The sequence below is a fragment of the Sceloporus undulatus genome, chromosome 2, assembly GCF_019175285.1.
Source record: "Sceloporus undulatus isolate JIND9_A2432 ecotype Alabama chromosome 2, SceUnd_v1.1, whole genome shotgun sequence".
NCBI lineage: Eukaryota > Metazoa > Chordata > Lepidosauria > Squamata > Phrynosomatidae > Sceloporus > Sceloporus undulatus.
Genome location: NC_056523.1, coordinates 280,986,283 through 281,058,371, shown reverse-complemented (window position 1 = coordinate 281,058,371; position 72,089 = coordinate 280,986,283). Strand labels below are relative to the sequence as shown.

Genomic DNA, 72,089 nt, shown 5'->3' with positions numbered 1-72,089 from the left:
TAAAGAGATGTTTAGATGTAATTGTCCACTATTACCAGGGACAAAATGTGGAACAAATTCTAGACCAAACTGTAGCACAACTGCAGGACAAAACTCAGCCCAAAATGTAGGACATATAAGAAAAATGGAGGACCTTAAATGTCCTACATTTTGGGTTGAGTTTTGTCCTGCAGTTGTCCTACAGTTTGGTCTTGAATTTGTCCTACATTTTGTCCCTGGTAATAGTGGACAATTATGGCAACCCTATTACGCATGGATTTATACTCTGAACAGCAGAAGTAAGAATCATGCAAGTCTCTAGATGCTGATGAACTGCACCTCCCAGTAGTGTTGTCACTAATGGGTGTGGGCCGGGTGACACCCCAGAAGAAGGATGACACCTGGTTGGGTCCCCCTACCACTGTACCCCTCCTGGATTTGCCACAGAGGCCTCCTCATGAGTAAACCTCCACCATCATGATGAATGAGAGGGCTAAGTGTGGCTCTCCTGGCTTTGCTGTGGCACCAGAGGCTTCCTCACAAGGAGATCTTTGCCTCCATGAAAAAGGAGAGGCCAAACACATCCTTTTGGACACTGCCACCATCCCCTAGCAGCCCCCCACACACACACACACCAGGTGATGCTAGGGGTGGGGATGCTACTGCCTCGCAGCAGCCCTAGCCAACATAGCCAATGGTGAAGAATGCTGGGAGTTATAGTTCAATGTCATCTGGAGGCCTGAATAATTCACACCACTACCATAGAAGAAATAAACACATGGAACATCATACTAACAACAAACATGGAAGTGGAGAAACTCATTTCTACAATAAAAAATGCCCATTCTAAAGCAACAGCAAACAGGGTAAAGCAATGCAGCAGGCTGAAATACCAAAATTATATTACTTTTCCACATTTGGCCTTTTTTTTTAAGAAGAAGAAGAAGAAGAAGAAGAAGAAGAAGAAGAAGAAGAAGAGGAATAAAATAAAATAATTTCTTTAAAAGTATTTTTTAAAAGCTAAACAAATACGATAGCATAACAATTATAGCATGCCAGTGAAAGTTAAGTCTACTCACTTTACTGAGCTTCATAATTATATTCATAAATGGAGTGTGGGAACAGCAGAAAATAGCTCTTGAGTTCTACAAGTTGTTGATGAAATTTTGAAAGTTCTGTTTGTTTTTCAAAAGACAATACAATGTTTTAAACATTTAAAAGGGAGTGTTTCTGTTATTCTCAAGATATCTGCATATCTTTCTTTTCTATTCTCTAGTTACAATTTATTACCAACTTTCTTGTCAGTAATATGTTTAAAATTCATTTCCCAGCAGTGTCATTAAAATTTTCAAAAATGATTTTCCCACTTCCTTCTCGATCATCTTCTTTGAGTATCTTTAGCAGATTTTTTTTTAATGGCAAAACCTAAAGCTCTCATTGCCATCTTTTGGGAAAAGGCAGAAATGCAACATTTCATATTCAGCACATAAAAATAACTGTTCTTTTTCATATACATTACAGTTATGTAAAGTTGTATTGGAACAGTGAGAGACACGTAAAATAGAAAAGTTAGTATAGTATAATCTAAACAGATCCTATAGAATCTTTAAAAAGTCATTTTAGGTGTACATATCTAAATTGCAGCAACATGTGATTAACCCAACATATTCTAATACAAAATCCATTTATTTCTGGTAGTTCAGGTGATTTGCCATTATAGCAACAGAAGCACATTTGGTACAATGAATATTTCTAACCCACAATAGGAATTTTCAGCTATTAAAGCAAATAACTCAAAAGAAGTACAAGATAAAAAAAAAAAACAGCCTCAAGGGGATAATACTTTTGCAAGCTTTTTCATGAATATCCTTGAGGACTGAAAGTGGCATGTAGATTAAAACAAACAAAGTAGGTTGAAAAATGAAACAATACCCCCCTCCCCAAAAGAGTAAAAACAGAGGTTATTCTACACCAGCTATGGTCAGATTCTCTCCAGTTGTTACATAGCCCCAGTTTCAGAGTCTTGAATGTGAGCCAGACTATTGTACCACCTTCAACTCTGAGATTTGTTATCGGTTATTTATTAAATGTGTGTAGTGTTAAGATTGTGTGTGTATGCATCTTCAATTTACCTGTTGATTTATGGCAACACCATGAATTTCATAGGGTTTTCCTAGGCAGAGGTGCTTTTGTCAGTTCCTTCTTCTGAATTGCAGACTATAGTATCTGATATTCATTGGCCATTTCCCATCGTTGGCCCTGCTTAGCTTCCACAATCAAATGGATTTGAGAGCCAATGACCCTAAGACAAATGCCTCTGGGATTTTTTGGAAAACTTTTGTTCGCAGAGGGGTTTGTCTTTGTCTTCCTCTCTGAGGTTGATAGTATGTGACTTGCCCAAACTCACCCAGTGGGTTTCCATGGCCAAGTGGGGATTTCAACCCTGGTCTCAGCATCCTAGTCCAACACTCAAACCATTACACCACACTGTGTATCTATAATTCCATATCTTCAAACATTAAAATAATTTGCATGATTAAACAGTTCTAGAGACTTTCAAAGCAGTAATAAAAAGATAATTCCTTAAGCTGTTCTACAAATAAACATTCTAAACAGAATGTCAACAGTTCTGACTTCTGCAGGATACTGGAGAATGAGAGAGAGAGCAGGTTGGCAACTGGAAAGATGTCTTACCTATACTATATCTTTTTTGACAAAAACCTCAAATTAAACATACTGGGGATTGTATTTAATGAAGGACACTGTAAGTAAGGCACAGTACAGACCTCCATTAAGCAGCGTACCAGCACCAATTCTAGGGTTAGGGAGCGCGTGGCAACTGTACGCTTCCTAACCCTAGTTCATGTGGACAGCGCTGTCCACATGGGGCGTGTGATGATATCACGCACATGCCATGTCCAAACGGCATGGTGCATGCGTGACATTTCCGTGCCACCCCAGACTGCTTACTGCAGCCTGGCTGTGGCACAGGAAGGAGCTTCAAAATGGAGCTCCTTTTCACTGTGCGTATTGTTCCCGCGGCAACTAAATGGCCGCGGGAACAATGCCAAGGAGAAAGGGGCCTGCCGGCCCCTTTCTCCCATGGCACTGGCTGTCGGGGTGTCCGAGGCTATGAAGCCCCAAGGACACCCCTTTTCCAAGCCAGGGAGAAGCGACATTTTGCCGTGGCCTGGAAAAACTCCAAAGGGGTGGTCTGTACCACACCTAAGATATGCATAAACTTATAATCTGAAGAGAACTCCACATAGTATTCTTATGATGTTTCTGCCAAGTATAGTAGGTTCAATGGTATTTGCAGCCTATTAGAAATGCTGGTTTACTTTTCTTAGAGTCTCTACTAGCATGTCTATAAATAAAAACACTTGTTATTTTTGTACTTTGGAGATTGAAATCTGATCTGAACATTATGCATCTTCGGTGTATTTGAATTGTTCATTTTATATTGAAAGTCAACAAGAAAAAAAATTAAGTTATATGGACTTCCTTAAAAATATTCTAATTCTTGAATTATCTGAAAATCTTTTGGCAGGACTAGTGGCTCTGATCCTTACACCTAAACAAACACAGGTCAGTTGCCTTAAGATGAGAGCTAGAGACCACCAATACATCTTGCTCAGTACTACCTCTGCTGACTGGCAGTGACTCTCTAAAAATTGAAAGCAGTCCTAAAAATGCCAGGGAATGAACCTAAGCTCTTCTGAATCAAAAGGGCACCCTCATTCTAAAGTTATCAGTGACCTCACTAATAACCATTTTTCACCTGCTTATGCTGCTGACCTGGAGTCAGCCAACAGCACACTCTAAACACAAAATAGAAAAATATGATATTTGTTCAGTTATCTCCGCAGGTGCAAGATTCCTCATGTGTCATTTCACTGGAGCATTTACGGGAAATACTAAGTTGCTGTCTACCTATTTATTTGTCTAAATAGGACTTCTCCATTCTGGGATCATATTCAGAGTTAGCTGTGTCAGGCATGCAGCAAAATAAAACAAAATCCAAAATTCACAAAATCCAATGCCTTTATAGGCCAAACAAAATGCACAAAATACATCAAGGAAGCTTTCAAAGCCTTATGACGTCCTAAGGAAGAAGCCGCTCTAGACAGCTTCTTCTTGCTGGTGTATCATTGCCATGTGGTTTGGTTGCTGCGGCAACAATAGGCAGCAAAGAGAGGTGGCGTTTCCCCACCCATGTGCACCAGGCCAAAGTTTCGAATTTTGTCTAGATTCAATCTTGCTAGGGCAAAAGGAGAGTAGTCCCAAACAATAAGAACCAGCTGTTAAGAGCTGGCAGCCTGAGTTGAAAAAGCCCATTTTAGACATCAATGGTAAAATGATTTGGATTACTTAATCCAAATTCAAACATGTTAGCCTAGTCTGTTTAGCAACACAGGAGTTTATCACATGGGAGGAATTTCTCTTAATTTTGAATGAAAAGAAAGTGGGGCCAGAACTCATTCACGTGAATTCGCTAGTTCAGCGAATTTACTTGAATTCGAATTGCGTTCATACTGACTTCCCATTGCCCGACATTGTGTGTGATCACCTCTCACGCAATAACGTGAAACCCATGATTGCGCTCGGACTGACTTCCATTGCCCAAAATGGTGTGTGATAGTCTATCACGCAATAACGTTAAAGCCCATGATTGCGTTGGGATTGCCATTGGATTATACTTCCAATTTCCCTTGTCTGATAAACTCTACAGAGAAGAATGTTTTTCAGCCTAGCTTTATTTGTATATATAGAATGAAACCACCAGATGGCATCCTTTTCTTAAAAAATGAAATTGTCTAATGTTCATGTGTATTGAAAAGATTAGTTGTATCCATTCCCTTTCTTTCTTTCTTTCTTTCTTTCTTGTAAATTCATTTGATTTCTCTGTGGAAGAAACAAAATATTTTCAGTACTAGCCCTAGCATAGCACATTTTAGGTATTTTCATTTTCACAGTAAACAGCTGTAAAATATGAACTGCAATACAATGAATTATAAGAACATAATAGCTATATAGCACCTAAGCAGAGAGAGGACCCCAGAGACCATCTGGAGGCTGTAGGGAATTGCAGTTGCTGCTTCTGCTGCTGCCTTTGACATTTGCTTCACCAATGGGACTCTGCTCTTTGTAGGACTAAGGTCTTCTCACTCAGCAGGTATTGCCCATCATCCACCACAGCTGCCTTGCCTGCTTGGAACATAAAAGCAGGACTTTTGCAGGAGCAGGTCTGCTGCTGGACAGCTTGCTGCTAAAGGTGTGACACCAAAGGGGGGGGGGGGGTTGCCTCTTTAGGAGTATGAGCAGGCCTGTTCTTCTGCCCAAAAAGGCAAGGGTTTGTTACCTGCTTTTACCATCAGCCTGTCTTTATATTATATTGGTTGTTTTTAATAGCTACTGCTTTGTCTGCCAGAGAAAGAAGGAGATGCACAGATTTATGGAGCAGCCACTGAAGTGATACAGGGCAGACAGAGATACGTAGGGAAGAGATAATCACAATGTGATGGGGGTGGATAACAGGATATTCATTGCTGCCATACTGTCTCCCAGGTGAAATAACCTGAATAGCCTCGGTGACAGTCCCCATGGATTGAAAATACTACCACTGAATGCCAGGTTGGTGAATGGAAAAGCAACTGCTATTCAGGATTTGATTCTGGATGAGTGTGCCAATCCAACCTGTATTATAGACCTGGCTGCATAAGACCGGGAGAGGTTACTCTCTCTCAGCTCTGCCCACCAGGCCTTTCTGTGTACCAGGTAATCTTGGAGGTGATGTTTGAGTCACTGCAGCTAGTAATAGTGCTAGGGGACTACAACATCCATACTGAGACTGCAATTGGGAATGACTCGGGACTTCATGGCCTCCATGACAACCATGAGTCTGTCCCAAGGGGTACCTGGCCCTATTCATGCTGTTGGACACACTAGACTTTGTTTGCTGTGCTGGCTGGCTGATGGTGATCTTGGTGTGGAGGTACTCTCCACAGTTCCATTATCATGGTCAAATCATTAGCTAGATTCATTGGAGCTCAGAACCCTTGCAAAGGAGGAGGACCGATTAGGAGACTGATGAATCCAGATGGATTCCTGATGGCTCATGGGGATTTTTATATCACCTCAGCAGGCAATCATGGCGAAGCTCTGAATAACCTATGGAATGGGGTAATGGCCAGGGTGGTGCACATAAAATTCCTGAGCGTCCCCTCTTATGAAATGGAGCCAAACTAGTCACCTGGCTTTTCAGGGAGCTGGTGGTGATGAATGAGTGAGACAGAGACTGAAGCAACATTGGCAGAAGACTCCCGAGTCTGACTGAATATGGGCTAAAACCTATCTGAAGGCCTACTCCACAGCAGTGCTGGCAGCAAATAAATTATTATTTGCTGCTGCCATTACATCTGCAAGAAGCTGTCCAGCTGAGCTATCCCATTCAACAGGCTGCTGCAAAGAATTTGCATGGCAGTTTGCAGATAAAGGCACTCTGATCCTCTCCAGCTTCCATGCTGTGGTTGATATAATCCCAGTGGGTGTTATATTGGCTCCCATTTGTCCAGTCTTAATTGATACTTTTCCATTGGTGCAACCTGATAATGTGGACAGGATCCTTGGAGAGTGGACAGCCACTGAGTGTGTATTAGACCTTTGCCCTGACTGGAAGAAACAGATTATCTACTTACATTTCAATCTGGTTTCAGGCCTGGATGTGGAACTTAGGCCCCATACAGACAGGCCAAAATAAAGCTGCTTTGGGTCACTTTGAAGGTATGCTGTTTAAATGATGCATGTGTCCTAAGAGGCCAGAAGCTGCACCAAAGCTGCGCTCCAGTCTTTAGGACTGGAGCATGGCTTTAGGGTGGATTCCGGACTCTTAGGACGCATGTATCTGGGTAATGCGTCCCTGATTTTTCTGGACCTATTTGTTGCTTTCAGTACCATCAGCCATGGGCTTCTGGACCACCTTGCTGTAATTGAACTTGGAGACATGGTTTTACAGTGGCTCCTTTCCTGGAAGGGCAAACTCTGAAGATGGTGCTTTAGGACCCCAACCTCCTAGCCGCTGGCCTGTGGGGTCCCTCAAGGTTGTTTCATCCCCCTTGTTATTTAACATAAACATTAAACAGCTGGGAGAGGTCATCCAGAGTTTAGGGGTGTGGTGCCATCAATATGCGGATGACAATATATGGATGACACCCAACTCTACTATTCTTTTCCATCCCAATCCAAGGAGGCTGTGCTTGTCCTAAACCAGTTTCTGTCATCAGAAATGGACTGGATGGGGAGAAACACATTGAAATTTGATCCAGACAAGACAGAGGTGTTCTTGGTCAGTCATAAGGCATAGCAGGGAATAGGGAATCAGCCTGTGCTGGATGAGGTTACACTCCCCCTGAAGACACAGGTTCACAGTCTGGGTGTACTTCTAGACTCGGTTGTGAACCTGGAGGCCCAAGTTTCCACAGTGGCCAGGAGTGCTTTTGCATATTTAAACCTTGCATGCCACCTGTACATGTTCCCTGAAACATGAGATCTGACCTTCGTGGCATATGTCTTAGTTACATCCCGTTTGGAGTACTGTAATGCACTCTACTTGGGGCTGTCTTTGAAGTGGTCAGAAACTTCAGCTGGTCCTGGGTTCTGAGCTCATCAGAAAAAGCCCTTCTCTCAGATCCACCACTAAAACTCCAGACGACCATGGTTTGAATCCCCCTCAACTATGGCAACCCACTAACTGGGCTTGGCACGTCACATTTTCTGAGCGTTAGTGAAAGGTACTGGCAAACCTCCACTGAATAAATCTTGCCAAGAGCACCCTATAATAGGGTAGGGTTGCCATTAAGCTGGATTAAACATGAAGACATATAACAACAAAACTAGAAGGAACCAAGTTACACAGTGCTTAAGAAAAGGAGACTTAGGAATCCCCACTGTTATGGAAAACAAAGAAAGGCATTTAGAGAAGCCACCTTCCCTCAGTTTACTAACTCTAACATGGAGAAGATTATACTAATCTACTTTCAGGCCTCACGATTAAGGTGAAGTGCTTTCAGAGCATGATGAAAACATTTTTAAAATGTCTTTAGTGTCTTTCACACTTTTTAACAATGAACTGACCAGGATGAGGACCAAGAACAGCACTTGGATATGTCCATAAGGAACTATATTATTTAAAAAAAGTTCTTCCAAATGCACAAAACTGCTTAAAAGAGATAGGAGATGGTATGGATCTATCTTGGGGGGGGGGGGACTAATGGTTCACCCCCACCTTTGTATCACCCAAGAGGTACAACATGTATATCCATTTTCTCCAAGCTTGGTCAAAAATAACATGAAATCACTGAAAGCTGTTTAGTGGCATAATTCTTTTATTATCAATATCTGATAAAATAATATACAACCTTCTTTGAAGACAGTAGCATATATATTTAGTAAAGTTTCATCAGTCAACAGTACAGTGTGTTACATCTTTAACAATGCCTTTCAACCCCATTTTACAGCATAATCTATGACTCAGTTAAGAGAACAATGGTTGAATTGTCTTAACTTTAAGAACTTTGCCTGAAATACATTGTGAGTTGGCTTTTAAACCACTAAAAAGAGTTAAAACCTGAAACCATAGAGGGTTTCTAGACCATTTACAATTAAACCAAAGTAAATGCCTCTTACTGTGTAATATTAAACTGAAAACAGATAATACATCACAATAAATAGGGAATATGGTCAAAATCTTTAATAAAATCTTTCAGAAACACTTATGGTCTTATTATATAAAAATAATTAAGATAGTATGATTATATAACACCCTACTCTGGCACTGTACTTTAATAACCAATGTTATTGGTCTGCCAGATTGGTCTGCCAGAGGGCGGTATACAAATAAATATTATTATTATTATTATTATAATCCAAAGCTGAAGTATAATTTAGATCTAAGGCCCGATTTAAATGGGCCTTTGCGCCGCCCCGGTCACGTGCTAGGGGTTGGCCGAGGATGTAGTGTCCTTACTGGCCTCACCCCTAGCATGTGACAGGGGTGTAAAAATGGCGGTGCCCTGTACACATGGGTGCCGCCATTTTGACGCGACGGATGCATAGCATCCGCACATCCTGGTGCCTTTGTGATGCCGCATGTGCGCCATTGGCACCTTGTGGCATCACAAAGACACCACAAGAAGAACCCGCTTTTTGCAGGTTCTTTTTGTTCCACGACGGAGCCGCGCGGTTTGTCTGCTGCGCCTCCCTTGCGGAGCAAACCAGGGCAGTGGGAGAATGCCCTTTTTGGGCGGTCTGTATCTCGCCTAAGTTAACACTGATGAAGGCTGAAATACATAGTAGACTTGCTAGGAATCATGGTCAGTCTCACTGAACTGAGTGAGATTTGCACCTCACTATGATTAGGAATAAGGCTGTGAAAATCCTATCTGACTACAGTTCTCAAGAACTACAGTTATTGATTTCAGTAGATAATGTGGCATTATGAACCTTAAATTCAGAATGAAATAGAACAGAAGCATTCTTCTTAAAATAACAGATATATGTATATGTATATTTTTAAAGTTGTTTAATAAAATATATTTTAAAAATAACCAATGTAGCTTTTATTTATACAGGTTGAGTATCCCTTATTCATAAATCTAAAATCCAAAATACTCCAAAACTGTCCCCATGGGTGATATAGTGACACCTTTGCTTTCTGACTGTTCAGTGTACACAAACCTTGTTTCATGCACAAAATTATTAAAATATTATGTCTAAAATTACCTTCAAACTATGTGCATAAAGCATATAGGAAACATAAATGAGTTTTGTGTTTAGTCTTGGGTTCCATCCACATATCACATTATGTATATTCACATGTTCCAAAATCCAAAATCCAAAACACTTGTGGTCCCAAGCATTTTGAGTAAGATATACCCAACCTGTACATACTAACTCAAGAGCTCAACAGAATTATTCCATAGTGAAAATTCAGCTCAGTTTTTCTATCTAAGTAATCTTTGGCAGTCACAATAACTACTTATCTGAATTCTTCTCATAGTGGGCAGTCTACAAAGTGCAGTATCTAAGGCTTTTGGAAAAGAACTTTTAAGCTATGCATGGAGAGAGAAGTAGTAAGGGAGGTTCAGTGCAGGAAGTGCCTCAGCAGTACTCCCTGTCAACAAAATAACTTTTTAGTAGTTCAATGCAAAATGTCAAAATACCTGCATCCAAAACAAACAAGGCACTAGCAGGTCACAAGGGCCAGTACAAAACTGGTTGGAAATCTAAGTTAAGAAAGTTAATCACGTTAACCAGGTTAGCCTTAATTGTGCTTAATATTGCTGTTGACACAATGGTTAACTGCAGTTAGCAGGAGGAAGGGCAAGGGTAGAAAGTAGAAAGTGCATAATCTGGCAATCCACTACAAATACAGTGGACCCTTGGTAACTGCTGGGATTTGGTTTCAAATAATACCAAAACCTGTGGATGTTCAAGCCTCAGTAAATACAATGGATATTAAAACAATGTCCCTATATAAATAAAAAATCAAGGTTTGCTTTTTGGAATATATATATATATTTAGTATTTTCAAGCTGTAGATGCTTGAATCCATAGATAAAAAATCCATGAATACAGAGGGCCAACTGTATCTTGAACATAATTTAGACATGACCCTCAATTATCTCTACACTTGCTCATTGTTTTTCTATTTCTATTTCTAATATTTATCCTAAAATTCTACTATTTTCAAGCTTACATTCTTGAGTATCCATTTTGTGCTAAATTGTGCTAAATTTATGTTTCCAAAGCTAAATGCTAATGAAATGGTCTCTAGTTTGGTGCAAGATTCACAAAGATAATTAAAGCTAAAAGACATTTCTAACCCTCATGTTTGAATGGCCATTCACTACCATCTTTCTGCTTAATGTTCTTTTCCAGTGTACAACAGGAAATAGGTCCTCTTAACCTTTGAAGAAGAGAATACATCCAACTAACCACCTTCGAGACTACTCAGGGCTAAAGTGCTGCATATAGTGGGGTCAAACTCTCTATGAACTTTATCACTCAGGGGAAATCGGGCAAAATTGGGGGTTTAAACAGCAATTATCCCAAGCAAAATGCGGTATCACAATTAAGATTTTCACACGACATCACTATTAAACAGGCAATAGTCAGGCAAAAAACAGACAATAAACAGCAACAAATCATTCACATGGAAATCCTGAAAATGATTTGTTGCTGTTTATTGCCTAAGTATTGCCTGTTTAATACTGATGTATGTGAAACTCTTAATTGCGACATCGCATTTTGCATGAGATAATCGCTGTTTAAACCTCCGATTCTCCCCGTGTGATAAGGTCCTATGTGCAATGCACTCTTTGATTTAGAGGGAATACTATGTATTGACAGAAGGATGAAAAACAAATTTGCAAGATGAGACAGAGTTCTAAAGCTGTTATGGATCTCACAAGAAAGGGCCACTTTCCATACCTTTCTTACGGAATACTTAATAATCAAATTAGTTTCCATTTCACAATTATAAGACACAAAAAACAGTCTTCGCATAGGAAACTAGTAATATTCCAGAGGGTTACACAGAGTTTATTATATGTATAATCAAAAAGAAAAGACAAGTGAAAAGGGGTTTTGTTAAGTTGCTTGAAGGTCAGTACTACACAAATTGGGGAAAATAAGGAAAAACAGCTTTAGGAGTTTGCAAAACTTTTACCTAAAGTTCTGCTCACATGTGTAATCTGCAAAGATCCAAAGACACACAAACTGACCCAAAGGTGTGGTTTTTGCTAAATGCCTCCCCAAAAGCATTAAATTCTTCTTCTTCCATTAACCATTTTACTTGATGCATCTAACCATTTGTAGCTAACAAAAGCTGTGCTTTTTCTCCAGCTGCTGTACTAAAGAAATCATTGATCTTGGGCATGTGTACTATATATAAAATTATCAGACCGGAAGCCTTAACAGTTACACACACTCACACTTAAACAATGGTCACATTTACAGAGCAAGCAATATTCTTCAAATATTTACTGCTATTTCACTTGTTTTGGAAACAAAAGCCAAATGCAACACAATTGAAGAAAAGTAACAATATATAATACAACCTTAATATTTGGTAATAACTACAGGTTACATTCACCCATTCAATAAAAATAAATTATTGAATACTTAAGCCTAGTGCATCCATTGAGACAGAGGAATGTTCTGAATCTCCCAACCCACACCCACAATTAAAGACCAGCCATTTAATCTATGCTTTCGACTCAAATACCTAATTCAAGATCTCATCATAAAATTTGACACAAGTGCAAAACAAGTGCATATCATATGCTTCAGAATGCTTTAATATACAAAACAACATGAGAATATCTGTGAGACAGCACTCAATATATGTGCAAACCTGCCTGAAAAAGAAAAAAGAAAGAAAGAAAATAAGTAGCTTTGGCACAGCTACTAGCTTATATTGGCATTTTATTTTAATTTTAAAAATAGAAATGAAGTAGATAAAAATAAGTTTATGGCTTAACAGCCAATTTTTTCATTAAAGAAACTAACATACATTATTGGGTTTGACAACTGAACATTAAATATGTTATCCTATGAAGTTGTTCTAGAATTTGTGGCACGAAGTGCTATGCTTGCGACTGATCTCATTGCACATGCTGAAACTTTGTGACAAATCCCAGCGTTAGAAATGTAGTTTGAAGCCAAATGATAAAGTCGTTCAGGACCAAATGTGTTGAAATGCCCCGGAAGGACTTTCTCCACAAGGCCCGTATTCACTAATTCTATCAGTCGCTGGCAGGATGAAACATAGTCATTTATCCTGCTGTAAGGAAGCCAGTCAATCATTGAGCCATCATATACAACGTCTCCACTGAACAGTATCTTCCGTTCTCTGTCATGCAAACAAATACTTCCTCTTGAATGCCCAGGCATGTGCATGACAGTGAGCTGTCTATCACCAAGGCTGATCACATCCCCTAGAAACAAACATAAATAGAACAGTATGATAAAAGTGAACGTTGAAGTGAATGCAACACAGAATTTGCCCCATTGCATTTGCCTTGTGACTCTATGGCAGACCTCTTTGTTAGAAACACAAATGGAAGCTGAAAAGGCACAAATACCCTTCTTTCTATAGGACCAGCACAATCCCAATAGTCTCCTCCTAAACAAACTTTGCAAAGGGATGTTCATACAAAGATTATTAAATCATGAGTATAAACATTTAAGTTGGTTCAGCTCTTAGCGAAGGAAGAGCAGAGTTACTTTACAGATAGGAATCATTAATTGGTCAAGTGCTTTCCCATCCACTTCAGTCAGGTAAATAACCATATGGAACAGGCAGCTCCAGCTTATGGGAAGACTCACAACACAATCCTTTACATATCTTTGTTGTTGCTGCTGTGTTCCTTCAAGTCTTTTCTGACTTATGGTGACCCTAAGGTGAACCTATCCGGAGGATTTCTTGGCAACTTTTTTTCAGAGGGGGTTTGCCGTTGCTATCCTGTGGGGTTGAGAGTGTGACTTGCCCAAGGTCATCTAGTGCGCTTTTTATTTGGCCCCTGGTCTCCAGAATCATAATCCAATACTCAAACCACTACACATGCTGGCTCTCCTTCCATATCTACTTGTGACTAAACCCCACTGACTTCAGCCTTACATATTTTTATGATTTTAAGATCCTACCCAACACACTCCACCTTCCTTAAGAAACACTGCAACATTGTTTTCACATTTCCTTCTGTCATTAAATTCTTTTTGCCACATCAGACAGGCATTGCAAATTATTTGTTAAATGACAAGCTAGTATTCATCTCTAAACTTATAACTGTTACACTTAGCACAAGATGATTTTCTTTAGAGAATATTACAAATCAAAAATGGATGTGGGGATCTGACACAGACCAATTAAAAAAAAACCAAAGGAATAAATAGAAATATACCACTCTTCCTTATTCTATGTGAAAAAGTTAATACACAAGAACATGTGCTGGCCATGCGTAAGGTCTGGTGTCTTATTTTGTTCTCAGAAATGTGAGACTACAGTATATTACTTTTGCAATAACGTTTCTTAAATGAGAGATATCATTTTAGTTCCAGTTTAACTAAATAAAACAAGGAAGCAATTTTTGCATTTAGTATCTCAGCAGAACATGCTGGTAAATACCAGTATTTCAAAATTATGTCAAAGGAATATGAGAAAAGATGAAGCTTTAGAACAGAGATGGAAATTTAAAACTCATGGGAATTGCATATATGGTCAGCAAATTTCAAATTATCTCTGAATGGTGATGGGAGATAAGTGAGATGACAGAAACCTTTATTAAGGCTACTATTAATCATATAAAGATGGGGGGGGGAATCTGAGTACAGTATTTCCTGCATACTCTTTGTCACCTTTAAAAGCAGAGGGTAGAAATAAAGTGACAATTTTCTAAGTGGAGGTATGTATGTAAACAGCAAGGTGTTGAAGGAACAGTCTTTGGACCATTATTTTATTCAAAAATTATTAGTACGAAACAGTGACTATTAGCATATTAGAAGACACTTATTATTTAGGATGAAAAAATCCAAAAGTTAATTCTGAAATAATCTTTTTGAGCTGGTGTTAAGATAAGATGTTAAAATGTCCTGTTACCTGGGATTGTAGAGGTGAAGAGAAGCACAGCCTGACCTCTGCTGTTGCTCTATACATTAAGGGGCCATGGAATTGTAATTCAGAAGACCATCATATCAAGAGACGTCACCAGCCCAAGAAGGACCAGCTGCAAGGAGATACCTTCCCCATTCCCTGCCAGAAAGAATATCTGGCTTCAGCTGCTAGTTACCCCGCAACTGGACAGCCATGAAGTGACAATGATGTGGCCTCTACTATTAGATGAGAAGCTAAGGAAAGATGTAACTGACCATCCTTAGGAAGCACATCATGGGGAAAAGGAAACCAACCCAGGTCCATCCAACAGCTGTTAAGGTGCATGATCTCTGGACTTTTTCTTCTGTCTACATGTTTTTCTTGCTCTTCCATTGTGTCATCAGGTTATGGGTCTGGAGGCAAGGACATCTCTACAGTACAGAGAAAACTTGTACGCAATCATTATTGCAAGCACCCAAGTTATCAAAAACCTTCCCCTTAGAGGCTCCAGTTAAAAATGGTTTACATTAAGGTATTTGAGGGTCCACATAATTTATCCCTGTGTGTATGTGTGTACATGATTCTAACTTAAGTAATATGTTTTGAGCAGGCATCGGCAACCTACGGTCCGCGGGCCGGATCCAGCCTTCGGCGGGACCGTGGGAGCGGCCCCAGGCCGGCCCTGCCACCGATTGCCGCTGCCAGCCACCCTCCTTCCCCGCCCTGTGAGAAGTCTTCGGCCTTCCCAGGGGGCGGGGGGAACCTTTGGGGCCGCCGGCAAACCCACCAATCAGCGACGTTTGCCGCCGGGCCCTCCTTCCCCCGCCTGTGAGAAGGCTTCCACCTTCCCAGAGGGCGGGGAGAGGCTTGGGGGCCGTGGACCCTGGCGAGAAGGAGGCGGGGGTCCCCTTGTCCTTCCCCAAGCCCGCGGTTGCTGCACAGCCCGCGGGCCTGGCGAGAGGGAGGCGGGGGTCCCCCTCGTCCTTTTCCCCAAGCCCGCGATTGCTGCACGCGCGGGCCTGACAAGAGGGGGGAGGCGGGGTCCCCCTCGTCCCTCTCCCAGCCCACGGTTGCTGCACAGCCGCGGGCCTGGGGGAAGAAGAGGAGGGGGTCCCCTCGTCCTCCCCCAAGCCACGGTTGCTGCACAGCCGCGGGCTGGGAGAAGGAGGCAGGCGTCCCCTTTGTCCCTCCCCCCAAGCCCACGGTTGCTCCACAGCTGCGGGCCTGGGGAGAAGGAGGCGGGGGTCCGCAGGGAAGAGGAGGAGGAAGAGGAGCGAGGAGGAGGGAGGAAGGAAGGAAGAGGGAGATGGGGAAGGAAGGAAGGAAGGAAGGAGGAGGAAGGAAAGGAGAGGAGGAAGGAAGGCAGGAAGGAAGGAAGGAAGCGAAGGAAGGAAGGAAGAGGAGGGGGAGGGAGGGAGGGAGGGGAGGGAGGGAGGGGAGGGAGGGAGGAGGAAGAGAGAGGAGGGAAGGGGGAGGAAGGAAGGAGGAGGAGGAGGAAGAAGACTCTTTCTGAAGGTGAGACAGTGTGCTTTCCACAAGTGCATTTCTGTGTTTTTTCCGTGCTTTTAATGCAAAAAGTTCTGTCTTTAACAATCAGAGTGGTGGTTGGTGGTGGTGGTGGTGATGATGATGTGATGGCTGTGATGATGTGATATGAGTCAGTTGAGAGGCATGCAGGCACTGTTTCTGAAGCCGAGGAGAGTGTCACCTTTCCAAAGTGTGTTTTGGGTGCTTTTTAAGCTAACAAGTCTCCCTTGCTTTGACAATGATAGTGTGGTGGTGATGATGATGATGATGATATGACTCAGCTTCAGAGGCATGCAAGCACTGTTCAGAAGCGAGAGAGTGTCACCTTCCAAGTGTTTTTTGGTGCTTTTAATGCTAACAAGTCTCCCTTGCTTTGACGTGATATTGTGGTGGTGGTGGTGGTGGTGTGTGTGTGATGATGATGATGATGATGATGATGATGATGATATGACTCAGCTTCAGAGGCTGCAAGCACTGTTTCTGATGCCAGAGAGTGTTGACTTTCCAAAGTGCCTTTTCTGTGTGTTTTTGGTTCTTTAATGGTGATAGATATCGCAAGCCTAGTCTGAGGCATGGCCAATGTAAATTGCTGTGATTTTTACAAACCCATGTGCAGTGAAGAAAAACCAAGATCCTTGACCAAGTACACACTTCTGAGAAGTACACTTTGTGCAAAGAACGGTTGAAACCACCTTGACATGTTCAATATGCATAGCCATGTTAAATGCAAGCGTTTAAACCAAGGGTTTGGTTATGGAAACATAGCCTCTGAAATATGCAAGGCCATGTTAGTAGTAAAGCCATGTGAATGCAAAAATGTGTGTGTGTGTGTTGTGTTTGGAATGCAGGTTGGGGTGTTTGGCCAGAAAGGGAGACGAGGAGGAGAGGGTGGGGCAAACGCCTCCTCCTACCCGCGGGGCTTCAGTGGAAGCTTGCCTCCGCGCTGTGCGCTCTGCCCCGGAGGGTGGAAGCTCCACCCCCGACTTGCAGCCCCCGCTCCCAGAGGTGGAAGCTCCACACCCCGGCTTCGGCCTCCCGACTTGTCTGAGGGACAGCAACCCGGCCCCCGGCTCAAAAAGGTTGCCACCCTGTTTTAGAGTGTACATTTTATTATTTTCCATTAAAAATGTCTTAAATTGTATACAGTGATTTAATGTGAGATACCCAGAGACAGAATATTAATGTTTTAATAAAATAAATAAAAATTATCATCATTATCAGGAGAGCCAGTGCAAGTTAGGCCCCAAATGAGACATACTAAACTTTAAAAGTAAATAAATTATGTTCACATGGTTATATGAACTGGTCATAGGCATCCAGGGATTTTGGGGTCAGGAAAGAAATGTAATTGAAAAATGTCAGCTCAGGACTGCAGTAGTACAAAAGGCAAACTGTACGTCATAAAGGAGAATGAAAAATAAAAACAGCAAGTAGCATAATCTTTTTATTAGATTAAATGCTCTGGACATAGGACTGCTGTATCTCAAAGACAGGATATTGCAATACTGGCGACAGTGCAAAAGGAGATTTAATGGCCATACAAGCAGGAAAAAATGGTCATTCTTTCTTACAAAGCAAAAATGAAAGAAAAAAAAGATGAGAAAAGAAGAACAGATATGTAGTTACTTTAAAATAATTAATTTCCACAGGTCACTACGGAAGTCAGCTCAGATCAGGAGAATAATTATTATGCAGCTGCTGCTGTCATATTCAAATTCTATAACTACAGGCAAATTATTATGCAAAAAGGGATGGTTTTCCACTCCAAATTGCAACTGTATTTTTTGCTCACACAATAGAATATGTAATGGGAAGCTGAACACTGGACTGCTAAGTAAAAAATAATGACAAAACAAAGATAGTGTGGGAAATGGACCTTTGCATTTAAGGCACCAAATTCTATAACATTTCATCTGGTGAATCAATGGGATGGCTGTGGGTGTGGGGGCAGGGAGTTTAATCCATTCCTTCCTGGCTATCATTTTGAAGGAAACCCATCCTCTGAAGCCAGAATTTTTGGGGGGTGGGGAGGGGAGGGTATAACAAAAATTCCAGCAGAGCAGTGCTTGAACATTTTGCCTCATGTCTGTGGCACAATAAGGGATAATTCATTGTTTAAAAAGGAAGAAGGTGAGCAGGAGAAGAAAGACTAGGAGCGCCTTTCACACTACCCAATTCTAGCATTATGATTCCACTTTTAGTCCTACAGATCCTGGGATTTGCAGTTTATGGAGGGACATTTAGAATCCTCACCTTTAGTGGCTCATCAAAGCCCAGGATTCCACAGCATGCTGCCATAACAGTTAAACTGGAAACATAGGGTGTGTCTACACTGCAGAAATAAAGCAGTTTGACACCACCTTAACAACCATGACTTAATGCTATTCTGGGATTTATAAGTTTGTGAGATATGTAGCCTTTCCTGTCAGAGAGCTCTGGTGCCCCACCAAACTACAAATCTCAGAATTCCATAGCATTGAGCCATGGAAGTTAAAGTGGTGTCAAACTGCTTTATTTCTGCAGGGTGACAAGAGCCACTGGTGAGATACAGACTGCCCAAAAAGGGTGGTCTGCCGCTGCCTCCATTTCTGCCGACGGGAAGCCTCAGCCTCCAAACAGTGAGGCTTCCCAGAGGCGGAAAAAGAAGCCGCAAAAAGCGGCTTCTTTTTGCGGCGCGCAAGTGACGCCACAGTGTGCCATTGGCTACCCCCCTTCTCCTCACACCAGAGCAGACCCACACCTTGAAACAGCACAGAGTTCCCCTTTCCCGCCCCCAGGCAGGTAAAAGAGAGAGTGAGAGAGACAGAAAGAAAAGAAATCCAGCACAGAGTTCTCCTTTCCCACCCCCAGGCAGGTAAAAGAGAGAGTGAGAGAGATAGAATGAGAAGAAATCCAAGAATCCAACACTTCCTTCAAAGCACCTAGCTGAACTATAGCTCCCAAATCGGAAAACACTCCTACCCACAGGCAGTGCTACCAAAGTTCGCATCAACCACCGCTGCCAAACATGTGGTGATCCCTGGGAGTCCAGCAGCCACCCAGCCGCCCTGTGCTTGGCACTTATTCCCAGGGAGTCCCTTAAACTTTCCCCTAGAGTCTCCTAGGTCTCCATTCCCGCTCCCTGCTGAGCTGAATGAGACCCCTTGAGATCCTGTATTCTTCGCTGCCACCACCCAGTGAATCTCAATGAACTACGTCTCCCTAAGCACACACTGGGACTTGCTAGGGATTTCTAGTTTCCTTCCTTGCTAACTTAAAGCAGTCAGTAACCCAGCTAAGGCACGTGTACAGGAGCAGAGAGAGACAGCAGATACTTTTAAAGAAAGATATTTATTTTAAAGAAATAGAATAGGATAGGAAGATATCATTCATGCAAAGCCTCCTTGCCTTGCAGGTACAGAAAGCATAGTTACAAAGTATTCATTTCAGGCAAGCTATTAGATAAACATAACAAAACCTAAACTCACTAGCTAACACATTTCCTAGCTACCCACACAGGGATGGGATGTGCAGTCCTTGTTGAGTTCTCGGATGCAAGGAGCTGGCCCTCATAACCTAGCTCCACTTGCATTACTTCTGCCTGCCTCAGGGCAGGCACACAGCTGCTCCCACAGCAGCATGCCAAGATGGAGAACAAAGAAAGCATAGGGCCCCCCCCCCCCCCGCAAGATGAGGAAGAGGAGAGACAAAGGACCACATGCCTTTTAAAGGCTTTTCATGGAATGTTCTTGAATCCTACTCTATGATGTAGCTGCTCTTTAGCATGTGATGTCAGCTCTCATTAGCATGTACCTCCCCCCAGATTAACCCTTTGTGGTTCAGAAGTCCCCAAATGACTGGAGGGCCCAGTCATTACAGGCACACTCGCAACGTCACCTGGGCGCCGCAACATGCGGACGCTAGGTGTCCGTTACATTAAAATGGCGGCACCCATGTGAACAGGGTGCCGCCATTTTGTACGTACTCCATACATACTAGGGTTGCAGGCGTCTAAAAGAGACGCCCCCCAGGCAACCCTAGTACGTACGGAGTATGTACTTGGGTGCCCGTCTGTTCAGGGCCATAGTGCTAGAATTGTGTATTATTAAGGGGCCAAAGTAAAAATTTAAAAAGACAATGGAGGACATGGTCAGAATTTGAACAAAATCATTCTAACCTAACCATAAGGCAGGTTAACTCCATGAACACGCATACAGAGATTAGGCTGCCTCACCAACAATCCCCAGGATGTTAAAAAAGCATGGTTCTCTGAGGTATGGCCACCAACATGTAAATCTTAAGAAGAGTAAAAGCTGGTGGAAGAGTCATCCCTGGATGCATTTTGAAAGAAGCCTTTAAGTGGTTTTCAGAAAGTTCCCTAAATGTTTTTCTTTGCTTATGTAAGGCTTACCTGAAACATGGTTGTTTCATTTCCAATGTGCATAGTTATTTTGAATAAAAAGTTTGCAAAAATATGTTGAAATTCCCTTCATCTTTGTGGAAGAACCTATCCCTATTCCTTCCATGCTGTTTCTACCTCTGATACCAAATTTTCTGTTACAGATGAAATGTCCAGGAACACATTTACTTCGGTATTATTGTAATATTTATTTGTTTCCCCTTTTCTCTGAAAACTGGGACGTCAAATGAAGTGTAACTGTAAAGTTCAATTTTGACAACAGGAGTCTCTTAAGGAAATATACCACAGAAAAATAAACCAGATTGCTATAAAATATAAAAGGCACAAAAGCACACAGATCCAATTGTCCAGTAATATAACAGAATTTGGAATGAAGCTATTTTTCCCTACAATTAACTAATCTATTAGATTTCTTTATATTACTCTCTTTCCATACTGCAAGCACCATGCATAACAAAGTAATTGCTATGGGATTAACTGAAAGGATGGGAGTTAAAAGATAAAAAGCAGGATTTGTGCCACTTTCCACCAATCCAATTAGATTTCAGATCTGCTTAATTCCGCAAATCTAGTCAATCAAGTAAACTGCTGACAGAAAATCTCAGTGACTAAGCACTCATTTTTAGAAACAGAGGCTTTGTGAAATATAGCTACTAGCTGCCTGACCTTAATATTACTACCTTTCTGATGGCTTATCTGGATCATCTCCACTATCATCTTTTTGCTTCAAAGTGAGGGCTGCAAACTCACAAGCATTTTCATGAGGCTCTGTTTCTCAACTTCACGTTAAAATATATTTTGTACAAGTCAAGCTAATTATAAGCAGCACACTGCCTTTTAACTTCTTCAATCATTTTATTTTATGGCTTTATATCTCTTCCATCTTTCCTGTTTTTTCATGTTGCTAGCTTAGCCTCTGTGATTAACAATGAAATACACATTGAGTCTCCCTTAACTGAAATATTTGGAACCAAAAGTGTTTTGGGTTTTTTTTTGGGGGGGGGGGGGGTTGAATATTTGCATATACAAAAGGAGATATCTTGGAGATGGGACTAAACATGAAATTCGTTTATTTTGCATATATTTTATACACATATATAGTCTGAACATAATTGTATACATAATATTTTATTTTTTTTAAAAAATAATTTATTTAAATATTTTAAATTAAATATTAAATTATTTATTTTTAAATAATTAATTAAAAATATCAGAGCCTTGATTTTCTGCATAAAACAAAGTTTGTGTACACTGAACTATCAGCCAGCAAAGGTGTAACTATCTTTAAAAACCCATGTGAACAATTTTGGAGTATTTGGGATTTTTGGATTTTGGAATTCTGGATAAGAGACACTCAACTTGTATCAATGGTCTTGTCTGCATTGGCCAGGATACTCTGGGGGCAGTCCTGAAGCTGACCCAACCCTCCCGCGTTATAAAGGCTGTCCATCCTGACACCAAGCGGCTGTCCGCACACATGTCCCGCTGAGCCTGCTAGCGCATCTGCCACTGCCACAGGTTACTTTGCTCTGGCGTCAGTGACGATCACACAGCTGGATGCCTTATTCGGACGTCAGTGAGCAACACACAACAGAAGTGTTGGACAGCTCAATGGAATCTGAGGACAGCTAACAACAACAAATTTCTGTCTCTATACTACCTATACAGTAGGCTCAAATATTGTGTCATAGCGACCCAGTCTGCACAGGCCAAATAAAGCAGCCACCTCCCTCCTCTAAGCAGGTAGACCAGAAGACACATGATTCAAATCCCTGTTCTGGTACAAACACACTGGGTGACATCCAGTCCACTCAGCCCCAGAACCAGGGTATACCTCCTCATAAAGGAGTTGCTATTTCCTCTGTTTTGATCCTAGCCTAACGTTATGTTTAATTACCTAACAGTAAACCAGTGCTCCCTATTTTTGATTTTATTTATTTATTTATTTATTTAGGTATTTATATTTTTAATCAGACAGTTTTCTGCCCTCAGGCTTACAATCTAAAAGACACGAAACAAAAGGAGAAGGGAATGGTTGAGGGAAAGGGGATGAGGTCCAGTGGTTCTTTTCTCCCTCTGAGGCCTGGACCAAGGCAGATGGATTGGAGGGAGGGCTCTTCCAATGATACAAGGGCCAACTCTGCTTTAAAGCAAACCACCATCTTGGGGCTAAAACTAGTGTTTGGCAAATATGATATGAAGAATGGAAAGATATCCAATGGTATATGAGTCACCAGCGGTTCACTCCTGCTTGAGTGAAGCACTGTCTGGTCGCGACATGCACACTCCAGCTGCCTTGGGAGCAGGTGGTGCAGTTAGTGGGGCTTCAATATGGCTTCGAAAAAGGCAGCTTCAAGTCACTTTTTCCTGCCTGTCTGTTTCGCCCCTATATTTATTCAGAAGTAATCCAAATTAATTTCTGTAGATCGTACTTCAAAGTATGCACACCAAGAATTGAACACTCATGTCTTAAGGAAATGAACTTGTCCTCCCGGGAGAGACAATGACCACATCAAACTAATTTGGGGGAAAGCTCTTCCGAGGCTTCACAATAACGGAAATTCTGTGCTCCATCTTCAAATGTGAATACACAGCTAATGATCTCATATCTTCCTGTGAAATCTTAATCAAATGTTCTTCTCTCTAGATGTGCTCTTCCTGTAAGCAAAGAGGCAAAGTGGCAATTGATGCCATTCCTGGCAGGCTGCTCACCTCTGGGAATGCCACCTAGCCATGGGGGGGGGGGAGATGTCTCAGAATCCTATTTCAGCTACCCAGATCAGAAAATACTAACAAAAATTGTTCAATTCATTCCTCTTTAAGAAAGAAGCAAAAATCATCCTTCTTCCTCCTGAAGAAGAAAAATGTCAGAGTTTAATAGACAAAAAAAATTTACACCTGGTAATCCATACCTTGTTTTCATACTCTTTCAAAGAGTATGTTTTATGTTTAATATTTAATTATAGGTCCAAAACACACTGCTGAAATAATGCAGTTTGAGACCACTTTAACTGCCCTGGCTAAGAGCTAGGGAGTCCTAAGAATTGTAGTTTATTGTGGCCTCAGAACTCTCTGACAGAGAAGGCTAAATGCCTCACAAGGCTACAGTTCCCAGAATTCCCTAGCACTGAGCCAGGGAATTCCCTAGCACTGAGCCCTAGCACAGGGCAGTTAAAGCAGTCTCACACGGGATTATTTCTGCAGGGTATTTTGGACCATAGTACTGTAAAGACTGCTGAAGGTTCAGTACAAAGGTATGGACTTCCCAGGAGGACCGATCAGCAGAGCATGCTTAGAAGCTTCCACACAACTGGGAGCTCCACTTTGTTTGCTATTTAAATAAATACGTTATATGATATAAAAAGAAACCAAAGTGTGTATGCATGTATGCATAAATTAATAATTGCACTGGAATATTTTTCATTCTATTTTTAACAGAGTTATTTTTATGTTTTAACTACCTTTTGTTTGTATTTCAGTTTTATTGTTATATGTCTTAAGTAACATTTTTGCCAAAAAGGCAAAAATAAATAAATAAAAAGTGCACCCAAACCGACTTGGAAATCCATCTCAGAGTACGCATGCAAAGGTCTTTGGAGGAGCCCACATGCCCAGGGATACTGGAGGCAGGGTCTGCACCTGCTTAGGGCTTCAGAACACTAATTGAGAACAAGCCTATATACACAATTACTACAAATGAACTACCAAAGCTATCCTAGGGGACACATGGATACCCTATTTGTTTTTGGCATTTTTACTCCACCTTTCTAGGAAGGGCTACAGATCTGTGATAGAGCACATGTATTGTGTGCAAAAGATTTTAGTTCAACCCTATCATGTAAGTACCTCACTGAACTACAAATCCCAGGATTCCACAGGATACAGCCATGACACTAAAAGTGCTCTCAAACTAGGTAATTCCCCTGAACTAAGGCACTAGAATTCTCTAACAGAAAAAACAGCCCACATAACTCTCCTAGCTACAATTTGCAGCATGCCATAGGATGCAGTCATGACAGCATGGCATCAAACTGCTATAGCTATGTTGTGTAGAGACACTCTCACAGTTCTGTGCACTGCTTTGTTCGAAACTTGCTAAGATACAATCCCATACCATTTTGGTCAAAAGTCTTTATTAAATAACTAAAGTGTCCATTCAACTTGCTGACAATCAAAACTTTTAGACGAGAAACTAGACTGCCTCGGTCCCCTGAACAAATCTTGGCAAGAAAATCCAGTGAAGACCCTGTGTCTTCAGGTGACCATAAGTCAGAAATGACACGGTGTATTTTTTCTAGTCAACTATTTGTTTCAAAATATTAATTTAAATAAACAAATATTAGACTTGATCGGTGAATGCCAACTGCGAGTAAATGTGCCTTAAAGGTACGGCTGGCCTTTTGGCTTTGAAACAACATGCCATATCCCACTATGATATAACCCGTGCACATGACACTTACTATATATAGCATTCAGTGGCTAAGCTAGCATTTGTTTTAGAGGGCTTGTTTTTCAAAAGACATTATGCAACAATGCCTGCTGGCAAACTAGAATGGATCGTTTTTTAAATGAATTGTTTACCATGTACTCCCTTCCTTCCAGTGACAGAGAGGCCCTACAAAAATGTACAGTAATACCCAACCTTTCTTAGACATATGTTGTATGCCATCCCACACTCAAGAGTTCATCTTCTGCTATCTATTCTTCAGGAGCTGACAGAGATGCCCCCAACCACAGTCTCTCAATGGCTGGCACATAGTGTATATGCCTATAAGCCTTTAAGACATATCCACAGTCCAGTTGAATACATGGCACACAAATTTTGGTACCCCCATTTCCACTCCTTCCTTCCCCACTGACGTTCCCCTGCACCGCTCCTACCATACTATTTGGATGGTACAAAAACATCCCAAATCCACAAAACAGGTATACTTGGCTGTATGGCCAACACAAGGACCACTGGATATGTATCCTATTTGGATGTTTCCCAAGAACCTTCAAAGCCATACAGGAAAAGTTACAGTATTTGCTTTCATATTTCACAGACATCTAAATCTTCAGACCCTGGAGCATTGCCCTGGGCTCAAGGAAACCTGAAGCATCACTGATTATTCCCTTCTCTCTTCCTATCAAAGGCAGCCAGTGCATTCAAAGTCCCATTCTCATCCCACTTGCTCTTCTGTACTAGACAAGCAACGCCCTTCTCCACCCAAACATAAAGGTGGTGGGGTTTTATATCTTGTGGCCATAAAGTGTCAGAGTTCACACAAACATCTCCCATCATTGCTGCCTCTTTATGATGCAGCAACATTAACCTTATCCATGTTACCTGTACTAGATTCCACTGAATATTAGTACTGGCGAAGGATAGTGATAAGATGCAAAATGTCTCTCTTTTCGGCAAGTTAATCATCCTATATAAACATATCTACTTCATATGTTAGTGAAATGATGGGAAACTTGTGTAGTGAATCGAGGGCTCTGGTATTCCTCCCTTTCGATCAATACTGGAGCACCTTAAAGAGGTGAGTCTGAGAGACAGGAATGGCTGGCATGCAGCTCTCTTGGGGAGCCCCATTTGTTGGTCTGAAAGTTGTCTCAAGGGGCCTCTACGCTGCAGGAATAATGCCGTTTGACACTACTTTAAGTGTTGTAGCTCCATCCCATGGAATCCCCTTTTCTGCCCACAGAAAGCCAGCATGCTGCAGTGGGTTTGAGTGCTGGACTATGACTTTGGGGACCAGGGTTTGGGGACTTGGCCATGAAACCTGCTGGGTGACCTTGGGCAAGTCACACTCTCTCAGCCTCAGGGGAAGGCAATGACAAATCTTCTCTGAACTGATCTTGCCAAGAAAACCCCAAGATAGCTTCACTTTACAGTCACCATAAGTGGAAAACGACTTGAAGGCATACAACAGCAGTGTCCAAATCCCCACTGGATCATGGTCAGCCACTACATGATCTCCCTCAGCCTCAAAGGATGGGAATGGCAAGCACCCTACTCTGGACCAATCCTTCCATGAAAACCCCTTGATAGGTTCATCTCAGGGTCGCCTAAGTCAGGAATGATGTGAAGAAGGCACACGACAAGAAGCGTCACAAAATGATGAATCCCAGCCTTCTGCCGAATGGAGCCCTGGCAGTTAAGGTGCTGTCAAAGCAAACCCACCAGATGTCATCTCTACAAAGGTCCCCTCCCCAACTGTGTCCCCTTTAATGGCTTTCGGACTCCACCCCCCAGGATCCCAGACTATGGACCGACGTGGCCGAGGCTGCTGGGCGCTGCAGTCCCAACTCCGCTGAGAGGGGCCACAGCCGGGCCCGAGCCGCCCCTCCCCCGAGTCCCTGCTGCTCACCCTCCTGGAGGAGGAGCGTGGGCTGGACGGGGCGGACGCGGAACTGCCTGGCGCTCCAGCTGGGGGCCGGCGGGCGGACCACCTCCCGGCCCGAGAGCCAGGTCACCGTCTCGTAGTTGTCCCCGCGGCGCAGCGCCCCGGCCTCGGCTCGGTGGACGGCCACCTCCGGGAACTGGTGCAGCCCCCCGGCGTGGTCGAAGTGGACGTGGGTGGCCACCGCCAGCAAGGGACGCGCCCCGGGGACCCCCTCCGGCTTCGCCGGCGGCGGCGCCTCGGAGGAGGAGGAAGAGGAGGAGGCGGCGTCCAGCAGCCCCGCCAAGCGCAGGTAGTCCGGGAGGCTGCGGAGGCCGAGCCCGGTGTCGATGACCACGTCCCTCTGGGAGCCCCGCACCAGCCAGATGTTGGCCCGGTTGCCGGACTCGTAGAAGCGCTCCTGGATCCAGAAGATCCCGCCGCCCAGGGACTTGTGCGCGAACCACTCCAGCGCAGACATCGCCGGCGGCAGCAGCGGCAGCGGCCTCTCCCCGACGGCCAAGGGAGGAAGAAGGAGCCCGCCCCTCGCCCCTCGCCCCGCCCACTGCGGCACCACGTCACAGAGGCCCCGGAATCCCCTCGACGGGGAACTACAAGACCCACAATGCAACGCAGCCGAAAGAGTAGAGGAGCAGCGCTGGAGGAGAGGGCAGTGCGGTTACGTGGACTCTCCCCTGCTTTTCTCCCACTACGCTCTTATATAGCGCTGCTGTTCCACTGTTACTGCCTCTGTTTGCCTCCTGTTGCATGCTGGGATTTGCAGTTTAAGGAGGGCATTTAGAATATTCAGCCAATGAACTCTGAGGCCTCACTGAACTACAAGCCCCAGAATGCAAGAGTGGTAATAGTAGAAGAGCAGCGGTGTAGGAGAGGGTAGTGCGATAATGTGGATTGTCCTGTGGCTTTCTCTCACTAGATTATCAAGCAATGCTCTTATATAGTTTTGTTATTCCACTATAACTGCCTCTGTTTGCCCCCTGTTGCATCCTGGGATTTGCAGTTTAGGGAAGGGGCATTTAGAATATTCAGCCAGAGAGGTTTTAGGCCTCACTGAACTACAAGCCCCAGAATGCAACAGGAGGCAAACAGGCAGTCATAGAGCTTTTTCACACAGGGACCTATGTGCTTGCATCCCAAAAATGGTTAAGTGCTGGCATCCCAGAAAAGCACACAAATGCACAATTGATTATCATACACACAGAGCACAGCAACACATTAAAAGCGCATTACTATTGCACAAGAGTGTGTCAAAAGTGCATTTATTTATCAGACACATGTGGAAAAATCCTGTTGATGGCTTGGAAAAATGTTTTGCGCATGCTCCATAGGGCACTGTTGCCAATTTCCGGGGCATTCCCTGGAATTCGGGAAACTTAATTAATTAATTTCTGGGGATCCTGAGTGAATATTCCAGGAAATATTGGGGAATTTGGAGGATTTGGGATTTTGGTAGAACATTCCGGGGAGTCTCTTCGAGGCTTGTTGGCAACACAGTTGTAGGGTGGCAGTCTTTTGGTCTGGTCAGGCTTGTGATACTTAAATGGGTGGATGGGGAGGTCAGCTGGCTGTGGCTCTTGATTTGGAAAATACCATCAGCCTCCCCTCCTAACTGCTTGTGCAGGTAGGGAAATGTTGCCAGAAACATCACCGCTTCCATGTGTGCACTGCTGCAAGGAAGTGGTCAGAAGAATGTTGTTTTGACTCATAGGATGTATTCATGAGAAGCAGGATTGCAGTAGTCCTTGATCCATTGGGAAAAGCAGACTAAATTATTATTATTATTATTTTAGTCTTGGTGTATAGATACATTGGCCTTGTACAGATGTCCACTCACTTTTAACAGGGAATATACACAGCCAGCCATATGTCAAGAGCCCCTTAGTTTCAAATGGTTTTGCTTTCCTTTAACTGTCACTTTCCATATATAACATAAAATCAGAAGTTCATATTTTTAAGCTTCTATACAAATGTATCCTGGTGGATGTTAATTTTAGATTTTTTTCTGATGGTGTGTGAGTGTATGTCTCTATGTGTAATTGATAAAAGCAGCTAACTACACACGCACACACACGCACACGCTCACATTTCTAACCATCATTTGAAGTGTTAGGCTGGTGTTCTGGATAAATAATTCATTACAGTGCTTAAAAACCTGATGCAGTGCAATAAGTAAGGCTAACACCCAACAGCCATAACAACAGGAAGCCAATAAAAAATTAAGTTGCAAATCCTGACTGAAAGAGGCAATTTACTCTTCCGCTGAAAATATTGTATGTTAGACATCTATCATACCTCTTTAAGGGGAGTATTCCAGACAAGAGCCCAGCTCAGGGAAAGCTGCCTCTGTAGTTACACAACACAGTTGTGATTAGTATGGCAAGCAGAGTAGGGCTTTGGGGACAATCTGAAGACATCCTGGCAGGGATGGTATAGACAGAGAAGCTCTTTTTCTTTTCTTTTATTATTATTATTCAATTTATATCCCACCTTTCAGCCAAAAAAAAAAAACAGTCAAAACAGCTAAGTATTAGGCAGCAGTGTGCTTTGTGTCTCAAGACACATAATGTTTTAAAGGTGTCTAGATTGACCCCATAAGCCAATAATTTAACCAGTGCAGCTCTTGCAAAACCAGAGCTGATGAACCCACTAAAAGATGCTCAACATCACTGGGGCCACCTGAGTGTGTTGTGACAGTGTGTGAAGCTGGATACCGTTTCATTCAAGATGAACGTACCTTCCATCTACAGCAGGTTGAGAACCATCTCTCTTCACCTGAGAACCATTTGCTTACAATGCTTCCATGTTGGTGCGATTCAAGATCAGTTTATCAACCCTCATTGAGACCATTGCCAAATTCAAGCATTCACTAGCTGCTCCAGATTCCACAAAAATACAGGTTAATGTGTTGCTTTGTGTAGTTTCCAAGAGCTCTTATACATTTTCGGAATATGGTTCATTGACATAGGCATGTCAATCGGGAATATCATTGTGCAAAGTGATCTTGCAGCACCTTTGAGACTAACTATGTGAAAGAAGTTGTAGCACGAGCTTTCATGCATTTGAAGAAGTAGACTGAGTCTACAAAAGCTCACACCACAACATCTTTTGCACAGTTAGTCTCCAAGGCATTGCAAGATCCCTTTGCATTCTTGAAATATGTATGTGAATATGGGAGCTGCAAACCTGGCAATACCAAGTCCTGACAGATTGGTCTAGTGTTTCACACAGAGCTATGTGGTATTTGTGTCCGTCCCCTTGCCAGGTTGAATACACAAGAATAAAAATGTGCCAAGCAGATCCTCTGGGAAATAGCAGGTTTTATTGTACAGCTTCTAACAGGAAATCAGCAAGCAAATTATTGTTGTATGTTGTATAACATTGTTTCTGTTTTATGGTGATTGTAAAGCAAACCTATCCAAGGGGTTTTCTTGGCAACATTTGTTCAAAGAGATTTAACATCGTTATATGTCTGCCTACATAGGGACCACACATCCAGACGATTTGAAATAAATGAAATCTATACTTTATCCTAGAGCTCAACAGCAGCAATTAGAGTATCAGGAGATGCAAAGAAGAGGTACTCCAGACAGGAGAAAGAAAACACAGAGGGTGACCAGACCACTGAGAGGAGATCAGTTTGTTGTTGCTTTGTGCCTTCAAGTAGTTTCTTACTTACAACAGCCCTAAGGCAAACCTAGTTTTGAAGGCCAGCATGATGTAGTGGTTTGAGCATTGGACTATGATTCTGGAGACCTGAGTTCAATTCCCGCTTAGCCATGAAACCCACTGGATGACCTTGGGCAGGTCACATGCTCTCAGCTTCAGGAGAAGGCAATGGCAAACCTCTGAACAAATCTTGCCAAGAAAAACCCATGATAGGTCTCTAGAGTTGCCATAGGTCAGAATTGATTTGAAGACACACCGCACGCTCACATGTACTTTTCAATAGAAATAAACTATTTTAATTCAGCTTAATTCAGGGCTGAGAGACTTACCAAGTGGGTTTCCATTGTTGAGCAGGGAATCAAACCCTGGTCTCCAAAGTCAGAGTCTGACACTCAGATCTTCACACCATGCTGGCTCTCAGGTTGGCTAGGGATAACAACAAGCATAACACAAATAGTCAGGCCTGGTCAGTTGCTAACAAATGTGGGTACAAAGTTCAATATATCTGTACTTATACCTTGGGACCATAGGACAGAAATGTCCTGAACGGGGCAGAATAATCTACACAAGGGCAATGGACACTGAAGTCCAGGGCTTTTTATACGGTTTCCTCCAGGGGGGGAAAGGTGGAATAAGGCTCTTTGCCTGACTGACTTCACACCATTGGCTGGAATAGACCTTGACTAATAGCAACAGCTAATTGGAATTACAGTTGGCCCTCCTAATCCATGGTCTTTTTACCCACATATTCAAGTACCCACAGCTTGAAAATATTAAAAAAAAAAGTATAAATTCCAAATAGCAAGCCTTGATTCTCCATTTTATCTAAGAGCCACCATTTTGCTATGCCAGTATATTTAATGGGACTGGAGCATCCACAGATTTTGTTATCCATGGGGGGTCCTGGAAACCAAACCCAGTGGATAACAAGGGCCCACTGTATATTTACTGAGCCCGATTTTGTGTGTTGGACTGGTATAATGGAACCTGTAGGACAAATTTAATTACTAATTAAAATTAATTAATTAAAATTATTTAAATTTCATAAGATTAAGCAGGAATTTCTCAGTGCCACCGTCTGTAAATATCCTATATATTTCCATGAAAACAAGCCTTATTGAGGAAAGTGGAACTTCTGAATAAAAATGCATAGGTATGTGTGTCAGCCCTCCAAATATTTTATATCAGGAACCTATCAGTTCCAAATAAGTACAAGCAGGGTTTTAAATGCCTCAAATGTTGTCAGTCATGCTGTTAAGAGTATCAAGTTTCAAGCTTTTCAGAATTATTTCTTTGAGCATTGTGAATGTCAAAGCATAATATGAAGACTGAATAAATACGATAAGGTAATTGTTTCCTTGATCCTTTTAATCCTTTGCTAATAAATCTCATAATGCTGAGCTAAATAGTATATCCCCAGTCTCAGTATTGCAATAGGTGATATTGAAAATTCTAATCCTAAAAATTACTAAACAGACAAAGAGAGCAGATTGAAACTGGGATGAGATATTTAAGATGTGGGATAGAGGAACTGGTTGATTAGCACACTTATCCTAACTAGTGTCATTCAAAATTTGCAACTTGATCATCAGTATATAGTAAGGGTCTGTTGATAAACTCAGCAGCAATGGCTGGTGGTTCCCCTGTTAGTGGACAGTAACTCTCTCCCACATATTAGGCCAAACGTTACAGGAACTATCCAAGGTGCTGAACCTGTTTTGGAGTTAGGGTTCAAATGTCAATTTTGTCCTGTTTTCAAGGACATGTTATGTTGTGGAAATGGTTTGAAGATACCTGTTTGAAATTGTACTTGTTAAAAAAAAATGTGTCATGGAATGTGAGAAGTTTTATGATAGGGTGATGAAAGACCAAAATTTGTTGTATAAGATTATTTCATTGGAGATACATTCATGGGACAATCATGGTGAAATACAGTCCCCCTCTGTGTCTCCCTCAATTTTTGTATGAATACTTCACTGCAGAATAATTGTTAGCTCAATATGCTCATGTAGTAATACTTTTGTTATCGTCTTACTTTTTTCATGAATGTGGAATATTACATAAGCCCATCCCATTTTTGCCATGCCAATGTCACATTTTTCCCTCAAGGAAATATGGTCAACCTATCCCTAATGGCCCTGCTACTTGAAATATGTAAAAAGGTGGTCGGGCTTGCAAAATATGTACAGTGGTCCCTTCTTTTATTCAGGGGATCCATTCCGGACTACCACCCCCCACATAAAAGAAATTCCATGTATGCTTGAGCCCCATTAGAAGTAATGGGGCTCATGCTCGCGGCAGCGCAGCCATTACTCCTTTCAGTGTGTGGCACCACTTCTTCCATTACTGTTTACACAGGCAATGCCATTGTTATGTAAGCGCTGTGTAGCATCCGCGCATTGCTGTGTGGCGCTTATGTAATAGTGTGCCAGTGGCGCACTTGTTATGCAGCCCCCGTGGCTTTAAAAGAACCTGCTTTTTGTGGGTTCTTTTTCAATCACAGGGAAGCCGCACGGTTTTGTGGCTGCGGCTTCCCTCCAGAGGAAAAATAGGCACCGGCAGGCCGCCATTTTTCAGCAGTCTGTACTGCGCCATAGTTTCTCATTTGAGCATTACCACACTCACTGCTTGGGTATAGCAGCTTCATCCCTTTTAAATGTGCTTGTGTGATAGGACACTTCCCTGCACAATTAGGGTTATTTAGGGTTTGGAAAGAGCACTCCTCTAGAGCCGCCCTGGTGTCAGTGCATTTATACGTACAAGTAAAAGTGTGCACTTTCTGGGAAGAACCAGAAAAATTCAGTTCTTTTTTAGTCCAGCTTTTCTCCCTGTGGCGCGGCCGGGGGTGTGCTTTCTGGATGGCTTCATGGTGTGTGTCATCTAAATACCTCACATTGAAGCCAGCCAGAAACCTGCTTCACCCCTAAGTGTGCTGTCATGGACAGCATATGCACTGAAGAGCTAGTGACTGCCCAGGGGGCTTAAAAGGAGATCCTTGAGTTGCTCTTGTATGAGGTGCTGAGATCTTTTAAGGAATCTGGGTTTATGAATGCACTGGCCAAAATATACTGTACATTAAAGACATTGCTGTCAAAAATAATTACCTTTAATTTTGCAAAGATTGGAAAAGATTCCCAAGATATATTAAAAGGTAACATGCATATTCAACTATGTGCTGTAATTGACTTTTAGGATTCATAATATTTGTGGGTTTTGTTTGTTTGTTTGTTTTGGAATGGTGGGGTTGATTGTGATTTTGAGTAATATTGCTCAGTATTCTTTGTGTTGGTTTACCCATGATTTTCTAAGGAGAAGGATGAAAGAATGTTGAGTGGCACAGGAAAAGAGGATATTTTTAAAGAAACTTTTCTTGCCTTAAATGATTTCTTCTATCAATTAGCATTTCAAAACTTCACTTTTGTAAATGATTCTTTTCTAGTTATGAAGTAACTGGTGGTAATTACCTTGGGGAAGCAATCAAGGGAAGTAATAGTCCCACTCTATTCTGCTCTGGTCAGGCCCCACCTGGAATATTGTGGGCCCCACAATTCAAAAAGGATGTGGAGAAACTGGAACATGTCCAAAGGAGGGCAACTAAACTGGTGAAGGGTCTGGAAACCATGTCCTATGAGGTACACCTTAGGGAGCTGGGGATGTTTAGCCTGGAGAAGAGAAGGTTAAGAGGTGATATGATAGTACTATTTAAATATTTGAAAGGATGTCATATTCAGGAAGGAGCAAGCTTGTTTTCTGCTGTTCAAGAGAACAGGACCCAGAACAATGGATTAAAGCTACAGGAAAAGAGATTTCACCTAAATATTAGGAGGAACTTCCTGACAGTGAGGGCTGTTTGACAGTGGAACACATTCCCTTGGAGTGTAGTAGAGTCTCCTTCCTTGGAGGCCTTTAAACAGAGTCTGGATGGCCATCTGTCGGGGATGCTTTGATTTAGATTTCCTGCATGGCAGGGAGTTGGACTGGATGGCCCTTGCAGTCTCTTCCAACTATATGATTCTATGAGTTAAATAATGTCGTAGTGCTCATGGAATATGTAAAAGCTCTGCATACCATTAAAAACATATGCACACACATGCACATACCACTCTTATTTCTATGATACAGTTTTATTCAAAGAGATCTAATGGAATATAAACAGATTCAGATTTTCAGACAAGTTGTGTTGCTTAGTGATTTCCACATAATGATTTAGTTTATATTGTATCCATATCTTCTTTCTTCAGTATCTTCCATATGAGAAGCTATGTCATTTTTATAAGTTAAGGATATTATCTATTTATGTGAATTTGGAAGAGTACAAAGATAAGAGATTTTTCTTTACTTTAGCAAGTGGAAATCCCCAATAGCTTAAAAATGTAGCTTGAAAAGCTACAGTAATGTGGATGCAGTGAAAAAGATACAGGTGAGGTCTGTTTTATATGTCATCATTGATTGAAAAAGGTCAAGTATCCCTTACCTGAAATGCTTGGAACCAGATGTGTTTCAGAAGTGGAATATTTTAAAATTTGTTTTGGAACACAAGTGGCATTGAACGCAATGCACTGTATTCGTGAGGCTGAAGGATTTGTGAAATGGCAGGGGGTGTCGATTCATGCCGAGCACTATGCTTTGAATTCCCATCTTTCACAGACCCCTAATCCTGCTCTATTCTTGCGTATTTATGCTGCCAGTTGCCTGCTTCCACTATCCAAGTAGCAGTGCTTCTGCACATTCGCCTCTCTGCAGCCTTGTGTCCCTTTTTTCACTACTTGTGTTGTGTATGAGATACAGGGCTGGAGAGCCTCAAGGCTAAGTGGTTGGTCGATTTTCAGATTTTGGGTTTGCAGATTAGGGGTGTTCAATCCGTATAACATTGTGAAGAAAACAACAGAATGACCGGAAGGCTATGTGGAAGGATTTTCTTTTTAAAGAGCAATTTGAGTACAAAACAATATAGGGCTGTTTTGGATTGGTTTAAAGTGAGGGTTCTGACAGACCCTCTAGTCTTGCTAGGTTATGCTGGTTGTTTTAATCTTCCTGTTGGGGGCTGTTTGTAACAATTTCTTGTCTCCGCACTAGGGTTCTTCATATCCAAGAGCTGGGTAATACAGATGCTTTCTCCAATAGTTATTTTTAAATCATTTTAGTTGCTAGTTTATTACATTTGAAGTGCTGTCGCTCCCCTTGCCCCAGTTCCTGCTTTCAGATGGAAGATCAAAGAATGTGGCAAACTTGTTATTAATCATTAATAAGGGTTGGAAAAGAAAGGAGATGAGGAAAAATTAGGTGAGGAGGAAAAAACAAATAGAAGAACAAAGATGATGATGATGAAGAAATAGAAGAGCTGGAGGAATATGATGAAGAACATAAAGAAGTGGTGTCTTTCTTACGTAACAGAACACTCAGGAGCAGGGATCAGCAGTGCCTTGACATCTGGAAAAGGCACATATAACCGCCAAAACCCGAGAAGGCTGTACCACCTCCTCCTCCATGTTGCTTCCCATTTTAATTTAATGGCAAAGGCCATCTCAGCCACTAGGGGCTAAGGGGTACCATTTCACAATTTTCCCCTTTACTTGGTTTCAATTTGGAGTAGTTGGGTGTTACTGTTCCCCCCCCCCCAAACAAGAGATATCTTATTTTCCACACTTTTAAGAAACACTGAATCAACACATACATTGTTTTTTAAACCATCTATCCTATATTTTCATGATTGTGTTGACTATATTGAAAACTATAATACTGTAAGTTACAATTGTTTTTGGTCTCATCTCATGCTCTATGTCTGTAGTCCTAAAAGCACTTTATTCACAAGTAAATTGCATTGAAATCAATACAGTTTGACTAGCAAGTAAAATATGATTAGGATGGCCGTATGTCCGTCAAATTTGGCTAAAGAATGGTAAAATTGTGTTATATTGCTGAAGAATATCTTAGCATCCTTAGAATATCATTAGAGATGAGTATTTTTGATGGAATCATTCAGTCAATAGAAAGAAATTATTTGCATTTGTAATTGGCTTGCATCCCATCCTCAGGCAGGAAACATCTTTAAAAATTAAAGATTCATACTGCTGTTGGGTGATTTTTTTTTCTTTTTATGTGCTTTCAAGCTGTCTCAGTTTCTCAAAAGAACAACTGATATCCTTCTAAAGATGTTACTTTTTAAATGCAAAGTAATGTATTTACTTTGCATTTACTTGGGAGTAGTCCTGGATTCGTCCCCCCAGCTGACTTCACAGGTGGAGTCGATGGCCGGAAGTGCTTGTTATCAACTTCGGTTGATTCACCAGCTGTGACCCTACCTGGACCGGGGGGACCTTGAAACATTGATACACATTCTGGGAACCTCTTGTCTTGATTTCTGCAATGCGCTCTACATGGGGCTACCCTTGTTCCAAGTTTGGAAGCTTCGGACCCTTTCTCTTCCGTATCGCTGGCGCGACCATTTAAAGGCTGCGCCAGCGATATATGTGGCGAAAGGAACTCCATTTCGGAGCTCCTTCTGGCACCGCTGAAAGGGTGCCACAAGTGCCCTGCAGCGGCGCATGCATGTCATGCCCGCGCCACGCTGTTTGGCTGCAGCGCGGCCATGACATCGTAATGGCAGCACCCATGTAGACAGGGTGCCGCCATTTTGATGCGTCTGTAAAGGACGCCCCGAGGCAACCCTAGCACGTATCCAGGCTGGCACAAGGCTCCGGTCTGGATACCGCCTTAGACTGTATTGCTTCCTGTTTTGATGGTGGTGGTGACTACAGAAGTGGGAGCGATGATAACATGGATGAAACAGCATACTGAAACCATGGTGTTTATCACACAGGTTTTTGCAGCTCTGATCTGAATCCACTGCGGGTCTAACGATGTGAATCCACGTGATAACGTGATGTATTATCACACGTGATTGCTTTCTATGGGGGGGGGGTCATTCCAAGGCGCTTCTGTAGTCAATCCAAAGTGACTCCTCATTTTGGTGAATTCGGTAATAAGTGAATTCACAAAAATTGCTTCTAAGCTCACTTCAGTTTCACTCCGAACTGGTCTGGTGTGGAATGCAGCTTTGCTTCCATCCTGGTACGCCCCCCCCCCCCATTCTCCATGGTTCCACATTTCCCATGCTGCGCTGCAATTTTGCTCCATTTGCTTCTGGTACTCCATCTGCTTCCATTGTTGCCAAAGGGGAAATGCTGCTGGGGAAAGGGCAGAGAGCTATTGGGGAATGAATGTATTCACGTTTTAACATGGACAGAGTTGAGGGTGGGCAGTGGGTGCAGGTTTGAATGCAAAAACAGACTCCAGAGCCCACAGAAAGAGTCCTGGATGTTTCAGGGAGGAATGAAGGACTGTCAAGGAGGGCAAGTTTGGATGGTGTTGGCAGGGTTGGGGGGCTGGCAAGGGTGGCACATTCGCATGTTTCAGGGAGAATAAAATAGAAGGGAAGAGGAAACATGAAGCTGTCATTCACGTGAGGCTAGCATTCACGTGAAACTGGAACCAGGAAGTGGCCCCCTTCTTCACCCTGAAAGTGCAAAGGTTCACGATGTTTTCAGACCCCCACTGAGCATGAGCAAGGGTGCTGATTTGAATTGTTGAATCTGCATGGTATGTACCGGTGTGGTAATACAATGTGCACTCACTCTGCTTTGACCTTGTAATTACCACAATTTCGTTCATGTGTGATAGTTCATCACATGAATTGCCTTGGATTCGAAGTGACTCTGCTACGGCAGTGCTTCGGTTTAGAGTTCCAGTTTCACGTGTGATAAACACCAATGATCCTTTCAACAAGTAGAAAATATGTTCTGGAGGAGACCTGAGTGCCCAGTTCTCTTACCTCAAATTATGAAAGGGTATCATCTCAGAAAATTAGCAGACAATTCATTTTCCTTGTGCTACAACATGAGAGTATGAGAATCCAGTATATAAAAAAAGCTTGGGTATTTAGTCCCAATTCCTGATATGGAAGAATGGATTGGACCCCAGTGGTGCCCTGCATAATATGTTTTGTTTCCTGGCTCTACAGGAGCATTATGTGTCACTTGGCATAACAATGGGCTGACCTCTATAGGGTTACATATATGTTTACGTTTCTTATGGGATTGTTAGGCAGGAAGGAAATATATGTGCATAAATGACAAATCTAGCCTTAATGTAATAAGCTATTAATTGAAGATCTGAAGATCTGTGATAGAAAAAGGGAACATTTATACTTCTGGAGCCTTCCCAGTCAGGCTGAAACATCCCTCCTCATTCTTATTTTCATTGGATTTAATGGGATACCCCCCCCCCCCCCCAACATAATTGCAGCTTGGAAGATTCTCCGGGTAAAAGAAGAGAAATACACTTGTCCTTCCATATTTGCTAGGGTTAGGGGCACAAGATCCCAGTGAATATGGGAAAATCGCAAATAAAACAAAAACACCATGTTTTTACCTGAGAGGACATCTCTAGGAATCTCTAGGTCCTCCAGTGCAATTCTGTGGTCAACGTCCAATAGACATTGACCATAGAACTACACTGGAGGAGCTACAAATGCCTAGTAGAGTATTCTCTAGAAATCTCTAGGCCTTTCAGTGCAACTTTTAGTTAGTTGACCAGAGTTGCACTGGAGGACCTACATATTCCTAGAGAGAACATATCAATCAAATCCGTGAATAATCAAATCCACAAATATCAAATCCACAAATATGGAGGGATGAGTTTACTTTCCATTGGAGCCATGTATTTTAGTGACTATGAAATGATCATGTTCTTAAGCGATCATGAGGTTAGCTCATTTTTACAGGCATTGTTTCTTCTTTTTAATGCATTTCACTTACTTTGTCCTAAAAAGCATTTGCCCTGTGCAAAAGCTTTGAACAAAAATCCTAGTTTAGAACAACAGGTAATAAATTGATTGTTTACTTAACAATTCAGTTTGGTTACTGGACATTATGTAAATCAGATAACCAGAACAAATTTTATTCCTGTTCAATAGAAGCCAGTCCAAAACACAAAGCCTTATAGTATGTCCAGGAAACACTCACCATTGGGCAAGGCTCCAGAGAAATAGTTGTTCTGGAACAAGAGGTTCAGTACATGGAAAAATATGTCTATCCTCTCAAGGCACTGATGAAACTCACATTAGATTAAGTGGCTTAGTGATTCTTGCCTCTGATATCATAAGACAACCTTTAAGGCCTAAGACAACCCAGACTTTAAGTTCTGACGACGACGCTGCACTCCTCCTGCTACTACTTATTACTAATAACAACAACAAACATTTTATCACTGTGGGCCACAACTCTTAGACCATCAAGAACTGCTACTTCCCGAATGGTTTCCTGTGAAATGAGGGAGCATTATGAGTGTGGTGAGAGCAAAATTACAATTTTATAGCAATTGAGAGGCTGGTACTTACTGTGAATGTTCCTTCTTGGATGACCTGGAGGCACAATCCACATACTGTTGGGGTTATTTCCACATGACAGCAGATGAAGTAGGAGTCCAAAACCAATGTTCTTTTCTGTTATTTCCCTCTTACTTCATGTCATTTCATTATAAAGCCTGCTTTAGACAACTGTTTTATGTGTGCACCTATTTTAACCACCTATTTGTTCTTTATTTTTATTTATTTTAGGTTTTTTAAATTTATATTTAATCGTACTTAGCTTGCAGCCAATGTGGGAAGGAATAGATGGGTCATCCAAGAATGAATATTCATGGTAAGAACCAACCTCTCACTCTGGATGGCATGGAGAAGTAGTCTACCTACTACTGGGATGTTCCCAAGCCTCCACTATCCAGGTGGCTATGGCTGCCTTCCAAAGGCTGCCTGTGCAGACATTTGTCTATTTTATAATGATGTATAAATGTGGATGTTCCTTCCATCTTGTTGCATCACAGACATCCTTCTGCCTAAATGTAAGGTGCTTTGAATGAAAGAACGCATCATGCTGACTATACAGGAAAATAATTTTTTCTGGGGAGAGGGGAGAGCAGAGGGGAGTGAATGGAAGTAACACAAAAGAACGTTGGCTTTGGATTACCACTCCGTCTGCTGGTGCATGAGAATGACAGCTTACCATACACTTTCTCCTGACACTTTTAGAACCATTTTCCAAATGTTTGTTTTTTCCATTATTAACATAAATATTTAAACCTTTTTTAAAAGAGTTGCTGCACCAAGAGGATTGTATCTAAGCTTACTTTTTAATATAGTTTTTTCTTTAAAATATTTCTGCCCTTTATCATGCGATTTCATTGTGGCATAACATTAAGACAATATAAACAGTTTAAAACAATTTCAGGTAAAAACAGAGTAATTTAAATAGAACAACCATGAATTACATAAATCACCAGATTAAAACAGCAGAACAGGCTAATATATTTCAAACCCTATACTAATCAAAAATTAGTAAAATTAAGCCTCAAAGGCATTAATAGAGAGCCAGATTTTAACTTGGCACTCAAGACCAATGTTGGTGCCAATTGGTCCTCCAAGAGTGCATTCCATAAGTGGGGTGCCACAGCTGAGTAGACCCTCTCCCATGGCCCTGTGTGATATATTGTTCCCACTAGTGGAACACAGAACAGGGCCCCACCACCATGTCCTAATTCCCAGGTAAGTCTATACAAGGCGAGAGATTCTACGTTTCAAGTTCTCAAGCCATTTAGGGATCGAAATGACATCATCAGCATCTTGAATTCAGGCCAGAGTAAACACTATTAGATCTGAATGCAATTACAACTGCATCTAATCAGACAACCCCACCCAGTCAGGCTCAACATCAGCTTGATTTTTTGTTTGTTATTTGCAGTGGTCATTTGTAATGTTTATATCCCACCTTTTTTTAAAGACATTTGAGGCAGCATACATGTTTTGCACACACCCCTTTATTATCTTCACAACAACCTTGTGAGGTAGGTTTAGCTGAGAAACAGGAGCTGGCCTGTAACTGAGTACTTGCAGTGCAAGAAACAAAGTGGCTCTGAAACTGAAAACCCTTGAAAGCTATAGCAAAAATATGAGAATTCCCAAAAGATCACCCACTGCAGGTTTTCCTATCCATAGAGACACTGTAATACTATTCTGTACTTGATGGGTTTTCCCAGGGGTTCAGGGAGCAATGAGAAAGTATGAGAGTATTACTAAACTCCCCATAATCTTGCATGAAAGAAACTTGGAGACTACACATTAAAAGCCTAGTCCTCAACTGCACACACCCCCCCCCCCCATGATCAGAGCATCTTGTATAAATTGCAAGATTTACATTCCTGCTTAACAAAGCCCACCATGAACACAAATGAGGTGAATGTTGGGGGCTGCATAATAACAGCCTTATGCAAATAGTCATCCTTGCAAAGACCCAGTAAATAATGAGATGGACACTCCAGCTTTTAATAACTCAGCATAATGGGAATGTTGGGACCATCATTATATGTAGGAGAAGCTGCCTTCTAAGTTGTAGTAGTAAATATTAATGAATACTCCTCTTTGACCAGTTTATAGTTAATCACCGAAATATGAGGAGAACTACCAGTAGTTATGATGAGAATCCAAAAAAACTACACAACATATAATCAAACTTTAGGGGGTCTGTTGTTCATTAAAAAAAAACCATGTTGCAATCCACTCCTTTTAGTGGCATTAGAACAAGCAAGTAGGCATATGCACATTTTTGGTGTTACCTCAGCCATATCTTTAAATCACAGCTACTTTGAGAGAATATAGATACAGAACACACACCTGTCAGTAACCATTCACACTATTAATTCATCAGACTAAACAGGATTAAAAATATATATTTTATTTATACTTTTGTTTTTGAACTTTCAATTCCAAAAGAGGTACTCAAGTCAATAGTATTTTATAAATTATGAAATTAATGAAAGACTTCATTATCCAAAAAGCATTTGTGGCAGTGTCCTAATAATAACCAATTAAACTTTGTTTTCATATGTTTCAGCATATAAAATACAATTGAATGATCCATTACATACCATAGTTCAGTATCCTGATCCCCCCCCACAAAAAAGTATATTGACCTTAAGTATTTTCCTACTTGTTTCACTAGAAGTTCTTAAAACAAGACTGAAGTGTCACTGAAAGAAATGAGGCTTACCTAAACATGGTTAAGATTGGACTGTTTCATGTATCAAACTGCCATTAGCACCCACTACAGTGTTTCATTACACAACCTAATATAGCAAATTTAGCTTTCAAACCACATGATGAGAATATGTTTGTGTGCCACAAAACATTTCGGAAAAGAGCAATATAGATAACAACAGAATACACGAAGGGAAGTCACTTTTCATTTTCTTAATGTCACATCAAAATTTATACACACAAAATAGTTCATGAAACACAAGCAAGTACTGATAGTAATAAATCAGTAAAGACCTTTCATTTCATGAATTCATCTTTTCACAAAATGTGACAGGTTTGCTGTTAAATCATGAAAATAAGGCACAGGCCCCTGAGTTATGATGAAGCCCAAGTTTGTATTTTTGGTACATAATACTATCCAGTAATATGGATTATTTTGCTGTTTTATATATGATGCATTTTCAAATAACATAATTCCTGATACTACTGTAAAAACAGAATTATAGCTGTGATAGCCACACCAGTCCTGACAACTCAAGGACATCTATACTGTAGGCACATAAGAAATTTTCTTGTACCTTCATCTGTAAGCTTTATCTGAAAGGCAGCATTCTACACACTGTACCAGCTGTAACACAAAACAGTGTTTAAACTTTTTGAGGTGGTACATATACAGCCTATTCTTCCTACTCTTTTGCATTCCCTTTTTCATGTTCATTTCTTTTCCTGCATGCCAAGTAAAAGGGATTACTGAAAGCCTTCCCCCACGTTTCAGTATGATGGGAATACACAACACCAGGCACTTCTAGATTATGACAACGTCGCTGCAGCAAACCCTCCTTCCATTGTCTTTTCTTTGCCTGCATATATCCTAGATGTAGCTCTGATCATAACTGCACTTGCCTAACTAGAAAGCAACTGAAATATTGGAAAAGCCACTCAATTGAATGTAATGTGTCTATGTGCCTTAGACAGTATTCCAAGCAACTGTGCATCCAATTCAGAACCACTGGCTGATAGTCTGGGAGATTTAGATTAAAGAAGTAACTTTTTTCAAGATCCAAGATTCCTTTTAATTTTCTTGAGCAGTTTAGATTTAACTATTATATCCAACTCCCTATAAAAGGTGCAAACAAGCTAAGACGTAAATGCTTTTTCAGAAGGGGATGCATGCACATCAGCTCTGATACCACTTTCACCCGAAGAGTAGAACACAGTCAAGAGACATCTGAGAAAGAGCAAGGATGGTTGGGGGGGGGATTAAATACACCAGCACACAAACTAGCTATGGTTGTTACTTTTCTTTTGGTCTTTAAAAAAACCTGGAAGTGTAAGATGGAATGAGATTGTAAGCAGGATCACTGTTCTGTGAACAAGACACAGTAAGACGGATTCTCCAAATCCAGGGAAGGTTTGGAAGAAGCCCTAGCTTTATTACATTTAGCTAATTTAAGAGTCACACTAGTTTTCAAAACTCAGTTATAAATAACTATATATTTCCTAAGGTTTTTGCATGAAAATACGTACTTTCTTGTTTCTTTCCCATTCTCACTTTTTATAGTATTTAGCTGAATAGTTCTGAAAATCCCTTAGCTTATATAATTTTTTGTGATATTTTGGTCTGACTTCATTAAAGTATTGCCTAGCTGTAGATTTTGGATTTTCTTTACTCATGAATCATCTTAACCCCCCCCCCAAATACATAACATAGATTTTTTTTCTGCTTCAATCATTTCACACATCTGCTGAACATTTTACTTTAGCATGATGTATACTACAGCATTGCTGTAGTCCAGAAAGGTGCAAAAGCCTAGCCCTGCTGCCACCAAAAAGTTGTACAAGATGAGCGTATGCTTCTGTACAGGAAAAGCGGGATGAGCTGTATTTGCAGAAAGTTACTGAAATCTGCAAAGAGCTTCAACTACTTTGTATGCTAACATGAGAAGGAACCATCTTAACTTCATTCTTTAGTAAGCACTTGCACAAGTATGACATAAAATGCTAAATCAAAGTAATTTAAGAGACAACTGCTTCAGCTATCCATGTATATTATGTGAAAATTTGTCATACAAGAAATTTATTATCTGAGTGCACCAACTTTGTCTAAACTGTGAGTTTTTAAATTTAATATCAGATTTTACATGATTTTTAAAACTGAGAAGATGCAGAGATACTTTTATATTGCCCATGAGTTTTCAAAGTAAGAGCGCATAGCACTTTTCTGAATAGCTTGACTTTCAGCATCTAAAAATGAACAGATTTACTATTCATTTCACTGTTCTTAAAATAAATTAATTGTAGCATAACCATTAAAAAGAATTCAACTTCTCTACAGTTCTATAATATTTCAAGTCAGGTTTCAGCTGAGATTTTATGGGCACAGATAGGTTTTGAACACTGCTGTTTCAGAGGTCCAACAATATAATCAGTTTCATGGATATAGTATCTTTTTAAAGGTAGAACAGTTTTTATGGACAAGAATATGCTTTTTAAAAAAAATACTGGAATAAGGGATTAGCTATACGACTAACTGTATGTTAGACATAATGTATATGTACTGGAGTTCTAATGCCTTACTGTTTTTGAAAAAAAGGAGCAAATTAGAAAGAGACGCTGTCACTCCTCTGTTCCAAAATGCATGGGCATGCACACACTTACACTTTCATGTAAATACACAAAGATGTAACCTTCATGGCAACAATAGAAAGTAGAGAGAGAACAGTTTTAGAATACAAAAGATACTAATGAGACATGGTTTGAACATCCATTTCCCCTTTCTTCTGCTTTCCTACTCAAAGCTATTCTTCTATTAAAGTTGTTTAAGAAAAAATAGGGTTTCAATACTGTTGCACACACTTACATGCCATGTGCAGTTAGTCCCATGAGTCACTGGTCCCACTCCTTCCTCCAGCCAAAAGCAGTTTAGGCAGCATGCTCTCAGTGCTAATTAGCTTGTCATATACTCTTCTCTGATGCAGAAAACACCAAGGGCCAAAGGAGACTACTATTCAGATGGACCCCTGGATCAGGAGCAGTTAGGCCGCTTTTCTTTGGCACTGTTGCACACCATCGCCGCTTATTTTCCTAACAAACCAGGGAAGAAGAAGCAACAAGAAATGCGAGATTTTCTCAACGCGTTTGCTAGATTTTATCCATGCAGAGTTTGCGGTACTGATATGAAGGGAAGATTGAAACACAATCCTCCTGATGTGTCTAGCAGGCAAAAATTTACAAAATAGATGTGTAAACTACATAATGGGGTAAACCAAAAGCTCAATAAACCCGTATTTGATTGTGAGAAAGTAGATGAACGATGGTGTGCCGTCTGAAAATGAGAACTGTAAAAACGTCTGAACTGCCAGTTCATTTATATCTTTACCAGCAAAAGAAGAAAATATTTTGAATTAAATACTTTTTGTTAACTCTAAATTTCATCATATTTGTTTTGATTTTTACCCTCCTGTCAACTTTATTCAACTCTCCTTGATTCTTTGATGGAAGGTTGATAAATCCCACAACAATGTTTTAACCATTTGCAGGTTAAAAAGCCTTGTATCTCTTTTATGTGGTTTTTGCTTCTTTGTGGTTTATATGCTTTTAATGCTCTTCTTTTAAAAAATTATTTCTAATCCCTGTATTATTCTAATGATGAAAAAGAATGAGTTGTCCTTTTAAAATACAAAAAGCTTACATACCAACATCTCAACTGAAGATTTGTTTTTCAGCAAACACGATCAAGGCTTTATAAAACTCACAATAAGTTATTTCCATTTAAATTGGTTTCATTCCCATTACCTTAAATGAGAGTGTTGCACCTTAAATAGGAGTACTTTAGCAGATTCAGGCAATGTGTAATTAATATCAACATACTGAATATCATACTGAATATCAACATACAGTATGTTGATTAATATCAACATACTTGAATCTTGTACCAAAAAGCAACTTCTTCCATACACACAGTAAGATAGCAGAAGTGTTCTCACACTAAATACCATCACAAAAGACAGCTACTTTTAAACTGCACATAGGACCTGTTGTTCTTTTCCTCTTCGCAGAATATGTTGCATGGATCCTCATATCTTTCACTTGTAAAAGGAAAACCTCAAATTTCATGAAATGTGCTGATTTACTTCATTTCCTAATGGTTTTGATTGAGATGGAGATGTAACTGAAGAATATTCCACTGTAGAATGGTGACTGACATCCACTTTAACTAAAACCTCATAGTATAAAAGATAAAATACAGGTGTTATTATGCCTACCACTACCATTATTACTACAGCCGTCCACCATCCTATTCCCCAGTCTGCTCCATAATAAGGGTCTTTTTGCTTGCTGGTTTTACCATCTGATTCAAAGTTTGATTGCTGGTTAGATAAGGCAGAAACAACTTCATTAAGATTCTCTCTCTTTGTTGCATTACATTTCACTATTTGTTCTATATCACGGTCTACTTCTTTCAAGAAATTGCCAACCGTCTCAGTGGAGAATGATTCAGCAGATAGCGATGATTCTGGAAATTCTGCAGAGTATGAAGTAGAAGCCACTCTTGAAACTTGCCTGCTTTTAGGAAAGCAGTGTGTCTCAGTCAACACACTGAACTTCTTCACTGGAATTTTAATAGCTCTCAGTGCAAAGAAGTCCTGATCTGTAATAAGATTGTTCACCCTTTTGATATCTGCTACCTGAAACATAAAGTATGATTAAATAAATTAGTTTTACTTTTTACTTTAAAAAAGTTACCAATATTTATTCCAATTTACAACTTCTGGAGATATAAATTTAAATATCTCCACTGACAAAAAGCCTGGCTATATGCTACTGCTGCTCAACTGGCCAAATATTTTAGGAATTATAGGAAGGAAATTTGGGGGATTCTAGCACAAAAGTCCCAATGACGGATATAAAGGAGGCTGGGAATATTACCTCATCCTTGACTCCACATTAATTTAGAAAAGGGAAACAGTGCTTATGGATCAAAGTAGTAAGGAATAACTCCTTGTTTAAGGAAAGAAATTGTGTTATAGGCTGCATCTGACCTGCAGAAATAATCCATTCTGACACCATGTTAAATGCCATGGCTCAATGCTATGGAATTCTGGCAACTGTAGTTTAGTGAGACATTTCACCTTCTCTGCAGACAGCTCAGATGCCACAACAAATGAGGATTCACAGAATTCTATAGCATTGAGCCATGGCAGTTAAAGTGATGTTAAACTGGATTATTTCTGCAGCACGGATGCAGCCATAGTCTTGCTGCTGACAAGGTTCTATTATGGTTCTCTTTCTTACTGTATTTATTAGAAAAGGAGGAGCTTAAAACTATAAACCCTGGTCATTTGCCACATGAGCACCAGATATAGTCAGAGCCTTAAGTGCTAAAATGCAAGTACATTCGACATGCATCCAGTGACATTTAAATGCACTACTGCAAAAGTAGGATCATGTGGCCTTCCAGATATTGTTGAACTACAATTCACAGCACCTCAGCTTCCATTATGAATACAAAGAAAATATAGTTTTGGTGAGTTTTTCAGGCTATGAGGCCGTGTTCTAGAAGAGTTTGTTCCTGACATTTCGCCAGCAACTGTGGCTGCATCTTCAGAGAATGCTGGAATGGAAGAAAGTGGGATATATATACTGTTGGTTGAGAGGAGGTGATTTGCATGTTAATCTATGTATTGTTCTGTTGTTGAATGGCAAGGTCTACAGGATGTCCATTTACTTAATGATCCATTGTCAGTATATATACCCCACTCTCTTTCATCCCAGCATTTTCTGAAGATGCCAGCCACAGCTGCTGGTGAAACATCAGGAATAAACTCTTCTAGAACATGGCCTCATAGCCCGAAAAACCCACAAAAACCTATGCATGCCAGCTGTGAAAGCCTTCAACTTCACAAAGGAAGTAGTTGCAAGCTGAAGTCTAACAACTTCTGAAGGAAGACATGATTCCCACTTCTGCACTACTGGTATGCTAGCACCATGGATGTACACAAATGGTCAGTGTACAAAGTGCATGCAAATATGACCTGTAACTAGTAAGCAAATAAGCAATTCATCCATGGGCTGTAATGCAGCTGGCTTGGTCCTGGATAACATCATTTTTTAAAACTTAAGTTAACTGTCTTGGTGTTTTAAGAACTGTAAACCAGTACTTCTATTATTCTCTATTTCTACAATGGTTTGTAACTAGTTCCTAGAATCCTTTACCACTCACAGGAAGATTCTGACTGACAACTTGCAAGGCATATTTACCAATACTAATGTGGACTGGATTCTTAAGAAGTCTATTAGTTGTATCTGACAACCCTCTCTTTGAATAATATACATTTTACCTCCTCCATGCCATATTACACACTTTAAGATTTCCCTCTTTAAAGCAAAAGATTTCCACATAAGGAAGTATCGTTGAAACATAGGCCCAACAGCTTTTAGATACAATGGGGTTCTCAAGATAGCTTAATATACCAGCACTAGACATACTATAGGACCACATCTTTACATGACAAATGACCGTACTCTCATCCAGAAATGTTTCTTCCAGAAAACGTTTGTCTACCTTCCACTTTCTAAGGAAGAGAAAGAAACTTCCAAGGGTGTAGCCATGTCATTTTGATTTAGTGATATGTACATTTTTGCACTTTCATTCATGTAAATAAGATGCTTGGGCTGTGTGTGTTCATGTACAAAACAGGAATAATGACCTCTGCTTGAAAAACATGTTTGGAGCAAGGTAACAGCAGACTGTACTCTCTCTCTTTTCCTAATCACCCAGAAAACAGGCTTCACTAAGGTAAGATTGATTTTTGGTTATCAAGCAATTTAAGTGTAAGGAGCATTAAGGCTGCTCTTAGAGATAGATGAGTTAGACTCTGAGATTATGTTTTGATTTCTATTTGTAGTAAAGTAGGACAAAATACATCAACCAACCAGTCACCAGTGTCTTAACCTCTATGCCCTTAAGTTGTTCAGATTGTTTAGTGTGTCTACTACAAAAATGAATGGGTGAACACAGGGAGCCAGAGGGTCAAAGGTGCAACTTCATGTCCCCTCCCAGAAGCCACTCATTGGCCTTGGAGGTGTACATAGGAGGTGTTCAGTTATATTTTTGTACCTGGAAATAAAGACACCATATTTGCTCTTACTGAAGGGAGGGGATGGTATTTTTTTCTACCCATTTGTAAGGACAACTGGTTGGTTCAAAAGCACATCCCATAGCAGACAGCACCCTAGAAGAGGTGTAACAAGCAGCTGGCTATGAACTCAGGGTAGGGGAAGCAGCTATTTCCCACCCCCATTCCCCAGAGTGGTCCTACTGGATCTCAGGCAAAGTCTGTAAGAATTTGGTTCTCGTGGTTCCTAGGGATGAGTCAATTTATCCACGTATGGTTCCCCACACAAAGATGTACTTGCACTAAATCACTATTTCACCACACAAAAGAAAAGTAACTTTTAATTTCCAATTGCCATTAAGTTTTGGCCTTTCTGTACCAATCAGTTTTATAAAATATGGCTCATTGAAAACAGAGAAACAAACAGACATCAAAACATGGGTAAGATATTTGAAGCTGTTTTACTGCACACTCCCAATCTGGCATAGGTTTATGAAATCAATATGTATAATACTTCCTGGCTTCTGTGAAGCAACCCTACAAGTTGTTTCTAACAGCACAAAACATTTAGTCATATATATATATAAATTTTAACATTTTCTATATTTACATGTTCCTCCAAATTAACTTCACTGGACAGAACTGTGCGGACTTACGGAACAGCAGTATTGAAGAGCTATGGCATTTAATGTGTCTCCTTCTTGTATATCCTTTGTTATAAATATAATATCATCCAATCTCTCTCTGGATGTACTTCTTCGGACTTTCTCCCTTCCCCGGGGTCGCAGTTCATACACCTCCACTTCATCTTCCAAAACATCACTGTCGGAGCTGATTCCATTCCCAAATGAATAAGAATGGCTCTCCACTGAAGGCTGTGCTGCAGCTGGCAGCTGGAAATTTAAATTCTGGCTTTTCCCTGTCATCCTGTCAGAAGAACTCTAATGACAGAATGGAGAAGAAAAGCAGGGTAAACAGTCATAAGGGCACCATTTGAAGTTTAGAACTGATTTCTATACAATATACATGACTAGTACGTTGACAATTTAAATACCCACTTTACATATACTCTGTCAACAACTAGATGTAAAAGCTAGATTTTAACATGCAAAACAAAATAAATGGCAACAGTCATTTTAGAGAAGCAGCACTTTTCTCGACTGGTTTAGATCTTACTTGTCTGGCAGAACTTTTGCAGTAGTTGCAGGGGGTCAGACTTCTTCTCCTGTTCCCTTATCTGTTGGAGTTCCCCAGGGCTCTGTTCTGGGTCCCCTTCTGTTTTCTCTCTACACACTGTCCTTAGGAAAACTCATCAGCTCTTTTGGTTTTTCCTACCATCTGTATGCCGATGACACCCAGTTGTATCTTTCCACCCCTGACCTTTCTCCAAGGCTTGAACAGCAAGTCTCGTCTTCTCTCACAGCTGTCTCGCAGTGGATGCGCCATCGGTGTTTGAAGCTCAACATGTCCAAGAAGGAGCTTCTTGTCTTTCCCCCTAAGCCCACCCTTCAACACTCCTTTTCTGTCTCTGTGGAGAACATTTCTATTCAACCAATCCAGCAAGCCTGCAGTCTTGATTTTATCTTTGACTCTTCTCTGTCGTGTGTCCCTCAGATCCAGACCACAGCCAAGGCTTGTAGATTCTTCTTGTACAATATTGCCAAAATCCGACCATATCTCTCCGCCTCTACTGCCAAGATCCTGGTCCATGCCCTAGTGATCTCACAACTGGATTACTGTAACGTCCTCCTGGCTGGGCTTCCTCTTTCTCACCTCCGTCCTTTAATCTCTGTCCAGCATTCAGCTGCACGCATTATCACTTCCACCCACCGCTCTGACCACATCTCTCCTGTCTTGGCATCCCTTCACTGGCTCCCCCTCCCTTTCCACATTCAGTGTAAGCTCCTGCTGTCGACATTTAAAGCCCTCCATGGACTGGCCCCTCCTTACTTATCAGACCTTCTTTCTCCTCACCTTCCCACTCAGGCCCTCCGTTCTGGTAGTCAGGGTCTCCTGTCCCAGCCCAGGATTTCCTCTGCCCCATCCCGGATTCGCCCCTTTTTGCTTGCTGCCCCTCACTCCTGGAACCTTCTTCCCCCACAAGCAAGAGCCATCACTTCTTTAACTAGCTTCAAAACGGAGTTGAAAACCATCCTGTTCAGAAAAGCCTTCCCAGGCATTGCATACTTGTCGCTTACTATTTGATGTTCTTGTGGTGCCTGTTTATTGAACCATTTCCTGTATTGCTATGTACTGTATATGTATTATCCTACTTGAGAGTATGTATTTTCCCTGGAAAATGATTAACCATCCATTATGAAGCCAAGCCCTCCCTCCAGTCCATCTGCCTTGGTCCAGGCCTCGGAGGTAGAGAGGAACTGCTGGACCTCTTACCCTTTCCCTCCACCACTCCCTTCTCCTTCTGTGTCATGTCTTTTTAGATTGTAAGCCCAAGGGCAGGGAACCATCTAACTAAAAAGATTGTATGTACAGCGCTGTGTAAATTTACAGCGCTTCATAAATAAAGGTTAATAATAATAATAATAAAGAGCCTGGAAACTTTATTGTTTTGGATCACCACTTTCAGAAACCTCCAGACAGCTGGGAGACTGGGGAATGTAGGATTCTCAAAAGGAACCTTCCCAGCTTCTACATTATATTTTGAAAAATGACGTGAAACCACTAGGGATGATGTGGCTAGAAGTAAACTACGAAGCCTATTTGACAACCTGAGTTATATGCAAAATGTCTGGATTGTTTGGGAAGCCTGGAAGTTGGGGAATTCAGCACAAATCCCAACAGATTTCTCATTAAAGGATTAATGAGGCCTCAAAATGTACTCCCTACCAGCTCCTACTAACATAAACTAACATAAACTAGACTAATATTCAGAGATACACCCCTCCACACACACAATTGGTAATAAGCAATTGGCTTAAACTCTTCTATGTAATCTCAGAAAGACTGAGTACAACTTGGACCAGTGACATCTGAGTTCAAGTCCACCATTGCCACATGTCTTTGAGTCTCATGAGCACAGTGAAAGTGAAGTGAATAGCTAAAAAGACAATCATCTTGGTATCTGTCAAGGCTCTTTTACCTTCAAGAAGAAATTTATCAGTGAACCATTTTCTTATCATTGCAGAGTGTTTGTATGTGCACATGTGCACTGCTGCTAAATATATGGAAGCCACATGTCGAAAGTGTGGAAGGTGAGCCTGAAAGAGAACTAGGAGATGTCGAATCCCCCTTCCCAGCAGGTGATAGCTGCTGCTATGCAGGGAAACAGGAGGAGAGGGGCGACAGAATAAGCTGAGCCTGCTGACAGATGAATCTGTCCACAGCATCTTTCCTACCTCCTTTCACTCTTTCTCCTACCCTCCATCTTTCCTTGCATTACTGCATTTCATAATGACTTGTCTAATAACTTTTTTTAGCGCGACCTTCTCATGATGTGGCCAAAGTGCAACAGCCTTCTTTTGGTCATTTTGGGGGTCATTCAGATGTCATTTTTTTTAGTGCCACTATGCAAATAATCCCACTCCTGCATGCCACTTTTATTGTTCATGCTGTTTTCTTAATTGGAACCGTATCTATGCACACCTCTGCTAGTTTGGTTGCTCATCCTGTCTATTCTCACTGGTTATTCAGATAGTGAAGAATCTGAATCATAGGGGATTATCACACCTAGTTTACTGTGGTTAAAACGCTGGTAAAAGGCTCCTGAAGCAGGAAGGTGTGATAGCCGGTCGCGCTTCTGAAGCGTCCCCTCTCCTCTCCTGTCTTCAAAGCGTTTGTGGAGCAGCCATTCCTTCAAAATGGGAACTTCCGTTATTGAAGAAATGGTTGCTCTGCGAATGCTTTGAGGAAGGAAAAGGCATCTCAATGACGAATCAGAGGAGCGACTGGCTATCACACCTTTGCACTCCTGGAGCGTTTTGCAGGCGTTTCATCCATGGTAAGCTTCCTGTGTGATAATCCTAACACAATCATAGAGCTTTATTGCACTAGTGAGATCCCACGGGAAAATGGGATTTAAGAGAGAGTTAAATTAAATTCGAATGTAAACAGAACCCTTGAATTCTGGAAGTTTATCACACTGAATTGCTGCTAAAGTGAAATGATGCGAAGTGAGACTGAAGTTAAAGTGGAGAAAAACGGCCCCTTTTTGCTTTCGGAATTTCCTGAAAGTGAGAAGCTGCTGCTTTTCTCGGGTTTAACTTTGGTTTATTTCACATTAAGAGCAACGTCGTGTGATAAACTCTGGGCATTTCCAGCTTTTCTCTAGTGTAACTCTGCTTCCAATCCCGTTTTCCCGCAGGGTCTCGCTGGTGTGATCAACTCCAGAGTCGGAAGAGGCCCAAAGGCCACCCATCCAGGCCAGCCTCCCAGCGCTGCAGGAAACCACGATCAAAGCATCCCTGACATCCAGCCTGTCTTTTAGAGAAAACCCCCCCCTCCCTCAAGGGGCCTCCTCGGTGGCTCCTACAGGACTCAACCGCCTGCCTCCCCGACCGAGGAGGAGCCCTAAACTCGGCTCTAAACCTGGGTTTGGTGGAAGGAGGCAAAGGAAACACATCTCGCGTATGTAACGTGTGAATGGGGCTCTGCTGCTCTTGCTGCTGCTTCCCGCATCCAAGCCAAGCCGCTTAGCAAGGACGGAGCGGGGCTTCAGCGGCGTTCCTGGCTTCCCCAAGGGCCCAATAGCCGGTACCTGTCTCCCGCCGTCATGTCAGAGGCCATCCTCCTCCTCCTTCGCCCACTACTTCCGCACTGACAGAGCCAGGCCCCGCCTGGCGCGACTGATGAGACAGGCGCCACGTCTGCAAATTGGCCCCGCCCCCTCGGTCCCTGAAAGGGCCAACCGGAGGCCGGCATGCTTTGCGCAAGCGCACAAAGCTCGGCCCATGCGCGATAGAGAGGGGGAGTCGCTTCGCAGAAAAGTGGGACTTTAATGTTGCGCATGCGCAATGTCCCCCACCCTTTTAAAAAAAACCGTTGAGTCCGCTTTCGAACGTTGAAGGCTGAAGTAACTGCTCCGAGTGAGAGTGGCTCAGCTCCACAGTTGCTAAACCAGTGGTCCCCAAACGGTGCTCTTTAAGGGGATTTTTTGGACTCCAGCTCCCAGAATCCCAGGCTATTGGCCAACATGGCTGAGGCTTCTGGGAGGTGAAGTCCAAAACCTCTTAAGAAAGGGCACAGTTTGGGGAGCCACTGGTTTAGAAACTGAGGAAGGAACGGGTAAAAGCCCCTCTGAGAAAACCCTGTGAAGTTTGTGGGGGTCGTGATACGTAGCTGTAGGCTACTAGTTTGCCGCACGACGCTCTTTAAAGTGTTCCCATCCCACCCCTAACCCCTCCTGGTGCATTCTGGGATTCGCAGTTTCGGGAAGGAAGGGGGCATTTAGAATGTTCGGCTAGAGGGCTCTTAGGCCTCACTGAACTACAAATCCCAGAATGCAACAGGAGGCAGCCAGAACAGATGAACTGGGAGAGCAACGCTTTAAACTGTAAAAACAGTTTCAAAATAGAACCAATTACGGGAGAACTAGGTGTGGAGTCTCTTTCTCTGGACGTCTTCAAAAAGATTCCGGACAGCTACCTGCTGTATATATACTATATATATATATATATATATATATATATATATATATATATACACACATACATACATACATACTATACTGTTCTCTCTCTCTCTCTATATATATATATATATATACACATACACACACACACCATTCATGGATTTGATTAATATGTCCTCTCTAGGAATATCTAGGCCCTCCTTCAGTATTTGTGGTTTTTCCATATTCATGGGGGTCTTGTGCCCCTAACCCTAGCAAATATGGAAGGACAACCAAAGAACAGCCAATCTGCTGTTTATATTGCCAGTGTGGAGTGTGAAAACCTACCCCAAAAGGCTACTAGTGAAGTAGAGCCTACGCTACTAGTGGAATACTTTTCAAAAGAAATTTAGCAATACAGTTCTGCACACAGTTTTCCTGGGCTGCATCTCCACTGTAGAATTAGCACAGTTTGACGTCTCTTTAATTGCCATGGCTGCATGCCATTGAAGCCTGGGATTTGTAGTTAGTTTTGTGAGCTATTTAGTTTCCTCTGTCAGAGAGCTCTGGTGCCACAACAAACTATAAATCCTAGGATCCCATAGTATGGAGCATTTATTCTGCATGAATTCTGCAGTGTGGCAGCAGCCAATATTCAAAATGTAGAGCAAGCGTGTCGTGCTTCCGTTCCCATCAGGTCACCTAACCAGCTTAGCCAGTGATGTGGGGTGATGGGAGCTGCAGTCAAGCAGTATCCTGAATCAGTGTGTTGTGAGCCTTCAAGTCATTTATTCTGACTTAATGGCAACTCTAAAGCTCATGAGGTTTTCTTCGTAAGATTTGTTCAGAGGAGGATTGCCATTGCCATCCTCTGAGGCTGAGAGAGTGAGACTTCCCAAGGACATCCAATGGGTTCTATATCTGAGTGGGGATTTGAACCCTGGTCGCCAGAGTCATATTCCAACACTCATATCACTATGCCATGCTGGCTTAATACCCCGAAAACTCCGTTATTTGTTTCCCATCCCTGCTACAGTAATAGATTTGTTGAGAAATTTGGAACATGGTGTAATTATCACCACAAGGAGGCAACACAATGTTCCAAATCAGGCTAGGAAACCTCAATGCCAGTTTGCTCAGTATTCCATCCATTCTTCTGCTCAGTGCATGCAGTGTCCAGGGATGCCACCCTTTCTCTGGCTGCATCCGCACTGCAGAAATAATCTGGAGCTCTGGTGCCACAACAAATTACACTTCCCGGAATGCCATAACATTGAGCCATGGCAGTTAAAGTGGTGTCAAACCGGATTATATACGCAGTGCGGATGCAGCCTCTAACACTGATTGGTTGCATCATGTTACATATGGCTAATTTGAGGTTGCTGCTGCAGAATTTCTCATTTCTGCAGATTTCATCCAAAAGGAAAAACCAAATGTTTTAATAAATTAATTGAAGTCATTCATGAATTAAAAATTTTATGGACTGCCAAACTGTCATTGCCTTCACTGTAGCTTTCAAATACTGCCACCATGCCACTGCAGATGTTGCATTACAGAAAAGAAGTCTGTGCCTTAAAGAATTTGCCATCTCATATCTTAGATAGGCAAGAGAAGGAAGGGAGCAAAATGGAAGTGAATAAGGAAAGATTTATTTCATTTCATTGTATTTCTTCTGCTCTGTTCACAAAGGCTAGGATCCAGTATGGCATGATTTGAGTATTGCACTATGACTGGGGACCAGGATTCAAATCTCCACTCAGCCATGGAAACCCACTGGGTATCTTTGGGCAAGTCATACACTCTCAGCCTCATGGGGCATTGCATTGCAGTGGCTCTGGTCCTATCTCTCAGGCAGGTTCCAGATGGTGATGCTGGGAGACAGTTTCTCTTCGAAAAGAGAGTTAAGATCTGGCATCCCTCAGGGTGCCATCCTATCTCCCATGCTTTTTAACATTTACATGAAGCCACTGGGTGAGATCATCTGGAGACATGAGGCAGAGTGTTATCAGTATGCTGATGACACCCAGATATGTTTCTCTATGTCTCGGATTGGTGCAGTGACTAAGGATGACGTCTCTCCTCTGAATGACTGTCTTAAGGTGTTAATGGACTGGATGAGGGCAAACAGACTCAAGCTGAATCCAGGTAAGACGGAGGTGTACTTGATATAGGAACCTCTAACCCGGGAATGGAGATATGTCCACCAGTTCGGGATGGGGTCACACTTCCCCTGAAGGACTGTGTTCACAGCTTGGGGGTGCTCCTGGACTCATCACTTCCATTGTTCAGATGTGACAGTGGTTGCTATAGTCTAAGTTGGCTACAATTGAAGGCCAGAAACAAGTCAACGGAACAAGACAAAATGTAAACAAGATATGTTTTCTGTTTGTACAGGAATTGGTTCCTATGTTGCATAGCAACTTGTAAGAAAGAGGCTGGACTAAGTAGTTACATCGTGGGGATGTTGTACATATAACAAACACTGTTCTAGTGGATTCTGGGAGTATGGAGTCTGAGAGAGTAAGTTGTTTTGTACAGTAGTAGTAGTTAGCTCGTGTATTTAGAAACAAGAAATAAAAGCCCTCTAAAGAGTGAATCTGCTCGACTGTGATTCTTTATTTAAACAGCTGTTTCACTAGGCATTGTTCCAGCAGGCTGCAAAGCCTGTTTTGGAGTTTTGCTTTGATCCTGAGTTGCAGAGGAGCCTGCATCTGCATTCAGTTGGCACCAGACCGGGACCACAGGCAAGATACATCACCCAAAACATCAACAAGATAGACGCGATGGTCAGGAGCGCTTGTTATCAGCTTTGGCTGATATGCCAGCTGCGACCCTTCTTGGAGCTGGGTGACCTAGAAACAGTAGTACACACGCTGGTAACCTCTCGACTCGACTTCTGCAATGCGCTCTACATGGGGCTACCCTTGTGCCATGTTTGGAAACTTCAATTGGTGCAAAACATGGCAGCCAGGTTGGTCACAGGTACATCTAGAATCGACCACATAACACCTGTTCTGAAATCTCTTCATTGGCTGCCAATTAGTTTCTGGGCAAGGTACAATCGAATAACAGAGTTGGAAGAGACCGCACGGGCCATCCAGTCCAACCCCCTGCCATGCAGGAAATCCAAATCAAAGCATCCCCAACAGATGGCCATCCAGCCTCTGCTTAAACACCTCCAAGAAAAGAGAGGAGTGTGTTCCACTGTCGAACAGCCCTTACTGTCAGGAAGTTCCTCCTAATGTTGAGGTGGAATCTCTTTTCCTGTAGCTTGCATCCACTGCTCTGGGTCCTAGTCTCTGGAGCAGCAGAAAGAGAAAGGAAGGAAGGAAGAGGGAAGGAATGAATGAAAGAAAGAAAGGGAAGGAAGGAAGGAAGGAAGGAAAGGAAGGAAGGAAGGATGGATGGAAGGAAGGAAGGAAGGAAGGAAAGAAAGAAAGAAAGAAAGGGGAGAAAGGAAAGAGAAAGAAAGAAAAAAGAAAGAAAGAAAGAAAGAATCCATTGGCAATAATCTTTGAGAACTCCTGGAGAACAGGAGAAGTGCCAGCAGACTGGAGGAGGGCAAACGTTGTCCCCATCTTCAAAAAGGGAAAAAAGAGGTTCCCAACAATTATCGCCCAGTTAGTCTGACATCTATACCAGGAAAGATTCTGGAGCAGATCATTAAACAGAGAGTCTGTGAACATTTAGAAGGAAATTCCATAATCACAAAGAGTCAACACAGGTTCCAGAGAAAGAAGTCATGCCAGACAAATCTAATCTCTTTTATTTATTTATAAAAATACCAGTTTGGTAGATGAAGGGAATGCTGTGGATATAATATATCTTGATTTCAGTAAGGCCTTTGACAAGGTTCCCCATGACATTCTTGCAAACAAGCTTGTAAAATGTGGGCTAGAAAGAAACTCTGGAAGTATTAAACAATATAAAGTCGAAGGTTTTCATGGCCAGCATCCATAGTTTTTTGTGGGTTTTTTTGGGCTATGTGGCCATGTTCTAGAAGCATTTCTTCCTGACGTTTCACCAGCATCTGTGGCTGGCATCTTCAGAGAATGCTTTGCCTGGAAAAATTGAGTGTATATGTACTGTGTGAGCCTGGGAATGCAGGAGTGATTTGCATGTGTATTGTTCTGTACCAGCCATCAACAGTATATATACACCCAATTTTTCCAGGCAAAGCATTCTCTGAAGATGCCAGCTATAGATGCTGGCAAAACGTCAGGAAGAAACTTTTCTGGAACATGGCCACATAACCCGAAAAACCCACAAAAAACTATTAAACAATAAAATAAGAGTAGACTAACTCATTTGGGGAATCAAAATCAAAGAACATTGCTTTAAATTAAAAGCATTTGCCAATGATTTAATATTTTACTTGGCGGACCCCTCATCGTGTATTGAACATCTGAAAGCGATTCTATTGAGTATGGAATAGTATCTGAACTGAAAATCAATCAGGGGAAAACTTCTATTTTGACTAAAAATTTGACACCAAAGGAGGAAGACAATCTTAAAGAAATATCAGGGTTTAAACTAGAAAAAAAGTTAAATTCTTGAGAATCTATATAACAAAGCAAAATATTGATCTCTTCCATAATACACTTGTCCCTCCATATTCGCTAGGGTTAGGGGAACAAGACCCCCATGAATATGGAAAAACCGCAAATAACAAAAACACTGTTTTTACTTGAGTGGACACCTCTCTAGGAATCTCTACGTCCTCCAGTGCAACTCTGTGGTCAATGTCCAACATACACTGACCATAGAATGGCGCTGTAGTAGCTACAAATGCCTAGTAGAGTATTCTCTCTAGGAATCTCTAGGTCTTTCAGTGCAACTTTTAGTTAAAGTTGACCACAGAGTTGCACTGGAGGAAATGCATCATTAATTTCTTGGTTTAAAATTAAGGACAAATTTTGCAATAAGTTACCTCAATGTGTCTCACCTCAAGAGGCCTCTTTCGCAAGAACAAAAAGTTGCAATGATATAAATGGAACAAATTGGCAAATGTATAAGACCTTGTTGAATACAAGTGGAGAATTTAAAACCTATGAGCAAATGAGAGTAGAAAATGGGATTAATGATTGGTTCTCCTCTAGACAGCTATATGAAAGATTTAAGTTTGACACTAAAAACAGGAATAAGTAGAGAAAAAACTGAAATAGATGACGTTGTATTTGATAGTAACAAAGGTCACTTAGTAAAATATTATAAATTCCTTAATAGAAGAGAGTTGGAACAAGAAATAATCGAACATACGATGGTAAAATGGTCTCAGGAATTGGGCTTTACAATAGAGCTAGAGAAATGGGAGAAAAGTTTGATTTGTTCTAACAAATTTACTCTGTGCCAAAGTTATAAGGAAAACTATTTCAAGATTTTACATCATTGGCACATGTCTCCCAATAAGCTTAATCTGATCTATAAAACGGATTCATCCGATGGTAGGAAGTGCCATAAACCAGATGCTAGTTTTATTCCAATGTGGTGGAGGTGCACTGAAGCTAAGAAATACTGGAAGATGGTTCACTCTCATATGATTATGATTTTACAGATAGAAATCCCTTTTGATCCATTTTTTTATTATTAAATATGACATCCAATATCAGGAAAGAATTTGAAACAAAACACAGGCGAGTCTTGCTTTATATGGTCACCTTTTGCAAAACTATGGCAAATCTGACATACCAACAGAAGATGACTGGCTGAGGAAATTATATGAAGCTATGGAAATGGACTCCCTCACAGCTTTGAGGAAAGATAACAAGAAAGAAAAAGTGAGAAAGCCTGGGAAAGTGTTAGAATATATAGACAAAAAAGAATATTGAATAATATTTAATTATTCTGATAATGTTTTCTAACAGCAAATTGGGGTAACAGTTACATTTATGCAGAATAATAATTAGATAATTAAGACACATTTTTGATTGCCTCCCAAGACATTTTTTTGTATAACGTATTATTGATTTAGAACTGAAGGTATAGAATTTTTTTCTTTATTTGCAATTACATTATAGGGACCGAAATAAGCATCAAAGTTAGGGTATGGAAAATATCCAATAAGTTATTTAAGATTGTTGCTTATAGTGAGTTCATTTCTTTAGCTTTTTGTGTTTAATTTGTGTTAAAGTGTTGTCTGAATTTGTTTTGTCTTAATGTATATATGGATAATATCCAGTGTGTGTGTGTGTGTGTGTGTGTGTGTGTGTGTGTGTGTGTGCTTTTTTAAATAAATAATTAAAAGAAAGAAAGAAAGTGGAAGGAAAGAAGGAAAGAGGAAAGGAAGGAAGGAAGGAAAAGGAAAGAAAGGGAGAAGGGAAAGAAAGAGAGGGAGGGAGAAAGTAGTGAAGGAAAGGAAAAGGGAAGGAAAGACAAAGGATGGGAGGAAGAAGGGGAGGAAAGAGGAAGAGGAAAGAGGAGGAAGGAGAGGAAGGAGATCAAGGGGAGGAAAGAAGGAAAGGAAAGGAAGAGAAGGAAGGAAGGAAGGAAGGAAGGAAGGAAGGAAGGAAGGAAGGAAGGAGAGGAAGGAGGAAGGAGAGGAAGCAGGCGCTTAGGGGAGCCTGGCCAACTGACCAGCAGTGGCAGGAAGGGCATGGTGGGTGGGGGCTGCTGGGAGATGTAGTTCTAGTCTCTTCCTTCCTCTTTCTGCCTTCCTTGGCTGAGTGGGGATTTGTATCCAGCCAGTGCTTAAAATACCCGTCTGGACTCTGGGAGTTGAAGCCCCGGAGCTCAATCCAGACCTGGCTTTTGGGTGCTAGTGCTCACTTCATCTTCCCCATTGGTGCAGAGCCGCGTCCCTTCACTGGAATCCGAAACAGGCAGTTTGACCTGGATGGGACATTTTAACCCTGGATGGAATCAGTGGGATTGTCCCGCCCCAAATGGGGAAATGTCCATACCCAATGTCTGCGTGGCAAGAGTGGCACCAGGGAAAGGTGTGGTGGCATCCTTCTCTTTGCCCAGAGGCAGCAGAGAGTTTTAAGCCGAGTCTTCTGGTGACGTCTCAAACCTTGGCAGGAGTAGGAGATGGGGGTCCTTTGCGGCAGAGCCACGGCACAGGGGGAAGGCACAGTCTTTCAGTCCTGTAAGAGGAAGCAGAGATGCTTTTGATTCAAGCATCTTCCCTTTTGGAGGGAAAGCCATCCCCCAGAGAGACACAGAGGGAACTAGTATGCAGTTGGGTACAGACAAGACTGCGTACATCAGCTCATCACAGGCTCTAGAGAAAGGGAAGGAAAGAGAGAAATGACATCCTTGTTGGACTCACAGCCCCTGAGAGTGAAAATAGGAATATGTGGGAGGAATTGTTAGGAAATGACATGGATGTGGCCACTAGGGGGAGCTGTTGTGCAAGTTATTTACAGCTCTAGTGGCAGTTATGTGTGTCAGCATTTAAACAGTGCATCATTGGAATGTTGATGCAACTGTCATTTCTCAACTGTCCTTGAGAGAGAGTGTGTCAGTTATGACAGTTGGTGTGTTAGAGTAACTGCCTCTGTTTTGTTGTTATGGTTGTTTGGTTGGCAAAGTAACTTATTTATTAAAGTAACTTATTTATTAAAGCCCTCGTGTAGAGTGAAGGCTTGAAGTGCTCTTGTCGTTGTTTCTCAAGCCGGGAGCTTAAGTCCGTTTGCAGTGGTGAAGGAATATTTTCCTTCTTGGCCTGAATACCTTTGCAGACATCTCTTCAGATTCCTTCTCCCTGGCGTCCTGTCGACGTGGTTCAACTCTGTAGGTGGTCGTGGTGGACACAGCGTGTCTTTCCACGCCCTAACAGGAATCCACCTACTTTTCAGACGATTCCATGAAATGCTGCGACATCAGATACAAATGCCTGTACACAATAGTTTCTGCCGTGTGCGTCTTCGCTTCTAGGGAGAAACTGGAGAACTTCATGCACAGACGATGTAAGACTTCCTTTGTCTGTCAGGAGGCCCCTTTGCCAGCCATGATAAGATGGACTCTCTGCCTTTTTGCATCTTGTTCTTGTTTGTTTGCCTGCCTCCCAAACATTTTCCTGGATCCCTCTGGCATCCAGGTGCTGTGATGCCATCAGGAAATACCTGAGATTTTGGTTTTTGTCTTCAAGTATTTTGCTGAGAGCTTGGTTTCACAGTTAGCTTTGTCAGCTGTCAAAAGAATGGTGACAGGCCCTGGTGCGAGAAGAGCGCTCTCCGGCCACAGAGACGGTCACTCCAGGACCAGGTGCTATAAAGTGGTCACCCCATGTCCATCAGGAACCAAGATTTCTAAGGTATCTAAGATGTACCTTTTTAAACACCGAGTTGTTCTTTGGCTATTTGTTATCATACAAGCCCTTACACTTCTGCAAGGCTTGGGGTTTGACGCACTGCCATGGTCCTTCTCCGTGGGGCTCCCATCCTTGTTCCGTGAGGGACTGGCGCAGGCCCTGGTGCGAGAAGAGCCCCCCTCCGGCCACAAAGGAGCCGGTCACTCCAGGACCAGGGGCTCCATGGGCATCATGCCAGGTCCACTGGATGACAAGACTTCAAAGATATCTAAGATGTACCTTTTAAAACACTGAGTTCTTTGGATATTTCTTCCCTGTTGGGGTCCATGGAGTTTTTGGTTCGTGGTCCTTGAAGGGTTTTTTCTGAAAGTGCAAGTGGGGAATGGTCCTTATTTTTTTTTAAAAAAAACCCACCCTATTAATATTTAGATTATAAGCCTGAGGGCAGGGAACCGTCTAATTAGAGAAGGCTAAGGGGTGATATAACAGCCCTGTTTAAATACTTGAAGGGATGTCATATTGTGGAGGGAGCAAGCTCGATTTCTGCTGCTGTAGAGACTAGGACCCGGAGCAATAGATGCAAGCTGCAGGAAAAGAGATTCCAGCTCAACATTAGGAGGGAAAAAGAGAGCGGGGGGGGGGGGGGGGGATGAGATGATGCCTTTTGCTGTATGTGACAAACCTTGAAAAAGTGTCAGCGAGACTCTCCTTCCTCACCGGCAAAGAGTTAAGGTCCTCCAGGTCAAACCCCTGAGAGTACTCCGAATCAGCAGAGGTCCTCTGAGGTTTTGGGACTCTAAAATGGGGCAGGAAAACACCATGAAATAAATGGGTCAGGTTGATGCTACGGAAAGACAGCTTACAAGGACATCTTCATGTGCCACTCATTCTGTCCGCAGCCAGGACCCAAAGTGAGAAGAACTTACCTGTCTGAACCAGGCCCAGGATTGCATTCAGCCTCTGCGGGACAGTTATCGCTGTCTGAATCCTGTGAATAAATGGCGAGTGGATCCTCAAATCCTTTCTCTAAGAAAAGAGGAGGAGAACCCCCCCCCCCAGTTTTGCCCTTTTGTTACCCATGAGTTCACAGAGCATTCCTCATTCATCTCCTCCTCATCTAGATGGATTATCTGTGGTTCTGGGAAACTGAAATAGGGACAAGAAAATATTTATTATTATTATTATTATTATTATTATTATTATTATTTACTATTACAGTGTGCCCTTGGTATCCACTGTGGTTTGTTTCCAGAACAACCCCATGCACCTCATGGACACCCAAATCCTGGCTGCATCCCTGGGGCTTGGCTCTGTCAGGAAGCAGGCTCTGAAGGTTAATAGTCCATCAGAGGAGAGGAGAGGAAGCCAGCAGCAACCAAGGAGAATGTGCTGCTTCCCACACTTTGTGCTTCCTCCCCTCAGTCCCAGGAGGAAGAAAGAGGGAAGGAAGGCAGGAAGGAGGGAGGGACGGAAGGAAGAAGGGAAGAGAAGAAAGAAAACAGGGAAGGAAGGAAGAAGGGAGGGAAGGAGGAAAAATAGAAAGAAAGAGGGAAGGAAGGAGGGAAGGGAAGGAAGAAAGCAAGAAAGGAAAGGAGGGAGGGAGGGAGGGAGGATAGAAAGAAAGAGGGAAGGAAGGAAAGAAAGAAAACAAGAAAGGAAGGTAGGATAGAGAAAGGAAGGAACAAAGGAAGGAAGGAAAGAAAGAAAGAAAGAAAGAAGGAAGGAAGGAAGGAAGGAAGGAAGGAAGGAAGGAAGGGGGCAAAGATGGAAGGGAAATGGAAAGAAGGAAGGAAGGAAAGAAAGGAAAAGACCATGAAACAAACGGGAAAGAGTGCTTGCGGGGACATCTCCATGTGCCACTCATTCGGTCCGTACCAGGACCCAAGATGAAAAGAACTTACCTGTCTGAACTGTGCCCAGGATTACATTCAGCCTCCATGGGACAGGTGTCATTGTCTACCTCCTATAAATAAATGGAGGCAGGAGAGAAGTGAAATAGAGAACATGGAGTACAAGGGTCTTGGAGTGGCCCTGATCCTAAAAGCCTCCAATGAAAAGGAAAAAAAAAAAGGGGGGGAGGGTCTCTGTTTCATTACCATCAAAGAGGTAAGGCTCCACCGCAAGCATCTCAGGGATTTTCTCTAAATTGAAATAGGAAGAAAAGGATATTATTATTATTATTATTATTATTATTATTATTATTATTATTATTCCCTCAGTCCTGGTGGGAAGAAAGAGGAAAGAAAGGAAAGAGGGAGGAAGGGAGGGAGGGGGGAATGACAGAAGGGAAAGGGAAAGATAGAAGGAAGGAAGGAAGGAAGGAAGGAAGGAAGGAAGGAAAGAAAAAAGGAAGGAAAGGAAGGAAGGAAGGAAGGAAGGAAGGAAGGAAGGAAAAGAACATGAAACAAATGGGAAAGTCCGCTTGAGGGGACATCTTCATGTGCCACGCATTTGGTGTTCAGCCAGGACCCAAGGTGACTTACCTGTCTGAACTGTGCCCAGGATTACACTGAGCCTGCGTGGGACAGGTATCGCTGTCTACCTCCTATAAATAAATGGAGGCAGGAGAGAAGTGAAAGAGAGAACATGGTGCACAAGGGGATGGTGTTGGGGTGGCCCTGATCTTAAAAGCCTTCCCCTAAGGAAGGCGAGAAGGGAGACCCTTCAGTTTCGTCCTTTTGTTTCCAATGAATTCAGAGAGCCTTCATTGTTCATCTTCTCTCCATCTTTTTCTTTCTCTGTGGATCGTAATGATGCTTCCTGAACTTCCTCAGGAACCTACCAAGGGAAATGAAGGATGGGTTTGGGCAGTCCTCCAATGAAAAGGGTGAAAAAAAGAGGGCTCTCGTTACTGTCAAAGAGAGAATGCTCCCTGCCGCAAGCATCTCAGGGATGCCCTCCTCTGCATGGGTTATCTGTACTTCCAGGAAACTGAAATAGGGACAGAAAAGGGCATTATCATTATTATTATTTACTATTACTATTACTATTACGACACTCCTCCCGAGTGCATTTGTGGCCTGTAGCCCTCATGCCTTCTGCCACCTCCTGATATCAGGCCTTGCCTGAAGAAGAAGAGCCCTCCCTCCATGGCATCTGACACCATCCGGCCTGGAGGGAGTGACCCATATGCCATTATTATTATTATTATTACTATTATTAGTAGTATTAATCTTGGTCCAAGGATACCCTGGATGGCTGGAGCCTAGCAAGCTGCATGGATGTTAAGTCCTGTGAGTGACCGCCTTTCTCAGCCAGAACTCATGGCGGACTATGCCGGCTACAGCCTGAGACCTCGCCAGGACTGTAGCATGACCAACCGATATCACTAGGACCACTGAAGCCAGGACAATCCATTAAGAACCTGCCTAAGCCGGGTGGCCTAGAAGGAACCTTCCCTCCCCCCAAAAAATAGGGCTAGGACCACAGGAGAGGAGCCCCGGCCACCCAGCGGGATCAGACCTGGACTGGTATATCTCATCAGAAGCCAGCCCCCTGCCCCTCAGGATGCCCTCTCAACCCAACCAACAACGAGCAAACCCTGAGGGCTTCTAGGGGCCCTGGGAGACCTGATGCCTGACCATGGTGAGGGTGACCACTAGGACAGACCTGCATGACTTGGCAGTTGGTAGGGGCCAGAATTAAAATAGGCTAAACTTTTTTGGGCCACAGATAGATTTTAATTAGAACTAATTAATATTAATTCCATTTCTCATCAGGAGAAAGCCTTGCCTGTCGTTCTCCTCTGCCTGGAATTTCTCCTTGGGAAAAGAATGCTGAGTGATGGAGGAGCCTAGAGGGGTGTTTGCCCCTCCTCCTCCTCCTCCTCCTCCTCCTCCTTCTGCTCTGCATGGCCATCTCCTCAGGAGGAGGCCAGTGGCAGAGGAGCCTTGCAGGGTGACCACATGGCCCTCTCTTTAGGAGGAGACTGAGTGGCAGAGGAGCACTGATGTCATTTTAAATCCAAAATCCTATGGTAGGCTGCATGCGGGCCCCGTGCCGTATGTGCTCAAGACGGCACCAGCAGGATCTGAGAATCCATGGCGAGGAGAGGATTGTAGGCTTGGACCTCTGGGAGCCAGCTTGTTGAATACAGCCTTGGACAGCTGAGTGAGGCTGGAGTGGCCTAAGGGGCCTCCAGCATGGAGGCTGGTGGCAGTGGAAACAGATCCCCCCCAGGCCAGCTGCCCTTCTGGGGGGCTGCCAGATTCAGTGGGAGAGCAACGGCATGAGTATGATCTGGATTCTCTCCTTCACCTCTGCCTAGAGCAGGCCTGCGCAAGATATGTTCCATGGCCCACCAAAGGATTTCAGGAGGCCCTCAAGGATGTGAGATAACTTCAGGGATCCTCTGCCACTCAGCCTCCTACTGAAGGCAGGGCCATGTGGAGGAGGAGGAGGAGGAGGAGGAGGAGGATGGGCAAACGTCCACCCTGCAAGGCTCCTCCACTGAGAAGGCCAGGAGACAGAGGAAGGAAAGGGATAAATGCTCACCCTTCAAGGCTTCTCTGTAGCTCAGCCTTCTCCAGAGGAGAGGGCCGATGGAAGCAACCCTGTGGGTCCCATGGAGCAAGGAGGAGGCTGAGGATGACCCCGAATCTCTGCAGTCCTGGGAGCCCCCAAAGCCTCTTGGCCATAGCAAGGGCAAGAAGGCAAGGAGGTAGAGAAAGGGAAAGACCAGGGAGAAGCCAGACCAAAGGTGTCTTGGAAAAGGGAACTTGGCTTGCTCTTCCAAAAGGCAACCTACTAGGAGTGTAGGCAGGAAAAAGACTGGCTTCCTAAGGGGGTCAGACATGGCTTTTGTGTTTATTCCCTGCCTACTTAGGAGCAAAAGGGAGAGGGAGGGAGGGAGGGAGGGGAGGAAATGGGGACTTATCCCGGATCCTCGTCCTCCCCAATGGGACGCTCCCAAGAAGAGCCCCTGAAAAGGTTTTTTGAGCCCCTGAAAAGGTTCCTTGAGCTCCTACAAGCAAAGCAGAGAGATGAATGTGAGCGAGAGAATGGATGGCAGCCAGACCCAGCAAAGACAAAACTGACCTCCCACCCACTTGACCTGTCCTCCTTACTCACTTTGAAGAAGCTGCTTGCCTTGCTAGACATGGTCAATGGAGGGCCTGAGTGGGTGCCAAGCCAAGGAGCGTGCTGGAAATATGTCTGACCACCGGCTGGAGGGAGATGGTCAGCAACCACCAGCTGTTGGCTTCCAGAATGGGCTCTACATTCCAGACAAAGATAGAACCTTTGCAAAGGAAAACAAGGCTAGAATTCTCTTGGGATCTGGCCAAGTGGGCAGAGAGTTGCCATGTACTTTCCTGAGTCTTGATCCTCTGCCTACAAGGGCAGGTGTCTTCAATATTCTCCAAAATGGCAGGTCACACTTCCAGAGGTTTCAGAGGGGGCACAGTTTCCCCTCTAAATATAAATTATGGGGGTTCCCATAAGAAGCCCATATCAATTGAGGGTATTGCTTGACTGCAGCTCCCATCACCCCACATCACTGGCTATGCTGGTTAGGTGACCTGATGGGAACTGCAGTCCACCAATATTTGAAAGGCCTCATGCCTCTCAACTTTGTTCTATAGTTTCCAAGATCTGTGCTTTCAAGCCATTTCTGATATGTATCTATCATGGAGTTTTCTTGGCAAGATTTGTTCAGAGCAGATTTCCATTGTCTTCTCTTGAGGCTGGGAGAGTGTGACAGATATACATATACACACACAACTACTATAACATATACAGTGATATACAGTAGCCCCTCTGTGTGTGTGTGTGTGTGTGTGTGTATACACATACCCAGTGGGTTTCATTGGTTGTTCTTTAGTTGTCCTGAGCCAGAAACAATAACGTTAAATAGGACCTCATATATCTGGTTTGATAATTATATCACTATATATGTAATAGCAGTTGTATGTGCGTATGTGTACACACACACACACACACACACACACACGGGAGGGGCTACTGTATATCACTGTATACTATATATACTCATGTATACATCTAGAAATTTAGGTCAAAAGATTGACCCAAAAAACCTGAGTCGACTTTTCCATGGGTCAAAGTACACACTGTGTATTAACTCTTATTTAAAGGAAGGAACCACCCCCTGGTGAAAAGCAACAGTATAATCTGTCCTGGAAGCACCGATCCCCGCTACTCTCTCAGCCATCCAGCCTTAAGAATAAGCGCAAAGAGTTATGTCTACTGGAATTTTAAAAAATCTTTGACATTGTTTTGCTGTGCTTTGTCCTTTAGATCCTTTGCTATATGCCCCTAAGTTTTACCCTCGATTTATCCATGGGTTATAGCAAAATCCATAATTTTGGCCCCAAAATCTGCCCTTGACTTATACATGAGGTCAACTTATAGTCGAGTATATACGGTATGTTATAGTAGTTGTGTGTGTGTGTGTGTGTGTGTGTGTGTGTGTGTCTATGTATAAATACACACACATACACAAACACACACAGTGATTCTAAGGCAAAACTATAATGTTACATTGGTTCTTATATAACTTGCTTGATGCATCATATAATTTTGTGTGTTTTTCCTCCATATTTGTGACTTTGATATTTTCAGAATTGATTATTCACGGATTAATATGTTCTTTCTAGGAATATCTAGGTCCTCCAGTGCAACTCTAAGGTCAACTTTAAAAGTTGCACTGAAAGATCTAGATTATTATTGAGAGAATGCCCTACTAGGCCTTTGTAGCTCCTCCAGCGCAGTTCTATGGTCAGTGTCTGTTGGACGTTGGCCACACAGTTGCACTGGAGGACCTAGAAATTCCTAGAGTGGTGTCCTCTGAGGAAAAAACATAGTGTTTTTGTTATTTGCGGTTTTTCCACACTCACGAGGGCCTTATGCCCCTAACCCTAGTGAATATGGAGGAACAAGTGTATCTCTCTCTCTCTCTCTCTCTCTCTCTCTCTCTGTGTTATAATATAGGCACCCCTACAACCCTGATTCTACAAGCTATGTGGCCATGTTCTAGAAGAGTTTATTCCTGACTTTTCGCCAACATCTGTGGCATCTGGCATCTTCAGAGAAATGTCATGTCATCCTTCCTATGCACTTTTACTTCGGGATAAGCTATACTGAACATTTGGAGCATGCTTCTAACTACACATAATCAGTGAGTGATAATGAATGGAAGCAATCATTTCATAGAATTATGGAATCATAGCTGTGCTACAAACACAAGAGTCATCCACCCCAAGCCCCTGTCATGCGGGAATACACAATCAAAGCACTCCTGCCATCTAGCCTCTCTTTAAAAACCTCCAAAGAGGGAGACTCCACCACACTCAAAGGCAACATATTCCACTGTCAAACAGCTCTTATTATTAGGAATTTCTTCCTAAGTTTAGGTGGAATCTCTTCACCTGCAGTTTGAATTCATTTCTCTGTGTCCTAGTTTCTAGAGCAGCAGAAAACAAACTTCCACCATCTTAAATATGAGATACCTTCAACTATTTAAACATGGCTTTGGCATGGTACAGACTGGCACAAAGTGCCTGCCTGTGGGCAGAGTCACGGCAGAGCATCCGCATGCTGGGCACTGTGACTCTGCCCCCTCGCGCCATGACGCCGCGCACCATCCAGAGCTCTATTCTAGGAATAGAATAGGAATTCTATTCCTATCCTCTACAGTATTATCTTGTTCTGGTGGTTAACTACTCTCAAGTCAACCCCAACTCATGGTGGTGACCCTGTGAGTGAGACATTTCCAAATCGTCTATTTTCCATTGCTCTGCTTGGGTCCAGTAAATTCCGGCCTGTGACTCCCTGGTTGAACCTATCCATCTGGCGTGTGGCCTTCCTCTCTTTCTACTACGTTCTACCTGTCCTAGCATTATTGTCTTTTCTAATGAGTCGTGCGTTTTCATGATGTGGCCAAAGTGCAACAGTCTCAGTTTGATCCTCTAGGCTTCCAGGGAGATTTCAGCCTTGATTGTTGGTATTTCTTCCTCCTACCTTTACTTCTCCTTTTTCTGAGCGTGAGCCTGCTCTTCGTATGATATTTTCTGTATACAAGTTTAACAAATAGGGTGATGGACTGCAGTCTTGCCTGATTGGGACCCATTATGTTTCTCTGTATTCTGTTCTGACAGCAACCTTTTGTCCTGAGTACAGGTTATGCCTCAGGACCATCAGAGTGCCACGGGAGTTCTTGAGTCAGCAAACAAGACAATCTCTATATCTACACAGACAATGAAACAACAAAAAATATTATATACCCACAAGCATTGTGAAATTAATTATTTCAGAAATGTACGCTTTTTCAGCGCCTGACCGGGTACAGCTAGTTAGAAATATATTTGATTATATATATTTGATCATCTTTAGAAATACATTTGATCATCTCTAAATGAAATTTGAATTCAGCTAACCTCTTTTTTTTGCAGCCACTTCTACTTTTGAAATTTATATTTCAGAATGTAAAAATATGA

At 42.2% G+C, this 72,089-nt stretch overlaps 3 protein-coding genes across 5 annotated transcripts in view; all 3 read right to left on the bottom strand.

The window, feature by feature from the left end:
- Nucleotides 1–1,423, bottom strand: part of CETN3 (centrin 3) — a 2,698-nt gene extending 1,275 nt beyond the window's left edge. Inside the window, 2 exon segments of the mRNA XM_042447788.1 lie at nt 1,314–1,387; nt 1,389–1,423. Of these exon segments, the coding sequence (XP_042303722.1) occupies nt 1,314–1,387; nt 1,389–1,423 (109 nt within the window).
- Nucleotides 1,424–11,181: 9,758 nt separating this feature from the next.
- Nucleotides 11,182–27,464, bottom strand: MBLAC2 (metallo-beta-lactamase domain containing 2). The gene is made up of 2 exons (XM_042454383.1): nt 26,915–27,464; nt 11,182–12,977 (listed from the first exon to the last, which is right to left on the bottom strand). The coding sequence occupies exons 1-2, from the start codon at nt 27,405–27,407 to the stop codon at nt 12,592–12,594; spliced, it is 879 nt and encodes a 292-aa protein (XP_042310317.1). The 5' UTR covers nt 27,408–27,464; the 3' UTR covers nt 11,182–12,591.
- A 17,242-nt stretch (nt 27,465–44,706) lies between these two features.
- LYSMD3 (LysM domain containing 3) lies at nt 44,707–54,634 on the bottom strand. 3 transcript variants are annotated; one of them, XM_042453897.1, is made up of 4 exons: nt 54,534–54,634; nt 50,476–50,760; nt 47,265–47,389; nt 44,707–45,785 (listed from the first exon to the last, which is right to left on the bottom strand). In XM_042453897.1, exons 2-4 carry the CDS (start codon nt 50,743–50,745, stop codon nt 45,737–45,739), a joined length of 444 nt encoding a protein of 147 aa, XP_042309831.1. In that variant the 5' UTR covers nt 50,746–50,760; nt 54,534–54,634; the 3' UTR covers nt 44,707–45,736. The 3 variants fall into 3 exon arrangements, with proteins under 3 accessions (XP_042309831.1, XP_042309828.1, XP_042309829.1); XM_042453894.1 differs by having other exon boundaries at nt 44,707–47,389; XM_042453895.1 differs by lacking the exon at nt 54,534–54,634 and adding an exon at nt 54,397–54,524 and having other exon boundaries at nt 44,707–47,389; nt 50,476–50,758.
- Nucleotides 54,635–72,089: the final 17,455 nt, after the last annotated feature.

Excerpts from the sequence above, each read along its gene's own strand:
- LYSMD3 (XM_042453894.1), bottom strand. The coding sequence starts at position 50,745 with ATGACAGGGAAAAGCCAGAATTTAAATTTCCAGCTGCCAGCTGCAGCA. Across the intron at positions 47,390-50,475 it reads CTCTTCAATACTGCTGTTCC|GTAGCAGATATCAAAAGGGT; the intron begins GTAAGTCCGCAC and ends TTTATGTTTCAG.
- MBLAC2 (XM_042454383.1), bottom strand. The coding sequence starts at position 27,407 with ATGTCTGCGCTGGAGTGGTTCGCGCACAAGTCCCTGGGCGGCGGGATC. Across the intron at positions 12,978-26,914 it reads CACGCTCCTCCTCCAGGAGG|GGGATGTGATCAGCCTTGGT; the intron begins GTGAGCAGCAGG and ends GTTTGTTTCTAG.